A 72,089-nucleotide genomic window follows, 5' to 3' on the forward strand; every position below is an offset into this window, starting at 1 on the left:
CCTCTGGCAGCTTGTTCCAGACACTTACCACCCTGAGTGTGAAAAAAGTGCCCCTCTGGACACTTTTGTATCTCTCCCCTCTCACCTTAAACCTATGCCCTCTAGTTTTAGACTCCCCTATCTTTGGGGAAAGATTAACTAGTGAGCTGATCTGTGCCCCTCATTATTTTATAGACCTCTATAAGATCACCCCTCAGCCTCCTACGCTCCAGAGGAAAAAAGTCTCAGTCTATCCAGCCTCTCCTTATAACTCAGTCCATCAAGTCCCAGTAGCATCTTAGTAAATCTTTTCTGCACTCTGTCTAGTTTAATATCCTTTCTATGATAGGGTGACCAAAATTGCACACAGTATTCCAAGGGTGGCCTTATCAATGTCTTGTACAACTTCAACAAGGTATTCCAATTCCTGTATTCAATGTTCTGACCGATGAAACCAAGCATGCCAAATACCTTCTTCACCATTCTGTCCACTGTGATGCCACTTTCAAGGAGCTATGAACATGTACCCCTAGACCTCTGTTTTGTAACACTCCCCAACGCCCTACCATTAACTGACTAAGTCCTACCCTAGTTTAATCTACCAAAATGCATCACCTCACATTTGTCTAAATTAAACTCCATCTGCCATTCATAAGCCCCCTAGCCCAATTGATCAAGATCCTGTTGCAATTGGAGATCACTTTCTTCACTGTCCACTATGCCACCAATCTTAGTGTCATCTGCAAACTTACTAACCATGCCCCCTATATTCTCAAATGACAAATAACAGTGGACCAGCACTGATCCGAGGCATGCCACTGGTCACAACCCTCCACTTTGAAAAATAATTCTCTACAACCACCCTCTGACTTTTGTCAAGAAGGCAATTTGTATCCATTTAGATGCCTCAACCCTGAATCCTGAGAGATTTAACCTTATGCAACAACCTACCATGTGGTACCTTGTCAAAGACCTTGCTAAAATCCATGTAGACAACATCAACTGTGCTGCCCTCATCTACCTTCTCGGTTACCCCCTTCAAAAAAAAACTCAATCAGATCTGTAAGACATGATTTTTCACTCAAAGCGATGTTGACTGTCTCTAATCAGTCCTTGTGTTTCTAAATGCTTCTAGATCCTGTCTCTCAAAATACCTTCCAACAATTTACCCACCACAAATGTGAGGCACACTGGCCTGTAGTTCCCAGGCTTTTCCCTGCAGCCCTTTCTAAACAAAGGTACAACATTTGCCACTCTCCAATCTTCAGGCACCTCACCTGTGACTATCGATGATTCAAATATCTTGGCTAGGGGGCCTCCAATTTCCTCCCTCGCCTCCCACAATGTCCTGGAATACACTTCATCACAATCTGCCAGTAATGCAAGAACACTAATAATTCATTCAGGTTTGAAAATATCTGGTACCATTACATACATGGAATTCTTTGGGTCAATTCCTTCAAATTTGTTACAGGAGATTTGGCACAACAGCTTAAAACAAAAACGCATTTGTGCAATAGCACTCATGACATCTAGTGGTCCATCGCTCTTGGTTCAAGCACACCATGAAATAGTAACTGTACATTCAAAGCTTTCATTGAAATACAAACAACTTGCACGAGGAAATTTACTGCCAAAACCAAACCATTCCCCTTGGAATGAGATCGTTTCCTCAAGCAGCAAAACATATTGGGCTCACAGGGCAGTGAAACACAGATTCAATCCTGACTTAGCTGTATTTTAATACTTCTTCCTGTGACCCCAATTGAACCAGGTGTAATCTCCCTGGTTAGGACAATAAATAACCCTCTATGCCCCACAGCATTCATTCTCTGCAAGGATCTTGGAGATGGCAGTTGGGAGTCCTTATGGGGAGACTTTAACTGCCCTGTCCCCCTCTTTCACCAACCTTAACACCCAGAGTACTGTTAAGCTAGAGGCTAAACTCACCAAGCTCCTTTCTGTCCCTCTCATCCCCTTCCCATCATTGTTCCTCAGAGTCAATAATCACCTTTCCTCATTGCATTTTGCATCAGAATGTTTACTCACATGCAGATGGCTGCATTGATGTTCCATCTTTGATCATGTGTAGTAATAACTTTCCATCTTTTGGAAAGAGAATTGGGGTTGGTTAGCCATGTGAGTGGTTTGGGTTACAAAGAAATAGATTGCCATCAAGGACGAGGAATGAGTCTAAAAGAGGCACAGAGCTACAGTTTCACAGTTAGAGGTGGTGATACCAGCACATTCACCCCTTTGAGGGGGGGTGGGGGGTGGCGTTGGTGGGAAACAAGGTTTAAATTTGCAGTTTCCAGCTGCCCACTGTCCAAAGATGTGCGGGGTTAGGTTGATTGGCCATGCTAAAATTGCCCCTTAGTGTTCTGGGATGCATAGATTAGAGGGGAAATAAGTAGGGATATGGAAAGTAGAGCCTGGCTAGGATTGTAGTCGGTGCAGACTCAATGGGCCAAATGGCCTGTTTCTGCACTGTAGGGTTTCTTATAATAAACCATTTGGCCCTCCATTTGCCATTGTGCTGCCAATTCACTCTAACAGCAGTTTAAATTTAGATACCATCATCCCAGACAAAACCTTTACTTTCTCCCCTGATCATGGTGTCCTGGCATAGCTACCAACTTTACCATTAAAAGTCCAACTAATTTCATCATTTATCATCCAAATCTGACTTGACCACATTAGTCACTATTGGGCCTCTCTATCAAAACAAAGCCAAGGCAGAAGGTGAATAGAGTTGAGTTAGGATACAAGTTTGTATTGGTGGGAGGCAGAAGGTGAAAGAGATCCCAGTGAAACAACAGCTGCCAGTCTGGCCCACAGGGATACAAGTGTACAAGACATCTGTCATTGGCCACAGCCAGACAGGACTAGGCATCATCTTTGGCTAGGAATCTCAGTTAAGACCAAACGAGGGATCAGTATTAAGTGGAGAAACTCAAGATGACAGGAAGGAGAGGGAGGCAGCCAGTAAGGAAAATGAGCTGGTATCATGTTTTTTTTTCCTCAGCAAATTCAATCTTAATCATGGATTTTCCTGCTATCTCAGGCACATACTGCAGCGCCTCTCATTTTAATTAAGGCACAATTTGACTGGATTTAATTGGAATAGGAAAATCCACACCAATTCAAACTTTTCCATCCGTTAGTTTTAAACCACTGCTATGAATGAAAAATCACAATTAAAAGTCAATGACCTCAACTCGTAGTCCACAAGCCTTCAGGAGGAATGACAACATCCCTTTGTTGCTGTGGCTGTTACTAGCTGCACCCGAGACTGCAATACCTCATTCCGCATATGAATGCTTCAGTTTAATTCATAGAAGTAGTAGAGAGCTAGTCGCTAATGGAAAACAGGGCAAAAAAAAGGTTCCCTTCCACGTACAAGGTTAGATCATTGGGAACTTTGTATATTTGATGACATCAAAAGGTGGGCAATCTAGCATTCTTTTAGCTATGTTCCTCCACCATCCACAAATAGAACAAGACAATGCAGTGGTATAGTACCTGGTTGAGATGTTGCTTCAATTTCTTCCAAATCTGGCACATCATTGTGTAGAAAGGAGTTCAATAAGTGGAGGCCAGGGTGCTTCGACACTGAACAACAATAACAAATTGCAACAAAAATCAAATTCGAATGAAGGAACCCTTGTTCTAGTTCAGGTTGATATAATAATTTGATTGGAAAATAAACTTTGCATATTCAGATAAAGCAGGAATCAGGTAATGAATGGCCTATTTACATTGTACAATACAAGTATTACAAATTACAAAATTATTTAAGGATGAGCAATTTCAAAAACAGCTGCCAATGTAGGAGGTTCTCACTGCACATCACTTCACAAACTCATCTTAAACAGCATTCAGTCAGCAATGAGCAGTTCACCAGTGCCTCTCAACACCAGATCTCTGCAGCTTTGGTCCAAACATGGACAGGAGAACTAAATTGCAAAGAGAGTGTAAGCAATCAAGGCATTACTTGACTAAATGTCAGCATCAAGGAGCTCTAGCAACATTTAAATCAAGGAAAATTCCCCACTTGTTGGGAGTCATAACAAAATGCAAATGAAGGTAGTTGTTAGAAATAAGTCATCCCAGCCCCTGGACATTGATACTGGAGTTCTTCAGCCTCTGCTGCTTCAATGACTTTCCCTCTATAATAAATGGGATATTCACTAATGATTTCAAAGCTGCAGCGTACAGTTCAAATCCTAACATTTCAAATAATGAAGGAGTCCTTGCCAACATGCAACAAAACCAGGTCATGATCTGACAAGTAACATTGTGCCACACAAGTGTCAGGAAAACGAACATCAACAAGAGAATCTAATCATCTCCCCACGATATGCATTGGCATTACCATTGCTGAATTCCCACTAATAACCTCCTGGGGGGGTTACCAATAACCCCCTGGACCACAGTGGTTAGCACTGCTGCCTCTCAGCAGCAGCGACCCGGGTTCGATTCCCAGCTGGGGTGACTGTGCAGACTCTGCACATTCTCCCTGTGTCTGCATGGGTTTCCTCCCACAGTCCAAAAGACGTGGTTAGATGAATTGGCCATGCTAAATTCTCCCTCACTGAGAACTTACTGAGAGTGCCAGAGTGTGGCAACCAGAGGATTTTCACAGTAACGCCATTGCAGTGTTAATGTAAACCTACTTGTGATTAATAAATAAACTTAAACTAACCAGAAACTGACCTTGAGCATCACATAAATGCTGTGGCTACAAGAACAGTGTGTAGCACATATGAAATGCATTGCAGCAACAAGCCAAAGCTCCTCCAACAGCACCTTCCAAACCCACGATTGTTGCTACCTGGAAGGTCAAGGACAGATGATGTATAGGAACACCAGCCCCTGCAAATTCTCCAAGACACGCACCATCTTGACTTGGAACATTATCACCGTTCTTTCACTGCCACTGGGTCAAAATCCTGAAACACCCTCCCTAATAGCACACTGGGTGCATCTACACCACGTGGTTTATAGCAGTTTAAGCTCAAGGGCAATTAATACTGGCTTTGCTGGAGGCACCAATTCCAAAAATAAATTAAAAAACCAACAATCTTTATCAAAAAAATTAATCCATCAGCAATATGGTGTATGTTAAGGCTTTATTCATATTTACAAGTTATAGAGGTACAAAAACAAGTTCAATAATGTGCCACAATAGTATAGTTAGGAGAGAGAGAAATACATAGACATGAACAGACAAACCTATAGAAGTTTAATATAGAAACAGTTGCAACCAAATTTTTTTAAAAAAATTGGTGGTGGGAATGGGGAGGAGGAGAAGAAGAAAAGAGTCTTGGGTGTGTTTAATGATTGCCCAGTTTCACTGCCAAATGGAGAGAGAGACACAATTACTTTTTAACAAGCATTAGTTCCTTTGTATATTGGCAGGGAGACTGGATTTGTCCAAATCATCAAAATATGGATGGCGCAAAGCTTCCTTTGCAGAGATTCTTCTGGCAGGGTCGTAAATCAATGTTTTCTGATAAAAGACAAACACTTCATTAGAAAGGTAACACTGTTGCATTATTATGTGAACCAAACCATAAAAATGTGTGGCCCACAAGATTACACTGTAAACTTTCAGCATTCTAACAAATGCTTCACTGATCATAAATTTGAGGAAACAATTAGCTTTGTCTAGTTTATTTGCATTGAAGTATGAATTTCCCAAGTGCATTGTACTCTGGAACACCACCAGTCGAGTCCAGTTGACATTTCCGAATGCTTCAAATTACCCTGCTCTGTTCATTACATGTTGTTGTAGCTGGATTGTATTTGATAAGGTTTATCTCCGCACAGGTTTTACACTTTATTGCTGATGGTGCCATCAAATAAATGTAAATTGGTTTCAAATTACTAAATAACTGGAGCATGAGCAAATATTACATCCAAATCAACACGGGTCTGTTGAATGCAAACTCTGTTGGAAATGCAGTGCAAATTATTGATAGTTTAATTGCAGCAGCAAACGATTAAAGGCTGCAACCATCACCATGAGGCATAAACACAGCTTCAAAGAAATATAGTTCAAAGCTGGTTCTGGTCAGGAATTCGAAGTTTCAATTAGTACTACCGCTACGCAGGATCAATGAATTCACATTTCCGCATCCTAAGCGGAAAGCAAAGAAGTTATTTGCAAAAATCAACTTACTGCGAGCAGGTCAAGGCCATTTACATCAATATTCTTCACTTGTGACAAGCTTCCAGCTTTCCACTTGGGAAAGGTGTTCTTGTAGTCTGGCAATGTCTCAACCTCTGGCCAGATTTCGTTGTTTGGTGTACCCAAAGTCCTATAAGGAGACATGACAGGGTTTTTAATTCCAATAAAGTGTCTGAAAGCTGCCTGGAGTAGAAGCTTAAGCCACAACAATGTGGCTTGCCAAATTCCAACATCCTCGACATTGGATAATCCTAAAAGCCTGACATCATTTCAAAGCCATTGCCAACACAAAGCCAGCCCATTATCTCAAAAGCTACTGCTTCCATCACCCTACTTGCTTCCACAAGTTGGTTTAAAAAAGGATAAAACTGGCACTAAAAGTCACCCTCCCAAACGAGCAGGTAGGTTTGAAACAAAGAGGCTGCTTTAACGAAGCCCTTGCCTCAGTGTTGGCACCGAATGCAGAAGTTCCAGAAGGGTTAGGAGGAAGGCTGAAGCTACCTTGCAGATCTGTCTGACATGTCTCTGCTACTGAAGCTTTCAAACACTAAAGGCCAAGAAACCCTTCAACTCAAAGCCCGTCAACAACTGCAAATCCTCGTTTGTCTCGGTGACATGGCCAGCTGAACACAGACACTCAGTCTACCACAGGGCTCACGTTTACACAGATCTTTTTCAACATGTATGTGGCTGACATGTCCTTTAACTCTTGTAGGTCCATGACAATGGTCACGTGCATCAAACAATTTGGACCTAATCGAATGCCACTTCTGAAAGAGGCACTTTGATTCAATTCTGTCAGTATCCATCTGAACAGCAACACTATTAAAAAGGAGTGAACATTTCCTTGAGGAAGGTGATTTACCAATGACTCCCATCCAAGATACCTGGAGTGTTACCCTGGACAGGACTTTCACCTTTCAACCTCACCCAGAAAAAGTCAAAAACAGATTCAAAAACTGGAACATCACAGGGCAAGCAATCACAACACTTCAAACCACAATAATGGTCCTAGTCTACCCTGCTGCAGAATACTTCTCTGCCTTATGGATCCGCAGCCACCATGTAAATTGTGGCTATCTGCTGATGTTTAGCAGCATGGAGAGTGAGCAATGCTCAAGTACACTCTGAATGACTGCCAGTGCTGTCTAACATTCATCTGGTGTCATGCTTTTAATTTGAAAATGAGCAAAACAGAAGGGTGAGAGACTGTTAAAGAAATATTTTCATACATCTTTATAACGTTCAATGAAATCGCCACTATTAAGCAGCATATCAGAGCCCTGGTCAAGGATCCTGCACCATTTTGGGGATTTACACTGGAATAGGAGCAGGAGAACAAGGTGACAACAATGAGCATCTGTGGGGAGCACCAAGAGCAAAGAAAGAGGGTCGTCGCTTATACAAACGCTAATCACCTTAAGGTCCAGTTCCTTGCGACTCCACCATTAATACTGATACAAAAGGTAGGTGCAATTCTCATTGCTCCTCCATTGTGAAAATTAACAGATAAATGAACTCAGACATCAGAATGAAAACTAGAATGCACTGCACTCAGCATCTCATCCTCAAGAGCAAGACAGCAGCGAGGTTACAATGAAATCCTCCAGATTCCACATTTTAATCTTCAAGGAATTCTTTAGATTTTATTCATAAACACTTCAAAACAAACAGGAAAAATAAGTGGGAATCAAAACGTTTGGATTCAGTCAGAAATCCACCTAGAACGTGCACCATCACATCTCTCTTTCTGGACGAAACCAGGAGAACTCTGCCAAAGCTGGCTACTGTTCAAATCTAAAGGAAGTTCCCATTACAGCACAGATTAGGTTTAGTCAATTCAGTCATGCCTGAATTTGGTGTAGGGGGACTTTCAGGATCCCAAATAGCTCCCCACTTTGCCAGACTAGACCCAGAAAGACGTTGCACACTGTAACGTACGAAGAGACTGATCAAGGTCACTATGGCATGGTGAATATCATCCATTATTATAACAAAGGAGACATTTGCCCTTTACAGTGCACTCAAAGATCAGAGATAAGAAAGAGCAACGCAGACATCTTAAAATGACAAACAATTTAAAGCACCCCGTCTTTGTGCGCACACCTTGGGGTTTATCGTAGACAGAGCTTTTGTTTTGACATACCTGAAAATCCTGAAAAGCTGATCAATCTCAGAGTCCCCGTGGAAGAGGGGTCTTTTTGTAGCCATTTCAGCAAATATCGTACCGATACTCCAGATATCCACTGGCGTAGAGTACCGAGCAGAACCCAGGAGTACTTCAGGAGCTCTGTACCACAGTGTCACAACCTTTGAAAACAAATCATACACAGACACAATAAGCTGTTGGCTTGGCTGGCAGTGGTTAGCACTACTGCCTCAGTGCCAGGAACCCAAGTTTGATTCCTGGCTTAGCTCACTATATATGTGGAGTTTGCGCACTCTCCTAGTGTCTGTGGGGGTTTCCTCCGGGTGATCCAATTTCCTCCCACAGTCTGAAAGATACGCTGGTTAAGTTCATTGGCCATGCTAAATTCTCCCTCAGTACCCGAACAGGCACTGGACTAACTTCATTGCAGTGTTAATGTAAGCCTACTTGCAATACTAATAAACAAACATTATGGATTTTAAAATCTATAGAGACTCCATTTTGATAGAAAGGAACACTACAAAATACTACTCAACATGGATGACAAAAGGTTGTGTTATTGGTCAACAATTCAATATCTAAAACCTGTCAAAAATGGAATCCAGTTTCAAAATATAAAAAGCATGCTTTAAAGTGCACATTTCTACTCCAAGATCTCAGCTCATGCATTGTTCTCAGACTGTCACACATGTCAAATTGCTAAGATTTGCAAATAGCCATGCATTTGCCTGTTGCAGCTAAACAGTTGGGAGTAGGGAAAAAGTCAGAGCTAAAAGGTCTAATGGCACGTACTCAGTTATTGCATCAAAATATCATCTTTCCTTGAGGCAGGAAGGTGCCAATCCAATGATTGGAATTTAAAAATACTAATCTTAAAACAGATGCAAAGCAAACATTAAAATAACTTGTCTTTGGCAGTACAGAATTTGAAGAATCAAAGCTTTTCATCTTAACACCCAAGAGACACTGCAAGAATACCAGTATAAGAAAAACAACAAGTTATACTGTATGAGAAGAGTTCTGATTGGTAGAGGCATTGTCATGGAAAATGCACCAGGTGACTGATAGTAAACTTTCAAGCATTGTTAGAAATGTAAACCAAGCATGCATTTTGTTGATGTAGTCATGCTTATCAAGGATAACTATTCTAGTCTCTTTCAGATTTATGGATGCATATGTTCAGTTTGGTTTTAAGGCTCCACAAAACCAAGACATTTGCATTGCGCGTTACAGGCTGTTCAAAATCCCACAGTATGACCTGTCTGACTTGCATGTGACTACATCACCAAAATGCATGCTGATTTTGTATGCTACTTGTTGGTCAAGGCATTCCTGTGAGCAATCAGGGTCAAACTGCCCCATTTAAATTTCAAATAATGCACTAAGTGACTGACTGCCAAGCATTCTTCATGGTAATGCCTCTACCAGTCTACTTGCCAACCAAACAGCATTTTCTTCTCGAACAGCATATAATTGCTATTATTAGGAGAGGCAGTGTAGTGGTATTGTCACTGGATCAGTGGTCCAGAGACCACAGGAATGCTCTGGGGATCTGGTTCCTGTCCCACCACGATAAAAATCGTGAATTAAAAGATGACCGTGAAACCATTGTTGATGGTTGTAAAAATTCACCTGGTTCACTAATGCCCTTTAAGAAAGGAAATCTAACAAGCATACCTGCTCTGGCCTACATGTGACTCTTTAATACCCCCTCAATTAGGGATCAGCAATCCAAAACACCCAAATCCCACAAAACAACATTTTTAAAAATCATCTTTTCTTGGTATTCTTGCAAACTGTTCTGTTGAACACAAGATGAAAAGCTTTGATGTCTTTTTTTACTCCAAGCAAAAGGTACATTACATCACAAACTTTCCTTTAAAGTTATATTTATTCACACCTTTACAAAGGAACTGCATAACTAGACTTGTACCTCATGAGTGTAAACTCTGACAGGGACACCAAAGGCACGAGCCAGTCCAAAGTCGGCCAATTTAATAACGCCTTTACTGTCAATCAGCAAATTCTGAGGCTTCAAGTCTCTGTGCAAAACTCTCCTCGAGTGACAAAAGGCAATCCCCTGTGTGATCTGGTACAGGTAACTCTGAGGAGAAAAAAGCGTGGAACACCATTGGTCGTACCCATTTGGTAGAGTTCAATCTATAAATAACAACGAGACTAACGTCCTTACTTTGAAACCAATTCATTGTCTAGTTGGTTCAAGGGAGAAATCCGGCTAATATCTCAATGCCAGCGCATAAAGCACTAAGTTGATGGATGGGAGAAGGCAGCAGTGTGAAAGCAGAACTGTAATGTCCACTTATTGAAGTTTAAAAAAATACTACTTGCAAATTGGTGACTTTTGCTGGCTTTTCAGACCTGGACTCTGGGCGACATGGTGACACAGTGCTTAGCACTGTTGCCTCAGTGTCAGGCACCCAGGTTCCATTCCAGCTTGGGTGACTGTCTGTGGAATCTACACGTTCTCCCACGTCTGACAGTCTAGAAGACTTGTTGCTTTACCATTGACCATGGTAAATTGCCTTGATCTCGGGGAGGGGGTGTGTGTGTGTGTGTGGATGGAAATCAGCAGGGTCAATACGTCGGTGCAGTCTTGATAGGACAAATGGCCTCCTATACTGTAGGCATTCTACGATTCAAAACAATCCCACTTTTACTTGATTTAACTTTGTAGAAAATATGCAAGCTGTATGGGTAGAGAAATTTTCACCATTCCAATTCATTTATTTTAAATTGGCAAACCAAGCTGTGGAGCAAAAACTGAAAAGAAATCAAACCAACAAGTAGCAAATAAGCCTGATGTTTGTATGAAAAATAGCGGGGGGGGGGGGGGAAGACTTGGGAAATCGAGATCCTTGGGAAAAATAAGTTAATGCATTGACCATAGGGATGAAGAGAAGAACATACGTGGCAGGATATTTGAAGAAATCTGACTAGACTGGTTAAAAAAAAAGACATGAAAGATTGCGAGAAAGCAACAGTCTCTTTGCAAGAAATGAAATGTGCATTACATTTCAAATAGGCTCTAGTATCTTGTCGAGGATCACAACAAACATGACAAAGCACGGGGACAATCTTGAGCTACGTAGGAATCAGTAGAAAAGAATTTGGTACACGACAGTTATTTAGAACTTGCACACAATGGAAAAGACATAAGGTTATCTCTGAACTCAAATTAGCAATGCCAAGGAAGTAGACTGATGGAAAACTAGGCGCAGTACTAACAGATAAAGCTAGTATTTGATAGTTTATGTCTTGATTCTAGCTATTTGATAAACTTCAAATAAAACCTCATGTTGGACCACTGATAAACAAAATGATCTGAGTATCTAATGCAGTGAAATTAGAACTGCATTAAAATTACTGATTACAATAGTCCAGTGGTTATGGTATTGGGCAATCCAGAAGCCAGGATTAATGAAGAGAACTCAAGTTCAAATCCCATTTTGGGAGCTTGAGAATGTTAACCTTAAACAGTGAAATAACCATGAAGCTGCCAGACTTTTATCAAAGCCCACCAGATTCACAAATGCCCATTACAGAAGGGAGGGCAATTTTCTTACCTAGTCTGGACTGTGTGGTTCCAGTTCAACTTCAATATGGTTAATGCAGACTTCCTTCTGGAGTAGCCTAGCAAGCCACTAAGCTGTAATGAGGAGAAGTGGAGATGCCCACATCCAGAGAATGAATATCAAAGGTAGCGTTAGCTAAGTAGAGATCATTGGTGCAAGGAAAAACAATGATCAGGACCAAGGGCAGAGGCCCAGAGAACCAAAATTTATGAAAAGTCAGTCACTGAACCAGTTGTAGCACAGAGAGAGCGACATGGAGAAAGAGGAAATAGCTACAAACATGATTTTAGTGCAGGACCATGACAATAATGTGTTTGGATACACATTGAATTGAATCACGAGAAAGTTTAGTAGCAGCACCCAGGGCAATGTGTTGATTCAAAAAGTATTCAGCCAGTTTCAAGGCACTCTCAGAACATAATGATCACCTTTGGAATGGCTAGAAGCATCTCGAGCAAATCCTGAATTGTCAGAGTGACAGGTAAGTTCAGGACAGAGGACAAAATTAATTTTTAATTTGATTCAACTTAAACTTCTAAGATTGTCTCAATCCTCCCTTATTTCTTTCTATTCTTCCAAGCTTATTGTTCTCACTATAATTTTTCCCCTGAATATACATCATGTGGTACAAATGTGGTCTACATAATTTGTTTTTACAGAAGATCATCACTTTTGCCTATTCAAAAGCATAGAATGATTTTCAACTTTCCCTGTCTAATGAAGCCCAATTAGCAAGTAAGACTGCAGATACCTTAACCAGCATTTGTTCCATCATCTGACGAGCAGGCAAGGAATCCAAGTATTTTTTCAGGTCCATTGAAAGGAATTCAAATATAAGGTATAGTCTTGCATCTTGCATCAGTACGTCTTGAAGACTAAAGAGAAACATCACATCAAAACATTCTCTCCTCTGCAAAAGGCACAACACGCTATTGATGTCAGCTATCTCTGGTTCTGAGAGCCTAGACACAATGCAGACTGACTATTTTAAAATGGGTTCACTAAATCTGGTCCAGTCAGCATATTTGCACTTAAAGGACTTGCATTTATAGGATGTCCTTCACAGACATCTCAAAGCACTTTATAGCCAATGATTTGCAACTGCTTTTGTTATGGCAGAAATACCAATTTGCAGACAGCAAGGTCCCTCAAAGAGCAAGAAAATAACTAGGCAATTTGTTTAAGGGTATAGTGTGAGATTATATCAGAAACGATAGTAGGAGAACTCCCAACCTTTGAATCACACCATGGGATATTGTGCATCCACCTGATTGTGAAAACATCCAGTTCAATCAAAAACTGATGACACAGTTTCTTACAAATGCAACAGCCACAAAAGTCAATATAAAAACTGGATAAATTGGCTTTGTTCTTTCCTGCCAGTAAAGATAACTTTATACAACCCACATTAGGACTCTATAGTCAGTTCGACCCCCACTTAAGTGCATCCAAGCTGACAGACACAAAGCTTGCAAAACATTTATCAAACGGTGAAACTGCAACATGTTTCAGAGAATACGTTTATACTTCAGATCAGTGTGGTTTGACCAATTTTAAAACACCGACAGATGGTGTGTATCACCAGGACTCCCAAATCTTTTCACAATCAATTAATTACAGCAATTTGTGCAGATAGATATGGAAGATAACTTGAGTAATTAACCATAAAATTATTGCCTCATTCACCCCCAGCTAAGCACTCAAATTAGGTGACTTCCTTGCTCGGACTCAAAGTGTAGGATTTTAATATGTTCCGATATAAGACACTTTATTTAAACAGTCCACTAGGATCATCCCTGCGATCATAAAAGGTGATTCTAATTTCAAGTAAACTCAACACAGAATATAAAGTGAGTGCACCCACCATACAATATTAGGATGCTGCAGTTCCTTTAAAAGGGAAATCTCTCTGATTGCGGTGCTGGGAACACCTTCCTCTTCACTCTCCAAACGGATTTTCTTCATGGCCACTATTTGTTGAGTTGTTTTATGACGCCCTTTATAAACAACCCCATAGGTACCTGAAAAAAATTCAGCAATTTCTTAAGTCAGAGTCTCTGCAACTTCAGTGAAATAAAATCCCATGGCTTCTCCATGTTGAAATAGGAGTTTTTGGTGGATTGGACAAAGTGGGCCATCTCCTTCACCAGGTACTTGTTCCTACTTTACCGTATCCTGGCTCTGAAAAGCATGCAAGACCTCTGCCGACATACACCTGTCTACACGAGGCAAAGGAGAGAGGAGGGACATGGGGAAATCTGGCACACAGCACCTCAATTGACAGGCGTCTTAGCCAATGACTGCTATTGTTCTGACATAATCCAAAGTAGCTGGGGCAGCAATAGTTGGGATCAGGCAAGAGCAGAACAAAACATGTACTGGATTCCAGACACATGAAGCAAAGCAAACAATTACACAGAGGCAGAAGTGGGCATCAGAAAACATTGGTGTTAGGGCCTCAACCGTTTACCATATACATAGATGATCTGGAGGAGGGGACCGAGTGTAGGGTAACAAAGTTTGTGGATGTCACAAAGTTGAGCAGGAAAGCAAATTGCGTGGAGGACACAGAAAATCTGCAGAGATTTGGACAGGCTAAGTGAGTAGGCAAGGATCTGGCAGATGGAGTATAACGTTGGCAAGTGTGAGGTTATCCACTTTGGAAGGAATAATAGTAAAATGGACTATTATTTAAATGGTGAAAAATTACAACATGTCACTGTGTAGAGGGACCTGGGGGTCCTTGAGCATGAATCGCAAAAACTCAGTTTGCAGGTGATCAAGAAGGCAAATGGAATGTTGGCCTTTAAAGCGAGAGAGATGGAGTATAAAAGCAGGGAGGTCTTGCTGCAATTGTACAAGGTACTGGTGAGGCTGCACCTGGAGTATTGTGTACAGTTTTGGTCCCCTTATTTAAGAAAGGATATATTAGCTTTGGAGGCGGTGCAGAGAAGGTTCATCAAGTTAATTCCGGAGATGAGGGGGTTAGCTTACGAACAGAGATTGAATAGACTGGGCTTATACTCATTAGAGTTTAGAAGACAGAAGGGAGATCTTAGAGACATAAGATAATGAAGGGGCTAGACAGGGTAGAAGCAGTGAGATTATTTCCACTTAGAGTGGAAACAAGAACTAGAGGGCACAGCCTCAAAATAGGGGGAGTCAATTTAGAAGAGTCAAGGAGGAACTTCTTCTCCCAGAGGGTAGTGAATCTTTGGAATTCTCTGTCCGTTGAATCAGTGGAGGCTACCTCAAATACCTCAACCAAGCCTCATATTTTTGTACCGTTTCTTCCTGGTCTCCCCTCCAAGCTGATCTTGTCCATCGATATCTAACTCCTGCTCCTTTGCTTCTACTCCCATCTAATCGCTGACCACCCTAAGCTGATATTTTTAGTAAGTCCTCTCTCTTCAGATACTGTGTCCCTTTCCATCAAACATTATCCCCTTCTGCCCCTTCCAAATAAAAACACATCCATGTCCCCTTAGCCTTCAGACCATCTTGTATCCAACTTTCCCTTTCCTCTCTAAAGTACTGTGTGTTGCCACCTCCCAAATCCATATTAACCTTTCCCAGAACTCCCTCCAATCAGACTCCATTTGACCAGAAAACTATGGCACTCACCTAAGTGGCCTTAAATTGCTTCTTGTAATATAGTTCACCTAGATGCAAATGTGTCCCGAGTGTAAAATATTTTATTTCATGTTATTGAAATTGAAAACTGCACAACAATCAATGCAACTGGGATGTGAAATATGATTGTAGTCTTTTGCTGGAACTGGGAACAGAAGAAAAGATACGAAAGCATTTGATATCAAAAAGTCTGATATCCAAAGGGGAAATTTTATATAGCAAGTAGTCCAAATCTCAACTTTAGCCAAAGCAAGCACCACTTTGCAGATCCTAAAGTCAGCCAACGTTGAAGAAAAAGGTTTACTCACCTTCACCAATTTTCTCTATCTTGACATAATCATCCATGCTAATGTTCACAATTCAGCCTGAAAAAAGGACAGACACAAGAGCATCAGATTTCTGTGATATCCAAAAAACATAACAGGCTTCAAATACCATTAATGTTCAAATTCTGACCACAAATCAAAGAATCTTTTGATCGTATGCAGTTTGCAACTCATTGACGAAACAGTGGTTAGCAATGCTGCCTTACGGCGCAAGGAACCTGCGTTCAATTCTGGCTTTGGATGACCGTGTGCCGTTCTCCCCATGGCTGTGTGCATTCCTCTGGGTGCTCTGGTTTCTTCCCACAGTCCAAAGCTGTGCAGGTTTGGTGTATTGGCCATGCTAAATTGTCCCTTAGCACCCCAAGATGTGGAGGTGAGGGGATTAGTGTGGAAATGTGTGGGATTACAGAGATAGGATGTCCTGTTAAAGAGTCAGTGCAGACTTGATGGGCCAAATGGCTTCCTTCTGCATTCTATGCCACCAGTTGAGATGAAGGATGACTAAATATTTCCACAACCAAGAGCAGAAGAATTGAAGAAGTGCCCAGAATTGATTATCAAATCATCTGTACATCCAAAGTAGGAGGAAAATAAATGGTATATTTATACTGCTACATAGGTGTGTTGACATCAAATATTCAATTTCAACTTTATCTGCTGGACTCACACGTGGAACTTTTTTTTTAAAATATAGAGACAGTTTTATCTGTTAGAAACAAAGATATTGATTTAAGATAGCTCCCAGAGGTCATTTGACACTTGCAGCTACAAGTCAAAAATTTTAAAGTTTAAAGTTTATTTATTAGTCACAAGCAGGCTTACATTCAGTGCAATGAAGTTACTGTGAAAATCCCCTAGTTGCCACACTCTGGCGCCTGTTCCGGTACACTTTGGGAGAATTTAACATGGCCAATTCACCTAGCCTGCGCATCTTTGGACTGTGGGAGGAAATCTGAACACCCAGAGGAGACTCACGCAGACACAGGGGGAACATGCAAACTCACACAGACAATGACCCAAGCAGGGAATCGAACCCAGGTCCTTGGCGCTGTGAGACAGCAATGCTAACCACTGCCATCGTGCTGCCTCAAGTGGATTACAATTTGGACATGCCCTGGAATTTCATACTTGTCCATGTCAAGATTACTTCAAAGATGTCACTATTTGCCTTATTCCCAAAAGCTAAATTCCTTCAGGCAGAGGCAAAAAAATCTGCAAAGACAATGGCTACATTGAACTAGGAAGAACATATCAATACATTCATCACAGGAAAGAATGGGACACTCAGAACTGATGGCTTGGACATCACCTAAAAACATAGTAGCCAAGGCGTGTCCAGATATGAACTTATCAATTTAGCCCGGTTGAAAATCTGCCTTATATCATTCAGGGGACAATGGACAGAAATTCTGAAGACAACTTCAATTTCCAAAGCAGTTTTTCCAGGAAAATCAACAAGGTGACGATTCAAAGAATTCTTTTAATCAAACAGCAGCAAAGAACTCAAAGGAAACTCTTACTTCCCCTTTATTGTTGAATCTTAATTTGGCTAAAAGTTAACCACCTCTACTTCACATTTGTGATTTTGTGTGCACATGTACTTGCGTGCTGCAATCAAGATGCAAGTTTACCTTTTAAAATATTCACCTCATTGAAATTTACAGACTATTGAAAGATCTGGATAGAGTGGACATGGAGAAGATGCTTCCATTAGTAGGTGAGACCAGGGTCTGAGGGCAATCTCAGAGTAAAGGATGATCCTTTAGAACCGAGATGAGGAGGAATTGTCAGCTAGAGGGTAGTGAATCTGTGGAATTCATTGCCACAGAAGGCTCCAGAGGCCAGGTCATTGAGTGTATTTTGTTTGGTATGGGGATTAAAGGTTATGGGGAAAGGCAAGAAAATGAGATAGAGAAACATATCAGCCATGATTGAATGGCAGAGCAGATGCAATGGGCCAAACAGCCTAATTCTGCTCCTTTCCCTTATGATCTATGTGCTAGCATCTGGTCCTTTCCTTTAAAAATCCCAAAGAATAAACAATCCCAAGAGTTCAGCGTTGGGACCATAATTCTCAAAATAATTGCAAACTCTACCAGAACTCCCCTGGCATTGCATGCACCAAGTCAAAAAATTATTCCATAATAAAAGGTACATCTGCCAGGAACACCTAAGCCATCGATTCAGGGTCCTTCTATAGCACCTCCCAAATCCATGATCTCTACCAGCTAGACAAAGACAGTAAACACATGGGAACATGACAATTTGTCAGTTCCCTTCCAAGCCACATCACCCTGACATGGAATGATATTGCCATTCCTTCATGGTCATTAAATTAAAATCCTAGAACTCCAACAGTGCTGTTACCTACATGACATGAACTGGAGTCTTCACCTGAACCATGCTGGGGCCAGTGTTGTAGCAAGCTTTATTACTAAGGTAGTAAAGAAGGGTTTAAACTGAATAGCGAGGGGAGGGATCACATAAGAGATGTGATCAAGCAATGGGAAACAAGATCATATAGAGCAGGGTCGCGATCTCAGTCACAATAACCAACGTGCGACAGGATGGGACAAAATAGGAAAAGCCTACAAATACACCAGCAGATCAAAGGATTCCTACAATGCAGATGCCAGCTTTCAGCCCATCAAGTCTTCACCATCCCACCCAGATCCAATCACCAGAACTCCATGTATTTGCCCTAATTCCCTTATAAACATCTTATGAACATTAAGATGCAATTTAGCATGGCCAATCCACTTAACCTGTACAGTTTTGGATTTTGGGAGGAAAAGAGCACCTAGGGGAAACCCATGCAGACATGGGAAAAGCACAAACTTCAGTTACTGAAGGAGATATACGAGGCGGTTTTTTAAAAAACAGGGCAGTGGGTGTCTGGAACTTGTTGCTGGGGGAGGTAGTGGAAGCAGGTACAGTAGTGACTTTTAAGGGGCAGCTTGACAAATACATGAATAGATGGGGATGGAGGGATACGGTCCCCCGGAAGAGTAGGATGTTTTAGTTAAGTCGGGCAGCATGGTCGATGCAGGCTTGGAGGGCTGAAGGGTCTGTTCCTGTGCTGTAATGTTCTTTGTTCAGTGATAACCACTGTGCCACCCATAAAATGAGGCTGAAGATTGCAAGAAAAATTAAAGCCTCCGTATGTGAATGCATGCAGCATTTGTACAAAACTGATGAATTGTTAGCACAGATAGAAATAAATAGGTACAACTTGATGGTCATAACCAAGTTATGGTTGCAAGGTGACCAGGGCTGGGACCTGAACATCCAAGGATATGTGACATTTTAAAAAGACAGGAAGGTAGGGAAAGGAGGTGGGGTAGCTCTGATAATGAAGCTGTCATTTGTACAGTTGAGAGTTGATCTTAGTTTGAAAGGGCAACATGTAGAATCAGTTTGGGTAGAGACAAGAAATAGGAAAGGCAAGATATCACTTGTTTGGGGAAGTAGTTTTAATAGCTCCCTAACAGAACAGGAAGAGAAAGAAAAAGGTAAGAGAGGTATTGCAATAATCATGGATGACTTTAATCTACGTAGAGAGTGGGCAATCGGATTAGCAAAGGTAGGCTGGAAAATTAGTTTGTTGTGTGCATTCGAGACAACTTCTTTGTGCAGTACATTCTAGAGACAACCAGGGAGCTGGCCATTCTGGACCTGGTAATGTGCAATGAAACAGAACTAATCAACAACCTCACAAAAAAGATGTCTCCAGGTGACAAAAATAATAAAAATATATAATTTCATGTTCAGTTTAGGGATACATAGTAAGTGAGAGTCTATGATTAGTGTTTTAAATCTAAATAAAAAGGTAATTATAAAGTTATTGCAGAGGTGGGTAAAATGATCTGGGAAACTAGATTGAAAGGAAAGGTGCTGTGGCAAAACTTTTAAGGAGACATTTAGTATCTCACAGGAAAGATTTATCCCAATAAGAGATTCGAGAAGAAAGCATCATCCATGACTACATAAAAGAAGCTAAAGAATAATTGTCAGCCAGAAAATTGGAAACATTTTAAGAACTAAAATGAAATATGAAAAAAGCTGGCAATATAAAAATGGATGATACGAATTTCTACAAGTAGGAAAAAGGGTAACTCACTCTGGTGTTGGTCCTCTATAGAGCAAGCCTGAGAAATTGATAATGGAAAACAAGGAAATGGCATTGAACAGGTATTGTGTCTACTTTCATTGTAGACAACTTAGAAATGTACCCAAAATACTTAAATACAAATAAATGAAAGGAACAGAAAAAAAAAATTTCCACAAGGGAAAAGGTGCAATTAGACCCAATGGCTTACAAGTCCCCAGGACCAGGGTCTATAGGTAATAATTTTCCAAAATTCCTTACGTTCTGGAAGACTCTCAATGGATTGGAAATTAGAAAATATAACACCTTTATTCAGAAAGAAGGCAGACAGAAAGTAAGAAACTATAGGCAGAGTCAACATGGGCCAGAATTCTCTGGCTGTTCATGTCCTGCTGCTGCCAGCGGGGATGGGGAATTTGGCACTCAGTTTGGGTTTAATAAGGTGCAACATTAAGGGTTACTACACAAGATAAGGGCACCAGTAACCTGTTCCAGGAAAAAACAGCGATGGAAACAGTTAAAAGTATGACTTGGGCACAAACAAAGAGAAACTGGGGAATTTATAAATTTAAATTAAAAACTTGTAGTTGTAACAGTAACAAATGACGGCAAAACTTCAGGATTGTCTTAAGCTCACCTGATTCGCTAATACTTTTATGGGAAGGAAATTTTCCATCCTTATCTGGCCTGCCTTAGACATGATTTCACACCAAAATCAATACAACTGACTCTTAACTGCCCTCTGAAATGGCCCAACAAATCCAGCCATAATGAATTATGGTAGAAAAGGTTACTCGGAGCAGCTGGACAAGGACAGCAGCATGGTCAGTGATACTCATCCCATTACAAATAAAATGTCACTGCTCCCTCTACAGCTCATTCTGAATAGTTTCATTTTGTGCCATTTTTCAACTTGGCCAACACACTAAACAAAACTTAAACTTTAACTTTGTTTCTATCAGCATATCCTGAATCTGCAACAGTTTCTACAACACTCCCACATCATTACTTCTGGTGCCCCCTCCCTTATCTAATTTCTGATCTATATGTTAGTCTTCAGAGTCAGCATCTGAAAATAATGTCATTGATGATACCCAGATCTCCCTCACCATCACTATCTCTAAATTGTCAGATGTTTGTCAGACATTGAGTACTAGATATTCAGAAATCATCTTCAATTCAATATTGGGAAGCCCAAAATCATAATCACTGCAAACTCAGCCAATCAGGCCTGACCAAATTCATTACAAGGAAGGTCCAATGAAGGCCACATATTGAACGTAGTCTCCATGGATTTCAACAAGGTCCCTCATGGCAGACTGGTCAAAGATGTAAAATCCAATGTATCCAAGGGGAAATGGCAACTTGGATCCAAAATTGGTTCAGTGACAAGAAGCAAAGCTTTTTTTAAATATGGTGATGGGGTGTATTTTCATGAGTGCAGTGGGGCTATCAAGGGTTCTGTACTGAGCCCTTTGCAGATCATAATGACTAAACTGTTTGCGGATGATACAAATTGATTGATAGAGAAGGGGAGGGGGGCAGGGGAAAGAGAACTGGTCAGCTGGACAGAAGTGGCAAATGCAGTTTAATCCAGAGGAGTGGGACATTAATGCATCCAGAAAGGACAAACAAGAGGAATCTTGAAATGTATGTCCACAGATCCATGAAGTGTAGAAGGATGACCAACTATTCTAGATTTTACAAGACAGGTTGTTTGATGCTGGAACACCATTTATCCCAGACCTTTTTTGATTTTCATGCATGTATGGCATGCAGTTGTACATGAGCATTGAGCTCTCCTCCCAGTACCCCACTCCTATTAAGACATTTTGATATTTCATTCTCAACATCAAGTATTGATATTCAGGACTTCCCATCACCCAATTAAAATGGCCCAAATCCATGCTTCTGCAAAGCACATCTTTCTAACCAAATTCAAATAATGGTAGTCATTACACACTGAACACATGCATTGCTTGGAGCCCTGGTTCCAGCTTGGATAGAACCCTCCACCCCCCTGGACAGCACCCCATCCTTTGTTCATCCTGAGGGTTGTAGGTGCTGGAATTCATTGGCTAACAGAGTCAGAACCCATCATCTCGTTAAAAACAACACTCAGTGATAACACTCCAGGTGCCCAAATTACAACCTACAGACTAAGAGCTGGAAAGTGGGATCAGGTTGAATAACTCTCAGTAGCATCAACACAATGAGTCGAAGGGCTTCCATCGATGCTGTAAATCTCTATGTTCCCATACCTGCTCCCAGCTAAGCAATGGTTCAATTTTGACATTTCCACCCTCGTTTTCAAATCCTTCCCTGGCTCTCAATCTTCCTGTTCGCTCCTCCAGCCCCACAATCCTCCGACAACTGACTCTTCTGACACCAGATTCTTCAGCAGCCATGCCTTCTGCTGCCTGCGCTTTAAGACCATAAGACATAGGAGCATAATTAGGCCACTCAGCTCTGCCATTCAATCATGGCTGATATTTTTCTCATTCCCATTCTTCTGCCTTTTCCCCATAACCCCCCCCCCCCATTTAATCAAGAACCTATCTCTAAAGGCACTCAATGATCTGGTCTCCACAGGCATTTCTGCGGCAAAGAGTTCTACAGATTCACCACTCTGGCTGAAGAAATTCCTCCTCATCTGTTTTCAAGGATTGTTCCCTTCAGCCTGAGGTAGTACCCTCTGGTTTGAGTTTTTCCTACTAATGGAAACATCCTCTCCACACCACTCTATTCAAGCCTCACAGCATCCTGTAAGTTTCAATAAGACCCTCCCTCATCCCTCTAAACTTTGAGTCCTCAGCTGTTCCTGATACGAAAAGCTCTTCATTCCAGGGATCATTCTTGTAAACCTCCTCTGGACCCTTTCCAAGGCCAGCACGTCCTTCCTTAGATATGGGGCCCAAAACTGCACACAATACTCCAAATGGGGTCTGACCCGAGCCTTAAACAGTCTCAGAAGTACATCCCTGCTCTTGTATTCGAGCCCTCTCAACATGAATGCCAATATTGCATTTGCCTTCCCAACCTTGAGAATCTTGAACAAGGACTCCCAAGTCCTTGTGTGTTTGATTTCCTAAGCATTTTCCCATTTAGAAAGTAGTCTATGCCTCCATTCCTCCTTCCAATGTGCATAATCTTACACTTTTCCACATTGTATTCCATCTGCCACTTCTTTGCCCACTGTCCTAACCTGTCCAAGTCTTTCTGCAACTCCCCTGCCTCCTCAATACTACCCGTCCCTCCACATATCTTTGTATCATCCACAAACTTAGCAACAGTGCTTTCAGTTCCTTCCTTCTAATCATTAACGTACATTGTGAAAAGTTGTGGTCCCAGCACTGACCCGAGGCACATCACTCGTCACCAGCTGCCATCCTGAAAACCCCACTCTCGGCCTTCTGCTAGTCATGATGAGGAGATGCCAGCTTTGGACTGGGGTAAACGCACTAAGAAGTCTCAGAACACCAGGTTTAAGTCCAACCAGAATATTTGATAGTAAACCCACAAGCTTTTGGAGTTTGCCTCTTCGTCAGGTGAGTAAGGCACATACAGTTTACAGAATACTGACTAGAATGCTAGTCTTTACAGCTAACCTACTATTCAAGTCTTAAAGATGCAGATTTAAGACTTGAATAGCACGTTAGCTGTAAAACTCACATTCTAATCAGTATTCTGTAAACCGTGTATGCCTTTTATATGCTCTGTTTGAGACCAGAACTCTCCACTCACCTGACGAAGGGGCAAACCCCGAAAGCTTGTGCGTTTACTATCAAATAAACGGGTTGGACTTTAACCTGGTGTTGTGAGACTTCTGTGTTCTACCAGTCAGCCAACCCTCTATTCATGTCAGGGTCTTATCCTTAACACCATGGACTGAACTTAATTAACAATCTTCTATGTGGCACTTTGTCAAGGCCTTCTGGTAATCTAAATAATTCACGTCCACTGTTTCTCTTTTATCTAACTTCCTTGTTACCTCCTCAGAACTCGAACAGATTTGTCAGACATGACCTCCCCTCGACAAAGCCATGCTGACTCAGTCCTACTTTATCATGCACTTCCAGGTACTCTGCGATCTCATCTTCAATAAAGTCCTGGAATTCTCTCCGCAAACCTCTCCACAATTCCTTCTTTACAACACCCCTTACAAACTATGTTTTTGGCCAAGCTAACATCTCATGTGGCTCACAAAAAGATGAAAGATGGAGTTGGACGTTCAGCCCTTTCAGCCTGCTCTGCCATTCAATATCACAGCTGATCCTCCCTCTCAATGTTATATTCCAGTGTTCTTTAAAGACTCCTTGATGTCTTTAAAGTCCAGAACACTATTTACTTCTTAAATACATTGTGACTTGGCATCCAGAGAATTCCACAGGTTCACCACCCTCCAAGTGAAGTATCTTCTCGTCTCAGTTCTAAATGGTCTACTCCACATCCTGAGACTTGACCTCCTTGTTTTCGACTCACAAGCCAGAGGCAATGACATCTCTGACTCAGCCTGTCCAGCCATGTCGGAAGTGCGTTTCAATGAGATCCACACTCATTCTTCCAGTGATTAGGCCCAGTCGACCCAATCTCTCCTCCTGAGGATTCTGCCACCCCAGGAATCGTTCTGGTGAACTGCAGTCCCTCAATGTCAAGTAAATCCTTTCTTGGGTAAGGAAACCAAAAACTGCACACAATACTCCAGTCTCACCAAGGCCTTGTACATCCGCAATAAGATATTCTTACCCCTGTACTCAAGTTCTCTTGCAATGAAAGCCAACATACCATTTGCCTTCCTAACCGCTTGCTGTGCCCAAACGCTTACTTCAAGTGACTGGTGTAGAAGGACACCAAGGTCCTTTTGTACATTAGCCATCAATCACCATTTTGTAATCCCATGGTTGACAGGGCCCTCAACATATCCATTCCATTTCCCCTACCTCTTTCCCCCTGAACCAAAGCGTTCCTCATCTTTATCTTCAACCCCACTAATCTTCACATTCAGATCACCTTTCACCATTTCCACCTCCTCCACTGTGATGCCATAACAAAACACACTTCCCTCTCTTCGCAGAACTTCAAAGAAATTTTTCTCTCTGTGACACTAGTCTTCAATCATCCCCTTTCTTCCCGCACAAAGACATTTCAGTCCATCAGACTGGAAAATAGCAGGCTATAACCTTTCTATTCAGGAGAGACAGAGGCAGATAATAACTGTAGACCAGTTATCTTGATGTCTCATATGGGGAAAGTGATAGAATTGATCATTAAGGTTGTTATAATTTGGCACTTAGAGAAATTCAAGGTAACTGGAAATAGTCAGCTTAAAGGGAAAATTATGTCCAACCAATTTATTGAAGTTCTTAGGAATAAGATGTTGTGTATAAAAGGGAGCCTTTAGATGTAGTGTACTTCAATTTCCAAGAGACATTTGATAGGGTGTCACATCAAAGGTTATTGCAGAAAATAAAAACTAATGGTGTAGACTGTGACAAAGTGTTGTCCAGACTTAAACTTTAGAATTCCTACAATGCAGAAGGAGGCCACTTGGCACAATGAACCAACAAACCCACCCAGGCTTATCCTGCAACCCCACACATTTGCCTTGCTAATTTACCATGGCTAATCAACCTAACCCATAAGTCTTTGGGCCGTAGGAGGAAACAGGAACACCCAGAGGAATCTCATGCAGACGCGGGGAGAATGTGCAAACGCCACACAGACATTGACAAGAGGCCGGAATTGAACCTGGGTCCCTGGCGCTGAGGCAGTGCTAACCACTCTGCCACCCTTTCAATTAAAAATTTATGTAACTCTGTTCTCTCTCCACGGATGCTGTCAGATCTACTGAGATTCTCCAACATTTTGTTTTTGTTTCAGATTCCAGCATCCACAGTATTTTGCCTGTATGAAAGTAAGGATGTTATGCTACAGTTACAGGGCAATGGCGAGATCACCTTAAACAGTGTGCACAGTTTTAGCCTTCTTGTCTAAGAAGGGATGTAAACGCATTGCAGATTGGTCAGAAATTTACCACTGACACCTGGAATGAATGGGTTGCCTTGAGGATAGGTTGGACAGGCTGGACTTGTTTTCACTGAAGTTTAGAAGAGTGACGCGTAACTTGATTGAAGTATACGAGATCCCGAATAGTCTCCATCAGGTGGACGAGGAAAGGGTATTTCCACTTGTGGGCAAGTCCGGAAAAAAAAAAATTACGAGTTGCTTTTACAATAGAGATTTTTCTCTCAGTGGGTCCTGTGACTTTGGAGCTCCCTGCCTCAGAAGGCTGTTGAAGCAAAGGTAGACGGGAAACCTATGGTTATAAGGAGCAGATGGGAATGCGGAATGCGTATGTGCCGAAAGTGCAAACTGGTTAGTCATGATCTTCCTGAACAGAGGAGCAGGCTCAAGGGGCCAGATGGCCATTTCTGCTACTGTTCTGTATACTCAAAGACCACCTAACCTTCTATCTCATTCCTTCCCACTCTCCAAGGGAGGGATATTCATTCCAGCTGAAACAGCAATTTACTTGCACATTGATTTAGCATGTGCTATAGTCGCTGTTCTTGAAGGTGTCCAAATGCAGATTAGGTGATTTATTTGGCAAACACTTGTTCACACTGCAAGTGTGACCCTGAATTTCCTGTCACCCTGTCAAGAAATTCTGCCACCATTGCAAGCTTACCTCTGTATCCTCAGCATTCAGCATGGAGCTAGAAAAATTCAGATAATAAATGCTTGTCCCTGTCATCTGGTGAACTCATTTGATTCATTAATATCCTTGAGAGGCGATCTGCCATCCTTACCTGGCCTACATGCGACTCCAGATCTACGAAGTGGTTGATTCTCAAATGTTAGGGATGGGCAATAAATGCTGACCCAGCCAGCAACGCTCATATCTCATAAAATGAATTATAAAAACAAAATAACCAGGAGGCATAGATTTAATGTAAGAAGCAGGAGAATTAGAGGAGAATGGAGTAGAAACCTTTTCACTCAGAGCGTGGTGGGAATCTGGAATTCACTGCCTAAAAGGGTGGTAGAGGTGAGAAACCTCAACATTTAAGCATCATTTAGATGAGCAGTTGAAATGCCATAGCATACAATGTTATGGGCCAAGTGTTGGAAAATGGGATAATAGAAAGGTGCTTGATGGCCAGCACAGACATGATAGGCTGAGTCTTTCCCACATCTGGAGTATTTTTCAATTTTAAAATAGAATCCCTCCAGTGCAGGAGGCCATTCAGCCCATTGGGCCTGGGTGAGATTGTCGGTACAGGCTCAATCTCTGTAACCCCAGATATTTACCCTGCTAATCCCCCTGACACTAGGGGACAATTTAGCATGGTCAATCAACCTAACCCACACTTCTTTGGAGCATGGAAGGAAACCAGAGCACCCGGAGGAAACCCACGCAGACACGGGGAGAATGCACAAACTCTACACAGACAGATGCTCAAGACGAGAACTGATCCCGCGTTCCTGGAAACGTGAGGCAGCAGTGCTAACCACTGCACCCACCGTTTTTTCTTGAGTGCATGATGCAGTATAGCTCCATTGGCACCAACGTGGAATTTGGTTCACTGCACATCAACTCATCCTTTGGTAAACCAAAGCAATTACTGTACTGTGCTAAAGAACCACTTCAGTCTCATTCTTTACCCTCTCCCTTCAGCAGAATTCAAGCAAGTGGCTTTACAACCTTCACCGTAATTCTTAACTTTGCCTGTGATTCCAGTGACAAGTTTATTGATTGAAATAGAAAGTGATCAGTCCAATAATCTGCAGATTACAATAAAGGCAGAATATAAATTAAATTTTATTATGGACTGCTGGTTGTCCCTTCATTATATGGAAAGGTTCACAATTTTTAAAAGAAAACTTGACCAAACGCAAAAGATCAGAATGCCTACCTGTGTTAACAGGCTAAAATCCAGTGACAAATCTTCCAGGAAAGTATTCTTCACCCAGGGAACAACAGTCCAGGTAGCTTTTGGGTTTGCAGTGGTCACGTTTGTCTGGTGAACATAGATAAATACAAACATTATCAATTTATTCTGTAGTTGGATTCAGAATTTAATCAAATTTACAAGCTGTGAAATCATAAAGCACTTCAAATTTAGCAATAGTGCATTTAAAAATATAAAAATCAGAATTTCTACAGAGTGACAAGCCCTGCATTCTCCAAGTGCCTGTAGAGATTAGAGGGACAATTAAATTTGCTGTCTATACTTGTGTGCAGTCATTCTCCACTTTGAGCTTCCAATGCTGAGTGACAATGGGCTGTCTAGCTGACATCAACATCATAAAGCTGTCCAGAGTCCACACCAAGCATGTACTTTCTTGAACAGGTCACTAGGCAATAACCAGAGCTGGAACAAAGCCAGACTTGCCTCCTCCAGTCCAGGGCCTTTCTGGCCATTACAATAGTCATCAAAAATAGAAATGTTCACAGAATGGGAGGAATTCAGGTTCATGGTAGCCAGTCCCACACCCCATAGAGCTCTGCATATTTCTCTCAAGATCGTAATTAAAATCTCTTGAAAGCCATGACTAAATCTACCTCCACCACACACTCAGGCAGTACCTTCCAATCCTACCCACTCACTTCAGGAAAAGGTTCTTTCTCATGTCACCTACTGATTTATCATTACTCCCCCTTCAAACAACATCCACTGTCAAGGTGCCTCATGATTTGGAGCACCACTACCAAATCTTCTCTCAAGGACTACATAGATTGGAGGTCTAATCTATCTTTGAAACTTAAGTCTATCATCCCTAATGTCACTCAATTTTTTTCTGCTGTCACATCCTTCCTTATTAGCGGTGGTCAGAATGGGACACAAAACCTTAGCCAAGATGAAACCAGTGTCTTATGAAAGCTTACTATACCCCCTTGTTTTTTTTATATATTCTTACATCTTTACAACAGAGTAAGCTACTTGACCTATCATGCCAATCAAATCCTATTCCAGTTTAGTCCACAGCTCTGTAGAATACCCAACATCTCAAACACAAAGAATTTTTTAACAAAGTAATGTCCAGCTCTGCCTACTGCCATCCTTTCAGGCAGAGTTCTAGATCCTCACCTTCCTGGGGGTGAAAAATTACACAACTCCCCTCTAAACCGCCTGCCAATTACTAGAAACCTCTATCCTCTGGTTAAATGATCTCTCTCCAAGTGAAATGGATCTTTCCCTTTGAAAATATCATAGAGCTTCCTCTACCGAAAAGAATGCTTAACAGGATTAAATAAATAAATTTAAATTGCTGCAGCAGATGGAGAACTGAAGCTAACACTGAGGGTGCCAGTGACCCCAGCAGGAGCTGGTCTCGGGGCTCTGATTAGACCCGGGCTAAGGTGGCAGGTCAGGGAGGCCCACAGGCCGCCCACAGCCCGGGGCTCAATTCCACCCGTTTAGCCCGGACACCCTCTACTACCAGCCCCGAGCTGGACTCCCATCCCCAGGGAGTTTACCTCGGCGGGACAAACCTGCGGGGCACGGGGAGGCCGGGCTGGTGAGGTGAGGGTGGCCCAGGCTGGCTGTCGAGGTGAGTGTGGCCCTATCCCGCTGTCGAACTGAGTGTGACCCGGTCTCCGCTGCCGCTGCTCCCGCCGCGGTTTGAATGCCGCTCGCTCCCTCCAACCGCTGCCCCCTCCCGCCCCGATTCAAACCACCCGCCAATCAGCGCCGCCATTTGGATTCAAAGGGACCAATCAGAGCAGCCACGCTCTCAGGGGTCCTTCGCCCAGCGTTTAGGTGTCCAGCGAGAAAGGCGCGAAGAGAGGCAGCGGAGCGGGGAGTGGGCGGGGCAGAGGGCGGGGAAACGGGATGGGGCGGGGCCAGGTTCGGCAGCCGAGAGCAGAAGGGCGGGGAAGGGGGAGGGGATAGGGGCGGGGCCAGGCTCGGCAGCCGTCCGGGCAGGGGGCGGGACAGGAGGCACGGAATAGGGGCGGGGCCAGGTTCTAGTCCGGGGAGGGGAGGGGGGGGGCGGAGGCGGGGGGGGAAGGCCCGGGATAGGGGCGGGGCCGAGGGCCCGGGATAGGGGCGGGGCCAGGTTCGGGAACGGGGTGGGAAGGGTGAAGCCGAGCCGACCGAGGGAACGGGACCGCGTGTTGAGGGCGTGGTCAAGTAACGGAGGCGTCGATTTCTTGTGGGGTGGCGGCCAGGGAAGGGGCGGGGAGCCGAGAGTTGAGGGCGTGGTCAGGGGGTGGGGGCGTGGTTAGTGTGTGTGGGGGCGGAGCTGAGCAGGGGGCACGCCGAGCAGGCGGGCGGGGACTCTATCTGGCGGGACGCTGATATTCTGTGTTTGCGAACGATTCATTTCCTGATTGATGCAGGAAGTCGGGTGAATTTGAAATCATAGTGTTTGCCTATGAAGCAGGCAGCCTTTCAGCTCTTTCATTCACGGGACGTGGGCATCGCTGGTTAGGCCTAGCATTTATTGCCCATTCCTAATTGCCCTTGAGGAGGTGATGGTAAGCCACCTTCTTGAACCATTGGTCTATGAGATGTAGGCAGGTACACAATGCTGTTAGGGAGGGAGTTCAAGGCTTTCGACCCAGTGACAGTGCTCTTGTCCTAGATACTAGTGATCTTTGGTGTGGAAGGTGCTGTTTAAAGCGTGTCGGTGAGTTCCTGCAGTGCATCTTGTAGATGGTACAAACAGCTGCCCTTGGTGACCAACTCAGTCCAACCAAGTCCAACAAATTAGTTGGACTTTAACCTGGTGTTGTGAGACTTCTTACCGTGTTTACCCCAGTCCAACACCGGCATCTCCAGGTTGTAGCTCAGGAAACCCCATTTTAGTATAGCAGACTTTGCCACAGATCGAGAAGTGGGCTGAGGGTGCACTGACGTCATCAAGCTGCATATCCATGTGTAAAGGTTCACATGTGCCTAGTCTCAATAAACGAACCCACAATGCTGGTACGAACAGCCTCTTGCTGCGCCGTAAAGCTCTGTGGGTGAAACTTTCCTATCCCGACTGCCACGGGAATCGTAGTGGGCATGATGCGGACCATGTAAAGGTCCGCTGACCTCAGATGGGATTTTCTGTTCTTGGGACGAACGCAGCCAGAAAATCCCACCCTGTAACTCCAACATGTTTCCCAATGCCTTATGAGTAGAATCATAGAATCCGTACAGTAAAGATGGAGACCATTCAGCCCATTGAGTCTGTACTGTCCACAATGCCACCTGGCCCTATTTACCCTGCTAATCCCCCTGACACTAGGGTCAATTTAGCAGGGCCAATCAACCTAGCTTGCAGATTTCTGTCAAATGATCTTGTTCTGCAATGTTGGTTCAATAATAAAGCAAGGACAAGTGAAGAGTGGTGCATGCTGATGGCTCACAGCATTGACTGTGAGAGCCGTGCTCTCCCTCTGTGCCCAAACTGTCAATAATTCTTTTGCTTTTTCCATTTGAATTTGATAGGCCTACTAATATATAAATGATGAAACATTTTCTATAACTGATTATGAAATATTCAGCACGTATTACATGTATTTAATCTTTTTCACGGGGTCATGGTTAGTGAACAAGCCTGATTTCAATCTTGCGGCCCACTAAGTTGAAGGTGGGCCACTCCTGTAGCCCATTCTCTCGCCTATGTTGCTAACCGGTGATGTAAACTTTGGATAAAGAGAAGTTCAGTGCCAGCCCAATCCAGTAGATGGCAGTGTCGCCTCGGAGTTCAAGGCATTCTCAAGGTTTGCGTGTCTAATGTGCACACTCACACTGGAGTGCAACAAATGGTGTCCAACTGTCTTTCCAGCGAGGGTTGGAAGCGACCATTCGTCCACTGAATTAAAATGTGTTCATTCAAAATAAAACAGTGTTGGGCACCACACAGAAGTGCACAGACAGGCGGACACTGAACTTCAGAGGGAGGTTGGAATGGATGTCCAAACATAGAATCCCTACCATGCAGAAGGAGGCCATTCAGCCCATTGAGTCTGCACTGACCACAATCACACCCTGTTCCCATATCCACATGCATTTACCCTAGCTAGTCTCCCTGACACTGAGGGGCAATTTAGCATGGCCAATCCGCCTCACCCGGGCATCTTTGGAGTGTGGGAGGAAACCCACACAGACACGGGGAGAATGTGCAAACCCCACACAGACAGTGACCCAAGCTGGGAATCGAACCAGGATCCCTTGCGCTGTGCCACCCCTGTGGAACATAAGAACATAAGAAATAGGAGCAGGAGTAGGCCATCCAGCCCTTCAAGCCTGCCCCGTCATTCAATAAGATCATGGCTGATCTGTCGCTGCTCAGTTCCACTTTCCCGCCCTCTCCCCATAACCCTTAATCCCCTCTCCTATCAAAAACCCATCAACCCGTGTCTTAAAAATATTCAGCGAGGTAGCCTCCACCACTTCAACGGGCAGAGAATTCCAGAGATTCACCACCCTTTGAGTGAAGAAGTTCCTCCTCAACTCTGTTCTAAACCGCCCCCCTTTTATCTTGAGGCTGTGCCCCCTAGTCCTATTGTCTTTTTTGAGCGGGAAGAGTCTTTCCACCTCTATCCTATCCATCCCATTCATCATCTTATACGTCTCAATCAGATCTCCTCTCATTCTTCTAAACTCTAACGAGTACAAGCCCAGTTTATTCAGCCTCTCCTCATAGCTCAACCCCCTCAACTCCGGTATCAGCCTAGTAAACCTCCTCTGCACTCCCTCCAAGGCCAAAATATCTTTGCGCAGGTGCGGCGCCCAAAAATGCACACAGTACTCCAGTTGCGGCCTCACCAATGCCCTATACAGCTGCAGCAAGACCTCCCTACTTTTATATTCAATCCCCTTCGCTATGAAGGCCAACATCCCATTCGCCTTCCTGACCACCTGCTGCACCTGTGGACATGCAGTCCAAATCTTAGTTGCGTTACAGCACAGAAGGAGGCCATTTGGCCCCTCGTATCTGTGCCAACTCACTGCAAGAATAGCCCAACTAGTCCCTGTGTTCTCCCTCTAATTTTGTTTCTCCTCAGATCATCGTCCATTTCTCTTTTGAAAACCATGGTTAAATCCGCCTTCACCAATCTGCCAGACAATGCATTCCGGATCCTAATCCCTCACTGAGTATAAAAGACTTTCCTCATGCCGTCTGTGCTTCTTCTGTCAGTCGCCTTAAGTCAGGGTACTCTGCTTCTTGGCCCTTCCACCAATGGGAACAGTTTCACCCTATCCACTCCGTCCAAACCCTTCATGATTTTGAACACCTCTATCTGGTCTCCTGTCAGCCTTCTCTCCTCCAGGGAAAAAGGCCTCAGATCCTCCACTCTATCCCTGTAACGGATGTTCCTCAGCCCTGGAAAGCTGATAAATGCGGGTGGCCGGAGCGCAGTGCGGTTGACAGCTCCAAAATGGAGACTGCCCAACATGGGTGGCACGGTAGCACAGTGGGTTAGCACTGCTGCTTCACAGCTCCAGGGTCCTGGGTTCGATTCCCGGCTTGGGTCACTGTCTGTGTGGAGTTTGCACATTCTCCTTGTGTCTGTGTGGGTTTCCTTCAGGTGTTCCAGTTTCCTCCCACAGTCCAAAGATGTGTGGGTTAGGTTGATTGGCCATGCTAAATTGACACTTAGGTTAGCGGGTATAATATGTAGGGATATGGGGGTGGGGCTTGGGTGGGATTGTGTTTGGTGCAGACTCGATGGGCCGAAGGGCCTCGTTCTGCATTGTAGGGTTCTATGATATCGATGCAGCATCTGTGGAGGGAGAAACCAAGTGTCGCAGGTGGATCATCCCCGTTGACCTGAAACCTTTACTCTGTTTCTCTCCACAAATGCTGGCTGTGTTCAACATTCTTGTCAATGGAGAGTTCTGGTCTCAGACAGAGCATATAACAGCACAGACAGTTTACAGATTACTGATTAGAATGCGAGTCTTTACAACTAGCCTGCTATTCAAGTCTTAAAGATGCTGACAACGTGAGTGGAAAGAGCCTGGTGTTGTCAGACTTCTTACCCAATTATAAAGCCCAGGACACCCTTTCCTGATCAAGTGTGTAATGTTTACAATTTTCCAGTCCTCTGGCACCACCCCTGTATCTCAGGAGAATTGGAATATTAAAGGGCCAATTTCCACCCTTCTTTCAGTCTCTCTAGACGAATCTCATCCAGTCCAGATTTAAGTGTAGGCAGCACGTCTAATAGCTCTTCTTGACCAATCTTTAGCCCATCCATTACCTCAACTATCTCCTCTGTCACTAGGACTTTGGTCTTCCTTGGTAAAGTCCCCATTTAGTACCTCAGGCGTGCCCTCCGCCTCCGTGCATACATCCCCTTTTTTGGACCCTAATTGCCTGTACACCTCCTTTCCACTATTTTACTATTTATACGGGTGGCACAGTGATTAACACTGCTGGCTCACAGCGCCAGGGACCCAGGCTCGATTCCCTGTTTGCTTCATACTATTTGTGTGGAGTTTGCACATTCCCCCTGTGTCTGCATGGAATTCCTCCCACAGTCCAAAAATGTGTGGTTTAGGTGGATTGGCCATGTTAAATTGCCCTTGAGTGTCAGGGGACTAGCTAGGGTAAACGCATGGGGTTCTGGGGATAGGGCCAGGGTGGGGATTGTGGTTGATGCAGACTCGATGGGCCGAATGGCCTCTTTCTGCGCTGTAGGATTCTATGATATGTTAACAAAAGACTTTTGGGTTTCCTTTTCTGTTAGCTGCCTGTCTCTTCTCATACCCACTGTTCATTTATTCTCTTATCCCCCCCTCTGAACCTTCTATACTCAGCCTGGTTCTACTAAAATATTATGCTCCTGACACCTGTCATACTTTCCCTTTTTCATCTTGTTTTCTATCTCTTTCGTCATGAAAGTAGCTCTGGGTTTGTTTGCCCTATCTTCTCCCCTCATGGGAACCTGAACTACCTAATCTTTAAAGACAGTCCATTTTCCATAACAGTTTTGCCTGTCAATTTTTGTACCAATTTACTTGGGATAGGTCTGCTCTCACCCCGTGAGAATTGACCATCCCGCAGTTAATTACTCTTTCACTGGAATTCCAGAGCTTGGGGTCCAGGTTGATGAAGGCACAGCCACCAGTGATGGGGTGCGGGACTGAAGTATACACAAGAATCCCGAGTGAAAGGAGTGGAGGATTCCAGGAGGGCTTTGGTCAGTTGGAAAGAAAGGGAGAAATGTGGATGTGAATTTTAAATTTGAGGCATTGCTGGATAGGGAGCCAGTATATGTCAGCAAGGGCAGGGGTGATGGATGAATGGGACTCAGTGCGGAAAAGATAGTTTTAAGAGCTAAAGACTGTAGGCAGTGGAGAATAGGAAGCTGGCCAGGAGAGCCTGGGAAGTGGATAGGAGTTCCAGTAACAGATAGGACAGGAGTAGGAACACTTGCACCTGTTTTTAAGGCAGAAGGTTGTGAGTTCAAATCCCATTCCAGGACTTGAGAGAAAAATCAAGGCTGATGACATTCCAGTGCAGTACTGAGGGAGTGCGGTGTTGTTGGAAGTGCCATCTTATAGCTGAGATGTGGAAGTAGCGAGTAGGTGTATTGAGAGAATGCTGTATTGTCAGAGATACTAAAGCAAGGAGCTGTTGCATTATATCAGCTCGGTGTATCTTAAGGGCAGGTTTAGTGCTTTGTCAAATATATTTCACTCACAGATCAATATTGGATAATTGATCACTCAACCCTTGCTTTTTAACAATTAATTTGATGCGGGCCTCGCTGGCTCAGCAAGAATTTATTGCTCATCCTTAGTTGTCCTTGGGAAGGTGGCGGTGAGCTGTCTAGTTGAAACGCTGTGATCTCTGAGGCGTAGATATACCGATGTAGAGATGCTGGCGTTGGACTGGGGTAAACACAGTAAGAAGTCTCACGAACCTTCCACACACCTGACGAGGGAACACCGTTTCCGAAAGCTTGTGGGATTACTATCAAATAAACTGGCTGGACTCTAACTTGGTGTTGTGAGACTTCTTACTGTGTAGATATAGCCACAGTGCTGTTAGGGAAGCAGTTCCGGCATTTTGACCCATCGACAGTCATTCCCAGGACGAATGGGGGAAGAGATAGGTGATGGTTGGAGCTCTGTGTGATTGTCAGCAGAGACTTCATTAAAAAGATTTGCCTTGTATAGCACCTTTCACAACCACAGGACATCCAAAAGCACTTTATGAGATATTCAAAGTGAGGTTCTTGTTGTAATGTAGGAACCCACAGCTTAAGGAAACTCCCCAAAAGCAATGATAATGGGCGAATGATCTGGTTTTTGTGATTTTAATGATGGAATAAATTTTGGCTATTCTTTGAATTGATGCCATTGGATTTTTCATTGGTGTTAGGTCGGAACGTATCAACTATAAGACGGCACCTCCAACATCACAGCACTCCCTCGGTACTGCACTGGAATGTCAGCCTTGACTTTTGCACTCAAGTCCTCAAGTAAGATATGAATTTATATCGCTTCTTGGCCTTTTGGCTAAGATCAAGTGGAGTATTGACATGCGGTATTTGGTTGAAGTTATTAGGTTACATTTTAGCTTCATTTGAAGCAATTTTTAAAAGCGGCATCTCGGCCTTTTGGCTAAGATGCAAATGAGATCAAGCCTTGGAGTAGGAGCTACACCTACGCCAATCAGTTTGGATCATGTAGATCAAGCCCAAGATAGGAGGTGAGAGCCCTGTACTGTCAGCTTTGATCGGGAATGTCTCAACTTGTTGGGACTCTGAATTGGATTTGATTTGATTGCATTGAATTGAATTGGAATAAAAAATTTTAAAAAATATGAAATTATACCCTTCTGCCTCAGAGGCAGGTATGTTACCCACTGAGTCATAGCTGTCACAGCTCATACCTCACAAGGTACCGTGGTTGGACTTCTAAGTGCCTTGTACGTTCTATCATTCCTTTCATGTTAACAGTCTGTATTGTATTATATACCCATTGTATACAATCACTGGCTTTGGTTAGCTTCCTTTTTTGATCACAATATCTTGTTAGCTCATGGTTTCCTTCCTCCTTTCTCTGATCCTACTGAAATGCTTGCCTGGTTTTCAGTTTTAAAGACAGACGCTGCCCAAACTGTTCGCCTTCTTTTCCCTCCACGGACTTGCTCTATGTTTCCAGCCAGGTCTCTTCTTGTTTGATTCCGATTTCATGAACTGTTCACTCTTTGATGTCCAAATGTCCCTGTCCGTTATACAAACACAGTGTCAGTGATCTGGGATTTCCCACTTGTGTTTATATTGTCTTGTTCTGCTTTTCTGTGATTTGCTGAATATTTTAAAATTAAAGTTGAAGTTTATTTATTCGTGTCGCAAGTAGGCTGACATTAACACTGCAATGAAGTTACTGTGAAAATGCCCAAGTCACCACACTCTGGCACCTGAGGTAGAATTTAGCATGGCCAGTGCACCTAACCAGCACGTCTTTTGGACTGTGGGAGGAAACCGGAGCACTTGGAGGAAACCCACGCAGACACGGGGAGGACGTGCAGACTCCACATAGACATTCACCCAAGCTGGGAAATGAACCTGGGTCTCTGGCTGTGAGGCAGCAGTGCTAATTGAATTTACAACGCAGACACAGGCCATTTGACCCAAGCTTCTTCATCTCACCCTGTCTTGCGTTTCCTTCTATCCCTTTTGCCTTTCTGTGTTTATCAGACATTCCCTTAAATCTATATTATTGGCCTCAACTACTCCCTGTGGTAGCAGGTTACACATTCTCACCACTCCCTGGGTAAAGACGTTTATCTTGACCTCCTCATTTTATCTCACAAAATGTTCATTCAGATTAAGGGCAAAGTGAATGGATACTTTGTTTAAAATATACTGTTACAGCTGTGAACGAATTGAAATGCAGCAGTCAAATTATAAATCGAGTTTCAATTAAACAATTCAATAAAAATGTTTTTTAAACAAAAATATTCATTGTATTTTTAAGAGCTTGGACAATGAATCCCAATGAGTTATTGTATCACGGTAGCTATTTTGTTCATTTTTATATCTATATTGATATATTAGTTCTTGTTTTCTGCTTGTCACATCTCTGTGTCACAATCTGCTCACATCTATTCAATGAGCACTTATACTTGTCTTGCTGTCTTCGAAACACAGAACCTTCCTTTGTATTTTAAATATATTGAACTTTTATTTGCAGCCTGGTAGGCTTTAGTTTTAGTCTCTGAAGCTATTTTATATTTCACCCATCCCATTGCTCCCATAGAGAAGTATTGATTTGATTTATTGTTGTCACATGTATTAGTATACAGTGAAAAGTATTGTTTCTTGCGTGCTATACAGACAAAGCATACTGTTCATAGAGAAGGAAAGGAGAGAGTGCAGAATGTGGTGTTACTTTCATAGCTAGGGTGTAGAGAAAGATCAACTTAGCACGAGATAGGTCCATTCAAAAGCCTGATGACAGCAAGGAAGAAGCTGTTCTGGTTGGTACGTGACTTCAGACTTTTGTACCTTTTTTCTGATGGTAGAAGAGAGAATGTCCAGGGTGCATGGGGTTCTTGATTATGCTGGTTGCTTTTCCAAGGCAGTGGTAAGTAGACAAAGTCCATGGATGGGAGGCTGGTTTGAGTGATGAACTGGATTACATTCACAACCCTTTGTAGTTTCTTGTGGTCTTGGTATTGTTCTCCAGGTGTGAGGCATGTATGTAAGGATAGGATGCTTCACTGCATGGGTAATTCCACTGATAATTTGGGGTTTTTTTGTAAAACAAACTTTATTTAGTAACTCAGTTTAAATATAACTCTAAATATATAAGTGAAGCAGCTTAACTCTTAACAGTTGAACAATAGCTAAAAAATGAAAGGAAGCAATTTTAGTTTCTACATTATCACTGTTTCCAAATAAGCAACATTCTCTTTCAGGTTATAATACCACTTTAAATACAATTAGCAAATATAAATATACTTGCTATAAGGGGTGTAGACAGTCTTGAAGCTGCGAGAGAGAAATCTTGAGTTTCAGAGTAGTTTGCCGAGCTATGTCTTTAAACAAACCCCAGCCAGAACTGAAAAATGATTTCTCTCTGGCACAGACCTAGCTCCTCCCAGTAACCACATCATCACATGATCCTGCCTGCCTACACCTACCTTCTATTCCTTTAATCAAAACCCCAGGGAAAATCTTCATCTCCAAACAAAAATCCATTAGCTCTATCCTAAGTAAACACTACATGGCTAAAATGAGTAATTATCCTGCTCTCCTGTTTTTGAGACACATCAACTGCCTGCAGAATAGAGCTGTATCTGTAAACAGTAAAATATATATATATAGCAATGGCACACTGTCATCATACAGGTTTATGCTAGGAAACTGGAGTTTTTTTTTTCTGAGATATCTTTTGTGCAATATTTTATAAGTGCTTCAAACCAAAAGAAGTAATTTGCCAGCTTAATGCTGAGTAACTGGTTTGAAGTTGAACTGGGTGCGACAGATCAGAGTGTCAGGCAGATCGGGGAGTCAGACAAAGAGGTGCGAGAGTGAAAGACTAGAGAGGGAGTGAGAGGAGGTGAACAGAAAGGGGGTGAGAGGGGGCAGGCCCAGAAATAAAGGGTGATGGGGAGCCTGATAGGAAGGGGATTGGACAGAGAACATTGTGAAGGGATGGATAGTGAGGCAGAGAGTAGGGACTCTGAATGAGAGGGTGTCTGAGAGAGAGAGAGATATCTTACAGAGAGGGGGTGAAAGATGACTGACAGGGGCGAGACAATGGACTGACAGAGAACGGGTGAGAGGGAGTCTGACAGGGAGGGGTTGAGAGGAGCTCAGCCTGGTTGGGGTGATGGAACATTCAGAAGACAAAGAGGGTGTAGGGGAGCATGGAGGTGGACGCTATTTGGTGGTGATGAAGGGTCATCCAGACTCAAAACGTTGGCTCTATTCTCTCACCATAGATGCTGTAAGACTTGCTGAGATTTTCCAGCATTTTCTGTTTTTCAACCATCCTGTTAACCCGGCTTGCTTGCAGCTACCTTGTGCCCGTCATATGTCAATGCCAACTCTCTGCTGGCATCCAAGGCCAGTGCCTCTAAGATAAATGCAGTGCCAGTGTCTGACTGTCAGGTCAAGTGATGGCATCTCTTCCCCAGCACAGTTGTGTTGGTCTCCTTCCTCTCCCCGGAGCTCCTGCATCTGGTGAGATGACAGTTCTTGGATTTCTAAAAGCAGGACCAGAGATCAGAAGGGAAAGGTTCTCATGAAGGAAAGGGGGCAGTGTGAGTAGTAAGAGTTCATGGTCACATGTTCACACACTCCATTATGGTAGGAGCCTCTGTGTCCTGGACACTGCTGGCTCTGTTCCTGTTCCCTTTTATTGTGTGTCATCTTGTCCTGCAAGATGTCAGTGATTGTTTAGCTCTGTGTTTGGGTGATGTGCCCAATATAACTGAATAGTTGGTGCATGTGGAGATAGCAAGAGGTGGTTGTGAGGCTGACAGCATCACTAGGTGTGTGATGGTGAGGTAGAGTATCTGGATGTTAGATACGGATCCTGAGTGCCAGGCCGTGTTGCTGGGTGAGTGACGGAGACACTGAACATCATGGAAGGCTGGTGGATCGGAAAAGACAAGATAAGATGCAGACGCTGATGTTGACCATCTCTGTAAGATCATTAGACTTCTTCTGAACTCTTACCACATCCTCAACTTCAAAATTCAAGAGTTGATCTTGCTCTTACCTGCTTCCACCCTTCTGAGAGTGAAATTGAAGGAATCCTCGCCTCGCCAAGGACCTCCTTCCCACCAGCACAACTAATGTTTACAGCACCAGATCCAATAGACTGGCTCCCTCGATCAGTTTGCAAGAATTTCCATGGCAGCAATTGGTCCTTTAAGAAGCCAACCTGCCTTTAAGAAGAGCAGGCCGCCTATATCACTTGATTTACGACAATACCAGTGGTGTATAAAGCACACTGACAGAGTAGGATGAAACTAGCAGTGCTGAAGGCACAGAAACCATTCAGATGAAATGAGTGGATTATATAAATTGTGACTGCTGTGCCTGAGGATGGGGACAAGTGAATTTTATACCCTGTGTTCCTCCAGTTCTGCTCTTTTATAAGTCCCAATCTTTCCCCACAATTGCTGCACGACCTTTTACCACATTAAAGGCGCTCTATCAATTTTAAATGTTAGCAAAACGAGCCTGGGCTTAAACCCATGCAGCATGTGGTCATTACAGGGGCTAGTCAAATAGCTTCATAGAGTACTTCAGGAAAACGTTTCAGCTTTAGTATTCCATTAACCTGGGGGGAGGGCAGCGGCCTCGTGGCGTTATCGCTCGATTATTAATCCTGAAATTAAGCTAATGTTCTGGGGACCTGGGTTCGAATCCTGGCACGGCAGATGGTGGAATTTGAGTTCAGTAAAAAATATCTGGAATTAAATAATCCACCGTGAAACCATTGTCACAAAAACCCATCTGGTTTACTGATGCCGTTTTGGGAAGGAAATCTGCTGACCTTACCTGGCCTGGCCTACATGTGACTCCAGAGCCACAGCAATGTGGTTGACTCTCAACTGCCCCTCGGGCAACTAGGGATGGGCAATAAATGCTGGCCAGCCAGTGATGCCCACGTTCCACAAATGAATAAAAGTAATTGCCACGCAAATGCTTCCCATTTATCTCAGGAGAGGAAATGCAGATGGCTGAACTTCTCTGGGTAGATTGAAAAATAAGATGGCTAAAACAGGAAACAATCAGGTCGATAAAGAGGCGATTTGACCCATTTCAGCTGATCCATCTTGTACCCCACTAATGTCCCACTTTAGAAACCATGTACATATTCAGTAACTCAAATGCTTTCCTCGCCAGTACACCCACACAGCCAATTATTCCAAACATTGGAGGAGAGGGAAATGGAGGGATATGGTTCAAGTGCGGGTCAGAGGGACTAGGCAAAAAATGGTTTGACACAGACAAGAAGGGCCAAAAGGCCTGTTTCTGAGCTGTAATTTTCTATTTAACCTCCCTCTGAGCAAAGAATTCATTTTGCAATATCTGTTTTGCATTTATGTTCAACTGGTTTAAATTGACGTCCTTGCGTCCCACCTGACTTTGAAGTAAACTAACTAAGGGGATTGCACCTTGTTAACTATCAACATACGATCTTTCAGAAACTGCGTCTGACCACCAATCTTGCGAGTTTTGCATGAATAGTTGCAGAGAAAGACACTGAGCCTGCCAGCTCCAGCCCAGGATGTGATACTATGGGAACTGGGAGGAGAATAGCTGCAATGACCATCCTTCATGAACACATCTGGCTCCGACAGTCAGGTAACAAGACTGTGTGTTCAGGTCAACCTCGGATTTGATGGGAGTTTGTTTGATCCGCAAATTAACATGTGTTCTGTGCCTGGCCAAGAGCTTTGGAATGTGATGTAAATGTCGTTAAGATTGTGGGAGCTCAGATCAAAGCCTAGGCATTAGTACAAGTTGTGAGGTGTTTTCACGAAAGTAAAATTAACAAAAGAATTGTGCTTATAAAGCGCCTTTAGAAATTGTGTGACATCCCAAAGCACTTCACAGATAATGGAGTATTTTTGAACTGTCACTTCCCTCGTACAATGGACTTAAATTAATAGTAGATTATTGTGGATAATACCTGGCCCTTTTAGCTGATTTGACTGACTGAAGACAGCTGCCTTCATCTTCCTCAGATTTCTATAGATGCCAGGATGGCAGTTACTTTGTACCTGTGTTTGTTGGCCGTGTGCCCCACAGGTGTCACTGCTGGTAGGTAGGTCTTGTAACCAGTAGTCATGTTTAGTGCCGCTTCCTGGGCTGGGTTGTACACAATTACGTTCATTTTCTTTTCTTGGCAGGGAGATGGGAATGCAAGTGCCAATTTTAAAGTTGAGTCCAAAGGTTGCAATTGCCCTAGGTGATGTTGCCAACCCACCTATGTTGCGGACAGAATATTCACAGCAGAAATGAACAACCTACCTAACCTGAGCTGCGTTCAGTTCTTTGTGTCTCTCTGCACTGACCGCCATGCACAATACTGAATGTATCAAACATCAGCTCCAATAAATCCGTAGAATCCCTACAGTGCAGAAGGAAGCCATTCGGTCCATCGAGTCTGTCCCAACCGCAATTCCACCCAGGCTCTATTCATGTAACCACACACATTTACCCTGTTAATCCCCTGACACTAGGGTAATTTTAGCATGGCCAATCTACCTAACCTGCACAACTTTGAACTGTGGGAGGGAACCGGAGCACCTGGAGGAAACCCATGCAGACACAGGGAGAACGTGCAAATTCTGCACAGACAGTGACCTGAGGCCAGAATTGAACGGGGTCCCTCATGCTGTGAGGCAGCAGTGCTAACCACTAACCAAATCAGGCAATCTTTCTTCTATAATATAATACGAGGGGACAAGGGAGAGAAAGAGAATGAAAGGCATGAGACAGTTGGATTGTTCTTTTAGTATAATAACTAATGTATTTTTAGTTTCATTTTTATTGTTTGGTTATATCATTGACCATTTATAAACAATTTTCCCATATAAATTTGTCTGACTCTAGTTACAGGACTTTGCAGAAGCTATTACATTTTAGCTGAATTAAATACATTTTCCAGTTAGTAAGATGATTGGTATGTGGTTCAGGATAATGTCTGCAGCGCAGGGTTCAGTCATTTTCCAGTTGAAGTAGATTTGGGGCCTCCCTCTTGACCTTGCCCCAAGATAAAATCATGACATAATCGAGGATGCTACCCGAGGAAGAAGAAACATGGATTCAGGATGCACAATGTTTTCAAATCTAGTTTAGAATTCTCCAATCATCCTCATCAGTTCCTTACTCTCGCCCTTTGGCAGAACCATGTGTAAATTCATGTAGACTCTACCACACCTGAATTAGACTGCAGCTTTCATTACACATTGGAAGTGTTGTGTATCTTGGATATAACTTCCTACAACGACAACAAACAGCCTGGGGCGACACAGTGGCACAGTGGTTAGCACCGTCGCCTCACAGTGCTAGGGACCTGGGTTCAATTCTTGGCTTGGGCCACTGTCTGTGCATGTAGTCTACACATTCTCCCTGTGTCTGTGCGGGTTTCCTCAGGGTGCTCCAGTTTCCTCCTACAGTCCAAAAGACATACTGGTTAGGTGCATTGGCCGGGCTAAATTCTCCCCCAGTGTAGCCGAACAGGTGCCGGAGTGTGGCGACTAGGAGATTTTCACCGGAACTTCATTGGAGAGTTAAAGCAAGCCTACTTGTGACACTAATAAATAAACTTTTAGACTTTTAACATTTAAACTTTAAATCTGTGCCTCACAACTTCTCTCTTTTCCTTGAGGACGTTCTCATTTTCTTTCCCATCAGCACAAGCGTTGCACTACCGCGTGAACACTTACAGGATTCAAGTACTTCATTTCCAGCTTGTTCAAGTAATTACTAATGATTACCATGGATGATCAAAGTCTGAGTAACTTAACCTGCCACTCGTGTAGGGCGAGGCCAACAATCAGTATTAGCAGCTTGACAGTTATTGTACGCGGTTAACTTGACAAAACTATCTGAACTTCCTTCATGTCCAGCCAAAAAAAAATGTTTCTTTACGACCATCAGAAATTAATCCCCAGGTTCTTAGCAGTAATTAAATATTAACAATTGAGGTTATTTTTATATATCTATGAATAGATTGAGGTGAATTGGAGGCAGCCAAAGTAAAATCACTTCTCACTTTTCAAATTGTGAAGTTTTCCTTTTAAACACAAACAAACTGAAATTTGAACGCAAGTTATATAGACAGGGAGGAGAATTAAATAATCCCCTCCCTGCCAATACAGGCTTAATTTGGCCATTGATGACTCAAAGCAGAAGAGAACTGAAGGGAGCAGCTAGTAACCAGCCAGACATACTATCAACTTGCTTACAAAGCCAATTAAAGAAAACAAATCTGCAGTAACTGATTGGAAAGATGAATTGAAATGTGACGACCCCTTTGTTGGTTTGGTGTGATAAATAGCTGATATAAATAGACATGGAAGGGCACATATCTGATCCTTGATCTATGCTGAGCTAGCTGATCCCAGTTAGTAACCAGGATTCAGATGTTGACCTCAGTGCTCAATTCTGAGGGGGGACAGAGTTCACTGGGAAATGTAGAATCATAGAATCCCTACAGTGCAGAAGGAGGACATTTGGCCCATCGAGCCTGCACCGACAACAATCCCACCCAGACCCTATCCCCGTAACCCCACATATTTATACTGCTAATTCCCCTGACACTAAGCGGCAATTTAGCACGGCCAATCCAACTAACCCGCACATCTTTCGGACTGTGGGAGAAAACCGGAGTACCCGGAGGAAACCCACGCAGACACGGGGAGAACATGCAAACTCGACACAGAAGTCACCCGAGGCCAGAATCGAACCCTGGTCCTGTGAGGCAGCAGTGCTAACTACTGTGTCACCATGCCACAGTTGGTGACAGGTTCCAGCACACTTGAGCCAGGAGTGACTCAGTGAGACAGTGCCCTTGCCTCCAAATCAGTCGGTTGTGGGTTCAAGACCCACTCCAGCGACTTGAGCACATATTCAAGGTTGACACTCCAGTACAGTACTGAGGGAATGCTGCAGATCTTTCAGATGAGATGCTAAAGTGCCTGTGCTTTTAGGTGGATGTCAAAGGAGAGATTATTGTCAGCAGTATTTCAAAGAATACCAAGGAATTTCCCAGAGTCCTGATCAATATTTGTCTTCCATCAATGGCACTGAAACAGATTATCTGGTCATTACCATGTTCCTGTTTGCGAGGCCTTGTGTATAATTTAGCTGCCACAGATGCTACGTTATAAAGAAACAATATTTCAAAAATACATCATTGGCTGGAATTCTTTGGGGTGGCTGCCCTGAGGTTGTGAAGGACAATCCTTTACATGCAAGCTCTTTCTTTAAGGGTGAAATTATCTTTTCAATCCAGAAAACAAGATTTAAGTGAACATTAAAGTACATCTTTCCAAATGAGTAACACTGAAGTTCAACAAGTGGTTCTTTGAGACATTTTCAAACAGTGTCTTGTTCCTCACCCAATCCTCGTGGTTTGATCTTTGGTAAAGGAGAACAAAAAATGGCCAGACAATGAGTTAAAGAAAAAAAACAGCCAGGTCCATTTGCTGGTGATCAGAAATGGAACCAGGAAAAGGGTGGAGGCTCTCAGCATGGAGTTCACAGACATGAAGAGATTAATGAATTGTTCCGAAGTGGACCCTGTTTGAATGAACCTTCCGCATCAGAAACATCAACTGATCTTTTTCCTGCTGAACTTTTCCAACATTTCCTTGCGTTTGAGGTAATCATGAGTGCCAGTTGGCACTGTGAAATAAAATACTTCCCTCTGCCAGTCTCCAATGCCACACAGATTCATAACTAGCTCTGATTGGTGGGATGCAGTTATGAGTGCCTGTGCCACACTAACACACAGGCACGCGCGCCCAGGCATACACAACTTAAAAACAGGAAGAGATGTCTCTGCAGGAAATGAAATAATTTGATTTGATTTGATTGATTATTGTCACATGTATTAGCATACAGTGAAAAGTATTGATTCTTGCACGCTGTACAGACAAAGCATACCGTACATAGAGAAGGAAAGGAGAAAGTGCAGAATATAGTGTTTCAGCCATAGCTAGGGTGTAGAGAAAGATCAACTTAATATGAGATAGATTCATTCAAAAGTCTGATGACAGCAGGGAAGAAGCTGTTCTTGAATTAGTTGGTACGTGACCTCAGACTTTTGTATCTTTTTCCCGTAGGAAGAAGGTGGAAGAGAGTACGCCTGGAGTGTGTGGGGTCCTTCATTCTGCTGGCTGCTTTCCCGAGGCAGCGGGAAGTGTAGATGGAGTCAATGCATTGGAGGCTGGTTTGAGCAATGGACTGGGCTTCATTCATGACCCTGTGTAGTTTCTTGCGGTCTTGGACAGAGCAAGAGCCATGTTTAAGCTGTGATACAACCAGAAAGAATACTGGACACTTGGAAACTTGAAGCTTTCGAAGTTCTGCTTCGTCCCCATTGATGTAGACAGGGGCATGATTTTCACTATGCTTCCTGAAGTCGATGACAATCTCCTTTGTTTTGTTGACATTGAGGGAGAGATTATTGTCATCGCACCAGTTCACCAGACTCTCTATCTCATTCCTGTACTCTGTCTCATCATTGTTTGAGATCTGACCCACTACTGTGTCGTCAGCAAACCTGAAAATCGAATTGGCGGGGAATTTGGCCGCACAGTAATAGCTGTATAAGGAGTAGAGTAGGGGCTGAGCACATTGCCTTGTGGGGCACTGGTCTTGAGGACGATTGTGGAGGAGGTGCTGTTGCCTATCCTTACTGATTGTGGTCTGTGGGTGAGGAATTTCAGGCCCAGTTACAGATAGAGGAGCAGAGCCCCTGGCCACAGAGTTTTGGGATGTGTTTTGTAGGAATAATGGTGTTGAAGGCCGAGCTGTAGTCAATAAATAGGAGTCTGACATAGGTATCTTTGTTTTCTCAGTGTTCCAGGGTTGAGTGTAGGACCAGGGAGATGGTGTCTGCTGTGGACCTGTTGCAGCGGTACACAAACTGTAGTGTACTCTGGGAGGCCGGATTTTATTAGTGCCGTGACTAACCTTTAGAAGCACTTCATAATGATGGATGACAGAGCCACCGGCCGATAGTCATTAAGGCACACTGCTGGGCTTTTCTTTGGTGCTGGGATGATGGTGATATTCTTGAAACATTTAGGGACCTCAGATTGTTGTAAAGAGAGGTTGAAAATGTCTGTGAATATCTCCGCTAGTTGGTCCAGCCAGGATCTGAGTGCTTGTCCAGGTACCTGGGCCAGTTGCTTTCTGTGGGTTGACCTTTGGAAAGGCCTAGTTACATCGTTTTCTGAACCTCTGATTCTATTAAAGTAGGCCCAGATTTAATCTATATTTACCTGAACTGAATGCTTGAAGCTGACACTCGGTGCAAAAATTAAACTTTATCAGCAGAACCTTCACTTTGCGAATGTAAAACTGTTCCAAAAGTATTGTTAAAAATAGTGAGGAAGCTGGTTTAGTGAGAAGGAATAGCCACTCAGTAGCTGCATTAATAAAGCATGTAGTATCCTGGGCTTCATTAATAGGCGCGTAGAGTACAAGAGCAAAGGGATTATGTTGAACATATATTAGACACTAGAGCTCAGTTGGAGCATTGTGCACAGTTCTGAGCACCTCACTATAGGAAGGATTGAACGCATTAGAGAGAGCGTGGAAGAAGTTTATAAGAGTGGTTCCAGGGATGAGAAACTTCAGTTATGAGGATAGATTGGAGAGGTTGGGACTGTTCTTGCAGAAAATAAAGCTGAGAGGAGATTTGATATTCAAAACCATGAGGGGCATTCTGTGCTTGTACTGTATCCAAAAAATTAATAGAACACATACCAATTTCTCAATCTATAACTTAGAGAATCAGTTACTATGGAGCTGAATTTCCATGGAGTGCCCTTTTTGATGGAATTGGATGGTGTAGGTCAGGTGAGTTTAAACGTCCATCCACTTCCAAGCCAGGGAGAAGGTAGGTTTGTTAGGTCAGTGGTTAGGATTTGGGTTGGGGGCATTTGGTCAGTCGGTGGGGGCGATGGGTTCAGCCAGTTGGTAGGTGCAAGGGGGCGGGGAGGGGGTGTCAAGCAGCCAGGATGGGGAGTTTGTTGGCCAGTTCGAGAATGAGGGGGCTTCGGCCTGTTTGGGTGGAGTGTTGGCAATCTGGGCGGGGGGAGGGGGGGGGGGGAGGGGGCGGTGGGTGTTAGGATGGGGGTGGTGTCTGCCAGTTGGAGAGTGGTGTATGTCAGCCAGTCGATGGCAGGGGGAGGGGGGATGGCGAGGTTTAATGTGGTCTGTGGTGGGGGTATCAGACGGTCACGGTTAGTGGGTCAGGCCTGGCCTGGTTTGAGTAGCCGGGGATTGGGAAAAGTCCCATGGGGATACGGCAGGGCAGTTCCATGTGGGGGTGGTGGTGGGCAGTAGTAGTAGCAGGTGGGGAAGGTCTGTCCAATAGTCACCCAGGCACTGGAAGTATTTTCCTTCACATTTTCTGGGAAACTATTGATGTAACACAGTCAGAAGTATCAAAATTTACAAATCAAATTGCAGCTTTCAGGTGGTTCCCAGTGCACTGCGATTACATTTCAGAAGGTTGCACTTCCCAGATCACTGTTGTTCAAGCCTTATCTGGAACTGCTGGGAGCAATGAGGTTGGGGACAGGCATGGTTCCCCAGCACATCTCTGGAGTACTGATCCTCATTGTTCTCCGGAGCAGTGTACCTGGTGGCTGTGGCTTTGGTGAGTACTGGATTTACTCTGAATCACTTTCTGACTGCACTTGCGGTTCGCGGGGTTTGTGTGAGTGTATTTTACTTCCGTACCGGAAGTTAGGCGAGGGGATTGTCGGGAAGGGGGAGCGGGGGGTATAAAAAGGAGGTAGCGGCATACAGCGGGCAGCGGAGTGAGTGGGAGCTGAGCGAGAAGGGCTTTGGCTCACTGGGCTTAGGCGAGAGCAGGCTTGGAGAAGGTGAGTTGCAGTTTTCAACTTTTGACACTTTGGATGTGACTGATAGCTCATTAGACACTGGGGCCGGGAGCGAGTTGGGTGAAAGGAAAATTATCAGGGAGAAGGAGGTTCCGAGGGACACTGGTGGGTTGGACTGTGTCTGTTTCAATGCGAGGAGTGTGACAGGGAAAACGGATGAGCTTAGGGCCTTGATGTTTGTGAGGCAGTTAGATGTGGTGGCAGTAACGGAGACGTGGTTACGGGAAGGTCAGGACTGGCAGCTGAATGTTCCTGGGTACAAGTGTTTTAGGTGTGACAGAGGAGGGTTGAAGAGAGGTGGAGGGGTGGCACTGTTAGTCAAGGAAAACATCACAGTAGTGCAGAGGGAGGACGATATGGAGGAGTTAGGGATTGAGTCGCTGTGGGTGGAGTTGAGGAATAAAAAGGGAGAGATTACGATGCTAGGGGTGTACTATAGGCCACCCAACAGCCCGAGGTCAGTGGAGGAAGGTATTTGCAGAGGCATTTTGGACAGGTGCAGAAAGAATAAGGTGGTTGTAGTGGGTGACTTTAATCTTCCTGGAGTGGATTGGAAGGGGCCTAGAGCTGGGGGTACGGAGGGAGAGGAGTTTGTAAAATGTGTGTTGGAAGGGTCCCTAGAGCAGTACGTAACTAGCCCGACTAGGGAGGGGGCTATACTGGATTTAGTGTTGGGAAATGAGCTGGGGCAGGTGGTTGAGGTTGAGGTAGGCGAACATGTGGCTAACAGTGACCACAAGTCTGTCTACTTTAGGACAAAAATGGAAAGGGGTGAGTGCCGTCCGAAGGGGAGGGTGCTGAACTGGGGAAAGGCGCGCTATAGCCGGATTAGGAGGGAGCTGAAGGACACTGATTGGGAGGGACTGTTCGCTGGCAAGTCCACGGTTGGCAAGTGGGAGGCTTTTAAGGGCAAACTGAAAATGTTGCAGGAAAGGCATGTTCCGGTTAAGCGGAAGGATGGGAAAGGTAGGATTAGAGAGCCGTGGATTACAGGGGGTATCGAAGACTTGGCAAGGAAGAAGAGGGAGGCGTATGTTAGGTCGAAACGACTGGGTACGGAGAGTGCGCTGGAGGAATATAGAGAGAGTAGGAGGGAGCTAAAAAGGGGAATTAGAAGAGCGAAGAGAGGGCATGAAATGGCTTTGGCTGGTAGGATTAAGGAAAATCCAAAGGCATTTTATTCCTATATTAGGAGCAAGAGAGTGGTTAGAGGGAAAATTGGTCCTCTTAGGGACAAAGGAGGGGAGTTATGTATCGAGTCTGAGGGAATGGGGGAGATCCTGAATGAATACTTTGCGTCAGTATTCACGAAGGAGAGGGGTTTGGTGTCGTGTAATGTCTTGGAGGGAGCTGTAGATCAGCGGAAGGAAATATCCATTACGAGGGAGGAAGTGCTAAGGTTTTTAGGTAACATAAAAACGGATAAAGCTCCGGGGCCTGATAGTATTTATCCCAGGCTGCTTAGGGAGGTGAAAGATGAAATTGCTGGGCCTCTGGCGCAAATCTTTGTCTCTTCTTTGGACACAGGTGAGGTCCCAGAAGACTGGAGGGTAGCTAATGTTGTACCGCTGTTTAAAAAAGGTAGTAGGGATAACCCTGGTAATTATAGACCAGTGAGTTTGACATCGGTGGTAGGAAAATTATTGGAAAAAATTCTTAGGGGTAGGATGTATGAGCATTTGGAGCGTTGCGATCTGATTAGGGATACGCAACATGGCTTTGTTAGAGGGAGGTCTTGCCTTACGAATCTGGTGGAATTCTTTGAGGAGGTGACAAAAACGGTTGACGATGGGCGAGCCGTTGATGTCATCTATATGGATTTCAGTAAGGCGTTTGACAAAGTCCCTCACGGTAGGCTGGTAGAAAAGGTTAAGGCACATGGGATACAAGGTAGCTAGGTGGATTGAGAACTGGCTGGGCAATAGGAGACAGAGAGTAGTTGTCGAGGGGACCTTTTCGGGTTGGAGGCCAGTCACCAGTGGTGTGCCGCAGGGCTCAGTACTGGGACCTCTCCTCTTTGTAGTATATATAAACGACTTGGAAGAGAGCGTAGGTGGTGTGATCAGCAAGTTTGCGGATGACACCAAGATGGCAGGATTGGCAGATACCGAGGAGGACTGTCAGGTGACACAGCAGGATATAGATAGGTTGGTACATTGGGCAGATAGGTGGCAGATGGAATTTAATCCTGACAAATGCGAGGTGATGCATTTTGGAAGGAATAATGCAGAGAGGAGCTATGTGATAAGAGGTAGACCGATTAGGAGTATAGAAATACAGAGGGACCTGGGAGTGCAGGTTCACAAGTCTATGAAGGTGGCAACACAAGTAGAGAAGGTTGTGAGGAAAGCTTATGGAATGCTAGCCTTTATAGGAAGGGGTTTAGAGTATAGGAGCTGCCGTCTAATGCTTCAGTTGTACAGAACGTTGGTTAGACCGCATTTGGAGTACTGCGTCCAGTTCTGGTCACCTTACTACCGGAAGGACGTGGAGACTCTGGAGAGAGTGCAGAGGAGGTTTACCAGGATGTTGCCTGGCATGGAAGGACTGAGTTACGAGGAAAGGTTGGAGAAACTGGGACTCTTCTCCTTGGAAAGACGGAGATTAAGGGGGGACATGATAGAGGTATATAAAATACTGAAGGGAATAGATAGAGTCAATAGTGATAGGCTGTTCCCTAGATTGGGGACAATTACGAGAGGTCACGATCTAAGGGTGAGGGGGGAGAAGTATAATTTGGATATGAGAGGAAGGTTCTTCACGCAGAGGGTCGTGGGGGTGTGGAACGCGCTACCGAGTAGGGTGGTGGAGGCAGGCACGTTGGACTTGTTTAAGGTTTACTTAGATAGACACATGAGCGAAACAAGGATGGAGGGTTATAGTAGGGGGTATTAAATAGGGTCAGAGCCTCGGGACGACACCGGAAATGTAGAATTACATGTTAACGTTTTTGTCTTTTTATTCCGCAGGTGTCGGTCCACCTTGTTGTCAAACGAGGGGCATGCAACTAGAGGTGAGGCTATATTGGATTTGGTGCTGGGAAATGAGCCAGACCAGGTGCTAGACTTGGAAGTTGGGGTGCATTTTGGTGATAGTGACCACAATTCGGTTACGTTCACCTTAGTGATGGAAAGGGATAGGCATGAACCTCGGGTCAGTAGTTTTAGCTGGGGGAAGGGTAATTATGAGGCTATTAGGAGAGAATTAGGAAGCATAGGTTGGACTAGGAGACTACAGGGACTGGGAATGTCCGAAATGTGGAGTTTTTTCAAGGAGCAGCTACTGCGAGTCATTGATAGGTATGTCCCTGTCAGGCAAGGAGGAATTGGTAGAGCTAGGGAACCGTGGTGCACTAAAAAAGTTGATTCGTTGGTTAAAAAGAAAAAGGAGGCTTATGTTCGGATGAGACTTGAGGGCTCAGGTAGTGCACTAGAAAGCTTTAGATTGGCTAGGAGGGAGTTGAAGAGTGAGTTAAGAAGGGCTAAAAGAGGACATGAGAAGACTTTGGCTGATAGGATCAAGGAGAATCCTAAGGCGTTCTATAGGTATGTTAAGAACAGAAGGTTGGTTAGGGCAAGATTAGGGCCAGTTACAGACAGCAGAGGGAAGTTGTGTGTGGAACCAGAAGAGATTGGAGAAGCATTGAACCAATATTTCTCTTCGGTCTTCACGCAGGGGGACATGAATATAGCTGAGGAGAACACTGGGTTGCAGGGGTGTAAACTAGACAGTATTGCAGTTGATAAGGGGGATGTGCTGGACATTCTTGAGGGTTTGAAAATAGATAAGTCCCCTGGTTCGGACGGGATTTACCCTAGGATTCTCTGGGAGGCAAGAGAGGTGATTGCAGAGCCTGTGGCTCTGATCTTCAGGTCGTCGTTGGTCTCAGGTATAGTACCGGAAGATTGGAGGATAGCGAATGTTGTCCCATTGTTTAAGAAGGGGAACAGAGACTTCCCTGGGAATTATAGACCGGTGAGTCTTACTTCTGTTGTGGGCAAAGTATTAGAAAAAATTATTAGGGATAGGATTTATAGTTATTTGGAGAGTAATGAATTGATTGGAGATAGTCAGCATGGTTTTGTAGCAGGTAGGTCGTGCCTTACTAACCTTATTGAGTTTTTTGAGAAAGTGACCAAAGAGGTGGATGGGGGTAAGACAGTTGACGTGGTATATATGGATTTTAGTAAGGCGTTTGATAAGGTTCACCATGGTAGGCTTCTGCAGAAAATGCAGATGTATGGGATTCAGGGTAATCTAGGAAATTGGATCAGGAATTGGCTAGCAGATAGGAGACAGAGGGTGGTGGTTGATGGTAAATATTCGTCATGGAGTTCAGTTACGAGTGGTGTGCCTCAGGGATCTTTTTGGGGCCACTGCTGTTTGTAATTTTTATTAATGATCTGGATGAGGGTATAGTTAGGTGGATTAGTAAATTTGCTGATGACACCAAAGTCGGAGGTGTGGTAGATAGTGAGGAAGGGTGTCATAGTTTGCAGGGAGACTTGGACAGGTTGCAGAGCTGGGCCGAGAGGTGGCGGATGCAGTTTAATGCGGAGAAGTGTGAGGTAATTCACTTTGGTAGGAATAACAGATGTGTCGAGTATAGGGCTAACGGAAGGACTCTGAATAGTGTGGATGAACAGAGGGATCTAGGTGTATGTGTACATAGATCCCTGAAAGTTGGGAATCAAGTAGATAAGGTTGTTAAGAAGGCATACGGTGTCTTGGCGTTTATTGGTAGGGGGATTGAATTTAGGAGTCGCAGCGTCATGTTGCAACTGTACAAAACTCTGGTGCGTCCGCACTTGGAGTATTGTGTGCCGTTCTGGTCCCCACATTATAGGAAGGATGTGGAGGCTTTGGAGAGGGTGTAGAGGAGGTTTACCAGGATGTTGCCTGGTATGGAGGGGAGGTCCTATGAGGAGAGACTGAAGGATTTGGGGTTGTTTTCGCTGGAAAGAAGGTGGCTAAGAGGGGATCTTATTGAAACATATAAGATGATTAGAGGTTTAGATAGGGTGGATAGTGATAGCCTTTTTCCTTGGATGGAGAAAGCTAGCACGAGGGGGCATGGCTTTAAATTAAGGGGGGGTAGTTATAGGACGGATGTCAGGGGTAGGTTCTTTACCCAGAGGGTGGTGAGGGATTGGAATGCCCTGCCTGCTGCAGTTGTAAATGCGCCTAGTTTGGGGGCGTTTAAGAGATCCGTGGATAGGTTTATGGATGAAAAGGGATTGGTTTAGGTTAGAGGGTCATTGTTTTTTAACTGGTCGGCGCAACATCGTGGGCCGAAGGGCCTGTTCTGCGCTGTAATGTTCTATGTTCTATGCACACGGTGGGTCGTGCGTGGGCTGCTCTTGGAGGTTCCGGGAGTGGCCTAGTACTTCATGTCGGTGTGTGTGCTTGATCCTGGACCGGTAGACGGGCGCCGCAACGGCTCAGTGATTAGCACTGCTAGCTGTGCAGATACATGGATTTGGGCCTGTGTCTGTGGGAGTTTGCGCATTCTCCCTGTGGTTGCGTGGGTTTCCTCCGGGCGCTCCGGTTTCCTCCCACACCCCAAAGATGTGCTCTTAGGCTGATTGGTTTTACCAAATTGACACTATTCTCCCCTGAATCTGGCTAAGTTAGGGGTTCCACTCACATACACACAGGGCAGGGTAGGTGTAGGAGGATGCGGCAGCGCGGGCTCGTTGGGCCGAAGGGCCTGTTTCCCGTGCTGGGTTGTTCTTTGTACTGTCCGGATACAGTAGCCTGGAACTCAGGGCGTGTCTTTCTCTGAGAAGAACATGATGCCAGTTTCCAGGCTTTAATGGGGTCTAATTACCAGAGGCAGAATCTCCTATTCTACACACTAAGTTCAGTGGCAGGCATAGGAGTGGGATTGATTCCTGCTCGGGTCGGGACAGCTAACCACACACAATCTTGCACTGTTTATCTCATTACCTGTGTCCATGGGAAGCTCGTGGTGTCTTGTGATGGAGGTGGGCAAGAAGTTGTTGTCCTCACTGTTACCTCATTGGTTCCAAGATCCACATGCCATATTTAAAGGGACCTGGACAGACTGCACTATCCCTTCCACCTTTGTCCAGCCACTGCCCCACCCTGACCTGCTAACCCTTCCTTCCTCCCTTGGTCATGCTCCATGCAGTTGCATCATCATATGCTAGCATTCGCAGACTCTCCCCAAAGAGGACAATGCAGCAGCAGCTCACCATTAATCATGGAAGAAGCCCACCTCACCAGGTGCACGCCACTTGAATACTCTCATTAAAGTGCACTATCTAATTTCTTGCTGGCAGGGAACTAACTTTGGACAGGGAACGTCTGGGGACTAAGGCCTCACACTATATATTTTTATAAAATATGTATAGATATCCTCATGGCTAATTTCTAACATTCAAAAAAAATGGACCTTTTAAAATGACTGAATCTATGTCTATCTGTGAGCCCTGAACAAAAGGAGCTACTATGGCTTTATTGTAGAAATGCGTACCTTGTTATCTCTGAAGAGACACCAATGAACCCCTGTGGGCTGCAGAAACCAGATTCACGGAGAACTATACAAAGATCATCTGCATTTCCTACGCCAGGCCGGCCAACTGGGGTCTATTTGTGAGGACAAAGGACCCCACAATCTTCCTGTCAAATCTTAATGGTTGGTACACTCAACCATCTCAGAAAGCCAAGGGATATACCTCTTTGTGAAAGAGGCTATGAAAAGGTGAGAGCGATGTGATATGGAATACACTAGTTTGTGTAACCAGGACTATTGCCTTGCTACTTTGAAAAGACTTCAGTATGTCATCTTAGCATCTATAAGCAGCAGCACCTAACAGGGGTCTACCCAGATTGAACATCTTTGTGGCCACATTCTGACAGTAAGACTTCTTCAGAGCATGATGGGAAAATAGCCAATCTCACAGACATCAGAAATATAAAAACCTGCGATTCAGTCTATAGCAATAGAAAACTAGAAGTAAAACCAGATTGCTGAGTGAGCAAGCCCCCACAATAAGGGCCATTTGAACTTTGTGGTTACAAAGGTTACTCTCGATGAGGAACAATGGAACAGATGTGTCCTGTTTTTATTATCCTTGTCTGTCCAAGGCCCTCCTCAACATCAGGAGGGCCTTGGACGGACAAGCATCATCAGTTTTGAGAACTCACAGAAACCATATAATGACACAAGGTATTAGCAGTGACAACCTGGGATGAACCCTCACAAAGGAAGACCCTGAGTTTGGAACTTGGAGAAGACTACAGCCAGAGGAATGAACCTGACCAGTTCACCATGCACGAGTAATACTAAAGTCCATGTGAGTCTTGCAGTAGTGAGCTAAACAAATGATTTTAAGAAGGAATGCATGTTGAGTATTTGTGCGTTTGGGTACGACTAATAAACTGCAAGTTCAACCAGTTTATAGTCTGGGGTCTTTGTCCCTTATGATAATTAGAAACTCAAGAGATAGGAAGAGTCAGCACATGGTACCACCTACTGGAACTTCTGCAGTCTACAACAAGACTGATTCACCTCTGAATCTAATCTCCTCATGGGAAGTCAACTTCATTGGAAAGGTCAATTATGCAGCAACTGTTTTCAACCTGCCAACCTCTGCGGAGGAATACCTAATTGATTTTGATTCTGGACACACGAGAGAATAATTATTTCCTCTGAGGTCATTGCCCTGTAAATCTAACCTTCTCTATCCCTCTTTTACTCTATGAGTGAAAAGAGAGCAATGTTGCTAATCTCCTCCCACATTTGAGTATGTGTGCCAAATTGAGTTCATCTTGTCTTGAGTTTGCTGTGGGGTTATGAGAAAATGGATCACACCAAAATACACCACTGTTTAGGGGGAAACAAATCAAAACCTCTTTCTGTTTACAGGTGGTGGCGAGAGGAGAAATCAGGGCTGTTTAAATTAAACCCCTCCTGTCCGTAACAGGGGACTTCATTCCAGCAAGATTGCCTTTTGATGACATCCCTGACTTGCTAATGCATGCAAAAGGGCTTTCTGACATTGTTATCCCACTGTCAGGAAACTAATCTTTGGCCTTGCACCAAATTAAGCTTCGCTGTCCGCCAAGTTTCCTATTGCTGGCGGGACCAGGGTATTCCGCCTCAGAGTTGGATTAAATTAGATGGATGGAGCATGTAGTATGAGAGGTGCGAGGTGTTTTGCAGGTTTCTTTGTGGTTGCTGGAGTACTTAAGCCTTTGTGTTAAGAGCTGAAAGTGTATATCCAGTCACCATGGACTCTCTTACTTGCTGTATCCAGGAACACTTACTGTTCACCTGACTTGGGCAGTAAGAGGAATAGAACACAAATCTTTCAAGGTGGTAGGACCAGTTGACAAGGCTCTTATGACAGCTTTACAAATAGAGGGATAGAGTTCAAAAACAAGGAAGTTATACAATATCTTTATAAGTCACTGGTTAGCTAGTGAGTCGAGTTTAATTTTAGGCATCACATTTTAGGAAGGATATCAAAGCCTCGCAGAGGACACAGAGCTAATTTACTCAGCCCCACAAATGAGGGACTTCAATTAGGTGCATTGACAGGCAGGTCAGTAATCAGACGAGACAAATTTAAGATCATCAGGAAAAGGAAAAAGAGGGAATTTTCTAATTAGATAACTCTTTCAAAAGGCTGGATTAGGCAAATGGGATAATTTGCTTCCTTGTATACTTAAGATTCTGTGATTCTTAACTTGTTCTTTATGATGTTCATATGTTCCAGAGCACTTCAGATGTTCCAGAGCACTTCACTTTTTTTAGATGCAGTTATTGGATGTGGGCATCACTGGCTGAGCCAGCATTTATTGTCCATCCCTAATTGTCCTTGAGCTGAGTGTGTCATTCAGCCATTTCAGAGGCATTTAAAACTAACCACCCTGCTGTGGGTCTGGAGTCACATGTAAGCCTGATCAGTTAAGGACGGCAGATTTCCTTCCCCTAAGGATATTAGTGAACCAGATCTTTTTTTTTTACAGCAATTGACAATAGTTTCATAATCATGCACATACTTTTATATTCTGATTTTTTAATGAATTCACATTTCGCCATCTGCCATCAAACCTGTGACCCCAGAGCAATGTATGGACTAGTGGCACAGTGGTTAGCACTGCTGCCTCACAGCGCCAGGGACCAGGGTTTGATTCCTGGCTTGGGTGACTGTCTGTGCGTTCTGCCCATGTCTGCCAGGGTTTCCTCCCATATTCTAAGGCATGCTGGTTAGGTGCATTGGATATGCTAAATTCTCCCTCAGTGTCCCCAAACAGGCGCCGGAGTGTGGCGACTAGAGGATTTTCACAGTAACTTCACTGCAGCGTAACAGTAAGCCTACTTGTGACTAATAAATAAACTTCACTCCAGCCACAATACACTACACGATTGCCAATGATGTTATCTGTCGGATTTACTAATTATTGTTTGGGCTTGCTTTCCTCTGTTAGCCTGGTGTGATGACTGGTCAGAGTGAGAGCTCTGCTCTGCATACGGTGCTTGCTCACGGTGCTGAATTCCACCACCTTCATCCCCGGAATGCCCCTGGGTGGATTTTCAAAACAGGAGTGCAAATTTGGCCGGGTATCAACCAAGCAGGTTTTATAACGGCCAGCTTGAACATTGGGCAGGGCTGGATGGGGTGTAAATCAGATGACGTATAAAGTTAGGAGTGGTGCCAAACCACTAAATCAGTGAAGATGTAAACCATGTGGGATGTAAATTGGTTGTAATGGAGCAGGGTGTAAATCAGGAAGTGGTGGAAAATTGACGGATTGCCAATCTAACATCTATATTGAAGAAAGGAGGGAGACAACTTCATTGCAAGCCTGCCTGTGACACAAATATTTATAGGATCGAGAGAAACCAGAGTGTACTGGCCTTCATCAATCAAGGGATTGAGTTTAGGAGTTGGGAGATAATGTTGCAGCTTTATAAGACCCTAGTCAGATCTGTCTTGGAATACTGTGCTCAGTTCTGGTCGCCTCCTTACAGGAAGGATGTGGAAGCTATTGAAAGGGTGCAGAGGAGATTTACAAGGATGTTGCCTGGATTGGGTGGCATGGCTTATGAGGATAGGTTGAGGGAGCTCGGTCTTTTCTCCTCAGAGAGACGAAGGATGAGAGGTGACCTGATAGAAGTGTATAAGATGTTGAGAGGTATAGATTGGGGGGAATTCTCAGAGGCTTTTTCCAAGGGCTGGAATGGTTGCTACGAGAGGACACAGGTTTAGGGGGCTGGGGAGTAGGTACAGAGGAGATGTCAGGGGTAAGTTTTTCACTCAAAGGGTGGTGGGTGAGTGGAATCGGCTGCCGTCGGTGGTGGTGGAGGCAAATTTGATTGGGTCTTTCAAGAGACTTCTGGATGAGTACATGGGACTTAATAGAATTGAGGGTTATAGGTAAGCCGAGTAGGTATGGATATCATTGGCGCAACTTGTGGGCTGAAGGGCCTGTTTGTGCTGCAGTTTTTCTATGTTCTATGTTTTCTATGTTCTACAACAGGCAGGATTCACTTGACCCGATATCAGAAAATCCTGCCTTGAGGTCAATGGATGTTTCCATTGTCTGCTCCTTGCCTGCTCCAATTCCTTGGTCGGTGGGGTGGTAGAATTCCAGTGAAAATGCTAGGATTGGTTATTAAGGAAGTATTAGCAGGGCAGTTAGCAAACAAGACAATCAGACGGAGTCAACGTGGTGAAAGGGAAATCATGTTTGACAAATTTATTAGAGCTCTCTGAGGATGTATCAAGCAGGGTGAATAAGGGCTAACCAGGAGATGTGATGTATTTGGATTCTCAAAAGGTGTTCAATAAACTGACACATAAAAGGTTATGATATGATATAGGACATCACAGTGTTGGGGGGTAATATATTAGCATAGAGAGAGTATCAGCACCCTTATCATTCGTCCTGTCTAAAAGAGCCCCTTCTCTCATTATCTACTGATGTTTCACCTTGAACCGTTTTCTTGGCAGTTGTTGTCAGCGGTGGTTTGTCATTTTCTTCCATTCCAAACCAGCCTCCCATCCATTGCCTCTGTCTACACTTCCCACTGCCTCGGCAAAGCAACCAGCATAATTAAGGACCCCACGCATCCCGGACATTCTCTCTTCCACCTGCTTCCGTTGGGAAAAAGATACAAAAGTCTGAGGTCACGTGCCAACTGACTCAAGAACAGCTTCTTCCCTGCTGCCATCAGACTTATGAATGGACCCTATCTCGCATTAAATTGATATTCCTCTACACCCTAGCTATGACTGCATTACATTCTGCACTCTCTCCTTTCCTTCCCTTTGAACGATATGTTTTGTCTGTATAGCGCACAGAAACAGTACTTTTCACTGTAAACTAATACATTTCACAATAATAAATTAAATCTCTCTTGGTTAAGATGAGGAAGCTGGTCCTAAAGTCTGCCTCAGCCAGAACTGGAATAAAACCCACGCTGTTAGCATTAAGTATGTACTAGCCATCTGGTCAACTGAGCTAAGCGGCTCCCAGACAATTGGCAAACGAACAGGAAATATAAATTTGGGATAAAGGGGTCATTTTCAGATTGGGAAGCTGTAACGAGTGGAGTGCTGACTGTACCGAGCCTCGACTATTTACGACCTGTATTCGTGACGTAAATAGGCCTTGTCTAACTCTTTTTTTTACACGGAGGGCCACATTTCAAAATTTTTCTCACCCAAGGCACCAATGAACAAATTTCAGAAAAATAAAGTTTAAATATTCAACACGAATTTAAAAAAAACTGAGTAATGAAAAGAAAACTTGCCAAGCCAAAAAAACAATGAGGAAGAGACAAAGGTGAGTATTGGAGTGTAATGGGGTGAGAGTGTATGAGGCTGATTCTACCAGCCCCTTGCACTGCTCAAGTAGCAGGGCAGGAGACATCATCTGGGGTGGTGGGGGGGGGGGGGGGGGTTGCGGGGGCAGTGGTGGGCATGGCAACCGGGTATCAGCATGAGGCTGATTACCATATTGAAATTACAGGGAGTCCCAAAATGGCTTTTCACGCCAGCGGGATTTCCCTGCCTGATTTTCCCCACCCCACCCCACCTCACCAATGATGTAATAAGGTTCCCAGCTGCAATGACAAGGAATGCCATTGTAATACACTTATATATTTCGCGGGCACCTCTGCTGCATCATATCATCCCCCAACTCCCCCACAGGTAAGTGTAACGTCCTATGTTCGGAGTTGTGAGTTTTAAAGGGAAGAAAAGGATGTGGTTTGCTCAGGTAGATTCAAAATAACAACAACAAAATAATAACAGCAAAATAACTAAAGCGGGAGCCTGTGTGTGATACCCGCCACGAGGTCCATGGGGATCACTGATTGATCTCTCTGTGGGGCTCGTTGAATACAAGTTCCCAAGTTAGACATAAACTTAACTTCTATACTGGAAACCCCAGCCATTTTGAAATTGAATATGCAGCAGACACATATTAGACATGCATCAAAATACATTTCAACATCATTCCATAACAAGAGAACAAAACGTGACATAGTTATCATAAACTACAGGAACGTTCTCCAGAATTCGAAATGGTAACAAATTCCACTGTTTACAAATTACCTGTGCGAAGGAGAATCTTGAATTCTATGACCCTGGAGCGAACTTACAGGTGAACTTTATAGCTTTGTGACATGCACTTCAGATGAAAGTTGGGGCAGGAAGGTCTGGCTGACATCTACTCTTTTGCCACTCGCAGTGGCCTGCCCAGCTGGCACTCTTACCTGTGCCTTTTATAAGGCAGGCCCAGGATTGAACTGTAGTTCCAGGCAGGAACTAATGTGTGTACACCAAAGTAATGATTTTAGTTTGCATTCTGCCATAAACAATGTTCCACTCCAGTCCGGATTCCTGAGTCATCACATTGTGAAACACCCCAATGACATCACCATCCAATCATGTGACCAGATCTTAAAGCAATCACGTGACCAGATCTTAAAGCAATCACGTAACCATTTAAATATATAACACTAGGGCATCGCCCCGGATTGCAACATTTTTTAAGAAATGGGGAACTGGCAAACAAAACCCATTGGGGACACAGAGGTAAGTAGAACACCCAAAGGGGCGGGTAAAGCCTGGATACTGTCTGTTGGCACTGCCAAGGGCACTGCCTTTAGGGCTTCCGTTGGGGACATTCAGGTTGGGGGTGGGGCATAGATTCCATGTTGAGATCAGTATATCCTTTAAAAAGGGTCCATTGATTTGTTTGGAGTTAAGGTTGCTGACGGGGCAGGCTTTGAAATCTCCCCACCTGGATATACTTTTAATCAACCTGACTGAAGTATTGACTTTTGGAACCAAATCTCACCTTGGTCTGCTCCTTTCTCCACTTTGAGCTTTTTACCATGTTCTCCTCCTCTCGCTGCCAGCCAAAGTACCATGCTAATTTTAATCAATTAGTTACCTTCACTGCTTTCCTCTCTCATCGTTTGCACTGAGCAGCTTCCCATTCTGGGAACTTGCAACTTTCATCTCTAATCATCATGCTCTGTCTCCTTTCAGTTCAGTTCCTCCCTTAAAATCACCCACTGTGTAAACTCCCCAGCTCATATTCGTAGCTTCCCCCCTTCCAAGTCCTGAACTCACATCTTGCCCAAATTTCTCTCCTATCCCCTCTCATATCATGTCCAAGCGACTTCCCCTCCTGTTTCTCAACACTGTGACCACTGAAATACTGACCACTAAACCTTCCCTCTTGCTTCCTATTCAGAGAATTTTATGAATTCTCCCTCTTCAGGTTCTGTCCCTGTCTCCTGCGAATGTGCTGTCATCACTTCTTTCCTTAGAAGGAAACCCATGACCCCTCTGTCTTTGCTAAATGCCATTCCATCTCCAAAGCCCTTGAACATGTTGTCACCTCCCAATCTTGTCCAGAACTCCATGTTTTAATCCCTCCAGGGAGGTTTCCGCTCTTGCCACAATACAAAGCAGCTCTAATCAAAAGTCACAATCAACACCCTATGTGACTATGACAAAGAGAAATGTTCCCTCCTGATCCTTCTAGACCTGTCCTTTCACACAGTTGACCGTACATCTTCCTCCAACACTTCTCCACTATCGTCTGGCTGGGTGGGACTGTTCTCATGTCATTCCATTCTTATATATCTAATTGTAGCCAGAGAATTGCCATCAGTGGTTTCTAATCCCACACTGTTAGTTCTGTTATCTCCCAGAGGCTTATCCTGGACCCTTTCTCTCTCTCATCTACATGCTGCCCCTCAGTGATATCATCTGATAGTTTTCACATGTGCACTGCTACACCCAGTTCTATCTCATCACCACCTCTCTGAACCCCTTCAATGTCTCTAAATTGTTAAACTAATTGTTAACTAAATATTGGAATTTCCAATTGGGACTACTGAAGCCATTGTCCTTAGTCCCTTGCCACTGACTTCAGTTCTCTGCCTGGTAACTTTCTGAGGCAGAACCAGAATATTTGAAGCCTTGGTGTCATAGGTTGACCCAAGAAGAGCTTCTAAGCATTTCTTCACAGGCTCATTCAAAGGGCTTACCCCCACCTCTGTAACATTGCCCATCTCTGCCTCATCTTTATTCTATTCATTCAGGGCACATGGATTTCGCTAGATAGGCCAGCATTTTATTGCCCATCCCTAATCACCTTTGAAAAAGTGCTGGAGAACTACCTTCCTGAACTCTGCATTCCATGCGGTGTAGGTACACCCCCAGTGCTACTGGGGAGAGAGATCCAGGATTTTAGCTCAGCGAGAATGAAAGAACAGTGATATATTAACAAGTCAGGATGGTCTGTTACTTAAGAGGGAACTTCCAGATAGTTGCATTCCCATGCATCTACTGCCCTTGCCCTTCTAGATGTTGTGGGTCATGGGTTTGAAAGGTGTTGTCTCGGGAACCTTGGTGAATTCCTGTGCATCTTGTAGCTGGTACACACTGTGTATCAATGGTACAGGGATTGAGTGCCAATCAAACAGCCCATCCACAAACATCATCCTGAATGGTGTTTAGTTCTGAGTGTCATTTTTTTCTGCTGCTGAAACTCTCAGTTACACCTTTGTCACCCGTAAATTTTACGATTCTAATAAACCCCTGGCATTCTAACCTTGATAAATTCAAGTTTAAAACTCTGCTGCCTGTATCCTAACTTGTACCAAATTCTTTTCATTAATCACCTCTATGCTTGCTGACCTTCACGGACTCCTGATTTAAGCAATTTTAAAATGTGATCTTAATTTACAAATCCCTCCTTTACCCCACCACATCCCTGTCATCTCCTCCATCCCTACAACCATCTGGGATATCTGCTGCTCTATAATTCGGGAGGTTTGAGGATCCACAATTTCTTAAATCTGCGCTTTCAGTTGTCCAGGCCCTAAGCTCACAAATTCCTTCTCTAAACCTTTTAAAGACAATCTTTAAAACTTTGACCAAGCTTTTAGTCATCTGACCCAATACCTCCTCAGGTGCTTTGCTTTTGTAATGTCACTGTGAAGAGTCGAGGGATATTCTGTCAAGTTAAAGGCACCAGCGCTGTCCTTGTATCATTGCACATGGGGTTGCAGGTAATGTCTTGAGATACACAGAAAGCTGGTTAGCAGATAAGAAGCAAAGAGTTGGCATAAATTGATCCTTTTCAGATTGGCAGTCAGTGACGAGTGGGGTTCCACAGGGATCTGTGCTGAGACCCTAACTGTTTACATTATATATTAATGATTTGGAAGAGGGAACAGAATGTATTATCTTTCAATTTGCAGATGATACAAAGTTGGGTGGGAGGGTGAGCTGTGAGAAAGATGCAGAGATGCTTCAGCGTGATTTGGACAGGCTGAGTGTGTGGGTAAATGCATGGCAGATGCAGTATAATGTGGATAAATGTGAGGTTATCTACTTTGGTAGCAATAATAGGGAGACAGATTATTATTTCAATGCGTGTGATTTGAGAGAGGTGGATACTCAAGTGACACCTTGGTGTCTTTGTACATCAGTTGCTGAAAGTAAGTGTGCAGGTATAGCAGGCAGTGAAGAAGGCAAATGGTATGTTGGCCTTCATAGTGAGAGGATTTGAGTATAGGTATAGGGGTGTTTTGCTGTAGTTGTATAGGCATTGGTGCGGCCACACCTGGAGTATTGTGTGCAATTTTTGTGTTTTTATCTGAGGAAGGATGTCCTTGCTATAGAAGGAGTAAAGTGAAGGTTTACCAGGCTGATTCCTGGGATGGCAAATCTGTCATATGAGGAGCAACTAAATCAGTTAGGATTATATTCATTGGAGTTCAGAAGAGTGAGAGGGGATCTCATAGAAACTTATAAAATTCTAACAGGTTTAGACAAGGTAGATTCAGAAAAAATATTCCCAATGGTGGGGGAGTCGAGAACTAGAGGTCATAGTTTGGGGGTAAGGGGTAAACCTTTTAGATCTAAGGTGAGGAGAAATTTCTTCACCCAGAGCGTAGTGAATGTGTGGAATTCACTACCACAGAAAGTAGGTCAAAATGTTGTCTGATTTCAAGAAGAAATTAGATGTAGCTCTAGGGACTAAAGGGATATGGGGGGGGGGGGGGGAGGGATCAGGATATTGAATTCTATGATCAAAATGAATGGCACAGCAGGCTTGAAGGACTGAATGGCCTACTCCTGCTTCTCTATGTATTGGTGCAGGCTGTATGAGGAGTGTAAATAAGATGAATGAAGTGTCAAAGCTTTATGTCGAGGCTATTGCTTAGTTGTAAAGGTGAAAACTAAACTCACTGATTTAACAGATAATAAACTAACCAAGAAACAGGGGATTTTCACAATACCTTCACTGCAGTGTTAATGTAAGCCTACTTGTGACACTAAGAAACAAAGATTAAAAACCTTACACAATTAGAATTTTGTTTGACTATTTAAAACTAATAAACAAACAGAAAAGGTCACAATTCATAGATACACACCACCCAAAGATTAAAGTTCACAGATACGTACCACCCAAAGATTAAAGTTCACAGATATAAAGCACCCAAAGGCGAAATTTCAAAGATATATACCACCCAGAGGTTAAAGTTCACAGATAAACACCACCCAAAGGTTAGGTTATAATTCATAGATGTGCACCGTGTAAACAGGAGCTTTTACTCACTTTTTATTTACTGATCAGATATGCAATGAAGCACATCTGAATTCCTAATTAGCCACATGTGCCTCACGTTTTGGGAAGACTAGTATCTGGAACTGGTGCCAACCCTGGCGAGATGAGCTGCGCCTCTGTTGTTCAGGGCTGAGAGTGATCAGTGTGAGATATCAGTGCTTCTCAATCCAGTTGATGCGGGATGTTTTTCCAAAGTGGAGCCAGCGAGGTTCAAGAGATCTCACAGATAAAAGTTCAGCAGCAGGTGGATGCGGAAGAAAGGCTATTTTGTGAGGCTTAAGAGCGAACTCGACAGCAGAACCGGGTTTCTTCAGTACCAGGAAGTGACTGGCTCACTGCAAATCAATTCATTCATAAATACTCCTCACTGCGACAGGCAAATAAAGCGGATTCGCCTTTCAGTCAACGTGAGAAGTGTGTGGATGTGTTGGCTTAAGGTGGAAGGAGTGGATTTAAACCTGAACAGCACAGAGTATCGAGCAGCACTGGACTGAAACTGATGCCCCAGTTCCATATTCACTTTCACTCCCATTTCAATTGGTGGGGGTTCCTGCGATTTCCCCGGGGGGGGGGAGAGAGTTGGTTCATTCCAGCTGACCCAGTGTGTAGCAGTCAGCCCAGTTATTCTGCATTGATCACTTTACTGCCATCTAGTTCAGAAATTACTCCATTGCTGCAGAGAGAGAGAGGAGGCGTCACCGTGTTTTTACCTGTAATCCATGTCATGATTCACTATTCCAGGCTGGGATAGAACTGCCTCCCTCTTTTTTTGTTAACCTCCGGGCACAGTGTTTGGAAGGATTCTCTCCTGCAGCTCACCGTCCCCAGGAAAAAAAAACCACTCTCTCTCTTTCGTTTCACTTTCCAAGGCACAGGGAGAAGGGGAAATTGAGTGAGAGTGAAGCCCAGGAACATGGCCTCCTCCTCCTCCCCTCCCGGAGGCACAGACGGACACTCTGACCAGGTGAGTAAAAAGCTTGCTGAAGTTGCCACACTCTGACTCCTTGTTGTCCCGCTCTCACCTCCTGCCTGCGCCAAACTTTTCATAGTAAGCACATCCCCAGAAGTCTCTCTGAAGGATATAAATACATTTAATGTAAAGGGCTTGAGCGAAATCTGTGCTTTCACTTGTAACAGACGCGAGTCAATTCTGCCCGAGTGTCGGTGGGATAATGTGCATGTGTTTAATTCCCCATTTTAAGCCCGCATATCTTTCACTGATCTATCTCCAGTGGCACTGGGGGAAGGTGTGTTTTGGAAGTGACATTGAAACAGCAACAGGTAGCTCTTTTTGCATACCACACAAGTAAACGAACTCAAAACAAAACACAGCAACAGGTATCCCGCAGAGAGCCCCTGGAAAAGGAGGAATCCAGGTGTAGTGTGAATAACACACAGCCTGTGGCTGCAGTGCACCAGGAGTGTCTCTGAGCCCTCACTCCTACTCTGCCGGGCTACAGTCCGCCCTGTCCTCCGCCACACAGTTCAGCTGTAATTCTCACGCCGCTTGGGATAATTAAAGTTTTACTCGGATCTCCGTCACCCGTTTTAAAGGATTCACTTGCGACTTAAGATGGGATTCTCGCCTTTGAGAGACTCTCGATAAGGGGAATCCAAACTTTATAATACAGGAACCCAAGATATTGAAAACCTTAAATGGTTTCACGCTCTACCTGGTACCTGCTCGGGGAGAGAGAGAGCGTCACTTTATTCCCACTTTAACACCCCCTTTGGATATTGCTGTTTGCAAAATGCAACACCTAAAAAAAAAAGTAACTTCTTCCAATCCCAGTTCCCGTTGCACTTCGACTCGTTCCATAGACGACTTTCCATCCCGCCTTCAGTAAATATGTGGGTTTCCGTGCAGTAACCGAACAGGGGTTAGCACACCTCCCCAGTACAAACACTTCAGCGACCTTAAACCAACGGCAACGTGGAAAAGTGTACCCTTCTAAGATAAAATGTTTCACCGCGTTTCGAATGTACATAATTCATTATGAGATCTACTTTGTATGTGTTTGTACATTTACACGTGTGTCAGTGAGGCTGGAGTGTGTTTTTAAAACTCCAACAATTATATTTAAATAATTGAAATTGTATTAAAATTTTCAACACTAACAGGGGTCACAAACTCTGCTCCATGCCTTGCTTCAATAACTAAGGACATGGAGCTCCAAGCCTGGTTTAAAAATAGTCTCCATTTAAAATACAGTTTGACAAACCTTTAATTTGGGTTGGGGGAAACCCATCCCAGTCGGTCTGCAAGAAACATTCGAGACAGATCAGGTGGCGACGGTTAAAATGAATCGGAGACGCATAGAATGTGTAGGAAAAAAAAGTGTGAACTTTGTGCTATGCTCATGTAATGTATGAATGTCTGTCTGGTATCTTCAGTACACTGCTGATCTCAGTCAGGTTAGTGTAGCAAGTGTCTGGATACCATTTCGTTGTCATTTTGAAAAATGTCACAGCTACGGGATATTTTGCAACTTGATCATAATGGTTTTTGTTTAAACAATGCATTCTTTGTGGCTGAATTTAATTGTAATTTGAGTTATGAAGAACTCTTAATTTAGTCTACCTTAAAGGCAGCAACGCTTAAGATGAGGAACGGTAGCACAGTGGTAATGTTATTGGACAATCCAGAAAACCTAATGCTCCAGAGTGAGTTTAAATCCCACCGCAGCTGGTGAGATTTGAGTTCAGTAGGTAAATCTCGATTATTTTAATGGTGATAATAAGACTGGATTGTAAAAACAATCTTTATTATTTTGTGGGATGTGGGCCAGCATTTGTTGCCCATCCCTATCACTCTTTAACCGAGTGGCAATCATAGAATCCTACAGTGCAGAAAGAGGCCATTTGGCCCATCGATGACAATCCCACCCAGGCCTATCCCCATAACCCCACTTATTTGCCCTGCTAATTCCACTGACACTAAGAGGCAATTTAGCACAGCCAATCAGCCTAACCCGCTTATCTTTGGACTGTGGGAGAAAACTCTCACAGACGTGGGGAGAATGTGCAGAGTCTGCACAGACAGTGACCCAAGCTGGGAATCGAACCTGGGTCCTGGTGCTGCAAGGCAACAGTGCTAACCACTGTGCTGCCCCAAGTGCCACCGTGCCACCTCAAAATCTGGGCTATTTAGGGATAATTCAGAGCCAACCACATTGTTGCAGGTCCAGAGCCACGTGTAGGCCAGACCAGGTAAGATTTCATTCCCTAGGAGACATTGAGCCAAATGGGTTTTTGCAACAATCAGTGGCAGTTGTCAAGGTCAGTATCACCTGAGAGCAGATTTATATTCCTGATTTACTCATCAATTTGAACGCATGTCCCGCAAACATTAGCCTGTTGAACATGAATCCAGTGACATTACCACTACACTACCACAAACATCCATCCAGTAATGACCCCAAGGGTAGGGTTATGTGTAACTCCTGATCCACATCAATCTGATTAATGGTGAAATGGCCTCGTAAATCTTAAGGTTAATTGGGGATGGGTGACAGATGCTGGCCTTTGCAGCACTGCTCCCATCCAATGAATGGATATAGAGAAAACAATTGCTTAAGTCTGGAGGAATGTAAAAGTGAGTAAATATGTTCAGAGTTAGTGGATAGAATCCCACAGTGCAAAAGGGGGCTATTTGGCCCATCAAGTCTGCACTGACAACAACTCCTATCCTTGTAACCCCAGACTTGTTCCCTGTATTTATCCCACTAATCCCCCTAACCTACACATCTTCGGACACTAAGGGTCAATTCAGCATGGCCAATTCATCCAACTTGCACATCTTTGGAGTGTGGGAGGAAACCCACGCAGACATGGGGAGAATGTGCTGACTCCACACCGACAGTGACCCGAGGCTGGAATCGAACCTGGGTCCCTGGTGTTGTGAGGCAGCAGGGCTAACCACGGTGCCACCCTACTAGTTGGATAAATGACAGAACTGAGCACATCTGTTCTTTAATCACTATTTCCCATGACACTTCCAGTGTAGGTTTAATCTGTGCTTCTATAATTATACATGATATATGTAGACTGTGTTACTTTTAGAATATAATTGTAAGTATGATGTGCTTTCTTTTCCAACTGAAGTATTTTTTTTTATCAAGAGACGCAGATATGGCTCAGGGATATCTCTCCCACCTTTGAACCCGAAGGTCGTAGGTTTAAGTTCCACACCAAAGATTTGAGCACAGAATCTAGGCTAACATGTCAATGTAAAACTGAGGGAGTGCTGCATTGTCGCATGTGCAGTCTTGCATCTGAAATGTTATTCCGAACATCCGAGATCCCATCTGCCCTTTGCAGTAAATGTAAAAGGACCAGTGATGCTCTACAAAATGTGATCCTAATGATTGTCATATTGTGGTTTGTAGCTCTGCGCTGAACATATCTTGGCTCTTGTGTTTCTATGCTTCAAAAAGTACTTGATTAGTTGTGAAGTAACTTGGGATGTCCCGAGGTGGTGGAATAACATGATATAAGTGTCAGTCTTTCTTTTTTAATAACAAGGGCCAGCAAACCCATCTGTCACTCATCCCTAAGCCAGCTGCTGTTATGCACGAGATGGAAGAACAGGAGTTTTCCTTGGTTTTTAATTTTTTTATGGGATGTGGGTGTCACTGGCTAGGCCAGCGTTTATTACCCATCCCTAGTTGCTCTTGAGAAGGTAGTGGTGAGCTGCTGCTCTGAACAGCTGTAGCCCTGAGGTGTAGGTACACCCACAGTGCTGTTAGGGAGGGTATTCCAGATTTTAACCCAGCCTCAGTGAGGGAACGGCGATCTATTTCCAAGTCAGGATGCTGAAAGAAATGTTCCAGATTGTGTTTTCACGGCTGGATAAATTGGTGGTTTTGGATAACAATGCGGTCAGAGGTAGGTGTAAGAGTTAAGTCATCTGATGAAGGATGGGCAGTTCTCAATGTCTGGATGAACAACCCAACCACAAAACTAATTTTTGTGCGTAAAGTACTTTGGGGCAGTTAAACTTGTCCGAAGGTCATGGGTTCAAAGTCCACTCTCAAAAAACATGAACACAAAATCTCAACTGATATTTCAGTGCAGCACTGAGGGAGTACTGCACTGTCGTGGGTGCTTCAGGTGAAATCATAGCATCTGGCCCATTGAACCTGCACCAATAACAATCCCACCCAGGCCTTATGCCCACTAAAGGACAATTTAGCATGGTTAATCCATCTAACCCACAAATCTTTGGACTGTGGGAGGAAACCGGAGCACCCAGAGAAAACCTATGCAGACACAAGGAGAATATGCAAACGCTACACAGTCACCTGGAGCCGGAATTGAACCCAGGTCCCTGGTGTTGTGAGGCAGCAGTGCTAACCTAATCTAACTGAGACTGCATCTGTTCTCTTGG

The 72,089-nt window shown here is 43.9% G+C and overlaps 2 protein-coding genes across 11 annotated transcripts in view; one reads left to right on the forward strand and one right to left on the reverse strand.

Annotated features, from left to right (window-relative positions):
* Positions 1-5,097: 5,097 nt before the first annotated feature.
* On the reverse strand, positions 5,098-29,616 carry cdk1 (cyclin dependent kinase 1). 2 transcript variants are annotated; one of them, XM_080205428.1, is made up of 9 exons: positions 29,478-29,616; positions 27,898-28,002; positions 15,856-15,912; positions 13,779-13,935; positions 12,666-12,789; positions 10,255-10,425; positions 8,319-8,482; positions 6,164-6,302; positions 5,098-5,491 (listed from the first exon to the last, which is right to left on the reverse strand). In XM_080205428.1, the coding sequence occupies exons 3-9, from the start codon at positions 15,890-15,892 to the stop codon at positions 5,378-5,380; spliced, it is 906 nt and encodes a 301-aa protein (XP_080061554.1). In that variant the 5' UTR covers positions 15,893-15,912; positions 27,898-28,002; positions 29,478-29,616; the 3' UTR covers positions 5,098-5,377. The 2 variants fall into 2 exon arrangements, with proteins under 2 accessions (XP_080061554.1, XP_080061555.1); XM_080205429.1 differs by lacking the exons at positions 27,898-28,002; positions 29,478-29,616 and adding an exon at positions 24,992-25,088.
* Positions 29,617-67,369: 37,753 nt separating this feature from the next.
* LOC145354308 (ankyrin-3-like) overlaps positions 67,370-72,089 on the forward strand; it is a 736,920-nt gene continuing 732,200 nt past the window's right edge. For all 9 annotated transcript variants that reach the window (XM_080205431.1, XM_080205432.1, XM_080205433.1 and 6 more), the window contains exon 1: positions 67,370-67,664. In XM_080205431.1, the coding sequence (XP_080061557.1) occupies positions 67,614-67,664 (51 nt within the window). In that variant the 5' untranslated portion in view covers positions 67,370-67,613. The remainder of the gene's footprint in view (positions 67,665-72,089) is intronic.

Source organism: Carcharhinus amblyrhynchos, chromosome 17 (assembly GCF_965287045.1).
Source record: "Carcharhinus amblyrhynchos chromosome 17, sCarAmb.v2.hapA, whole genome shotgun sequence".
NCBI lineage: Eukaryota > Metazoa > Chordata > Chondrichthyes > Carcharhiniformes > Carcharhinidae > Carcharhinus > Carcharhinus amblyrhynchos.

Excerpts from the sequence above, each read along its gene's own strand:
- cdk1 (XM_080205428.1), bottom strand. The coding sequence starts at position 15,892 with ATGGATGATTATGTCAAGATAGAGAAAATTGGTGAAG. Across the intron at positions 13,936-15,855 it reads GATAGAGAAAATTGGTGAAG|GTACCTATGGGGTTGTTTAT; the intron begins GTGAGTAAACCT and ends AATTTTTTTCAG. Across the intron at positions 12,790-13,778 it reads CAGCATCCTAATATTGTATG|TCTTCAAGACGTACTGATGC; the intron begins GTGGGTGCACTC and ends GTTTCTCTTTAG.